Consider the following 64568-nt stretch of genomic DNA (forward strand, 5'->3'; position numbering starts at 1 on the left):
CACTGATAAACAAAAAATGGCCACAAGACCCACCTAAATTTTGTTTCAGTTTGCAGTGAGAGGTTAATTTCTCAGTGTGAAATTATAATATGCTACAAGACAAATGTATTTATTTACAGGTATTTTACACAACTTTACCCTGGTAACCAACAAACAAAGTCCCCCAAAGCCAGAGGAGCAAGTTATGTTGCACATTTCTTTTCCTAAGGACTAAACAGCGATTATTAACTTCAACTTGGGATGTTAGGAACTGCCTGGCAAGCATCACCATCATGCCTAACGACAGTGTCTGAAAGATGAAGCAAATTAATAACTTCTCAAAGGCAACAGCAAATCACAGTTAACACTTATGAGAGTATCCTTTGTGCATGCTGGGTAAGTCTGCTTCTAAGAACTTGATGATTGTTCACTCTTCCATGCAAACATAACTCCCATAACATAACTTTTCTTCACATTTTATTGATATTTTATGAGATAGACAATTTTAACAAATAAATACTTTGATATACACTTTAAAGCTGCATATACCTCTGATATTTTTGTTTCATATTGATAACACTTCAGTAGGATTATGATTGACTTCAGTTCATTTAAAGCTGGAATAATTATCACAGATGCTTTTTTCCACATCTGAACTAAAGCACATTTGCATTAATGTTGTGATGATTGTTTTGATCGTCTTTTTTTTTGCACTTACAAAACAGGTGGACTTCGTGATGTCATTTCTCTCCCACGCAGAACAAACATGCTGAAGGCGACTCCTGTGTGGGTTGGGTGAGTGTGTGTGCGTGTTTGCCTGCGTGCGTGTTTGCGTGTGTGGGAGGTGTTAAAGGGACCTCAGTGGGTGGCATTGCATAAGAACGTCAGCGTTGAAATAAGGTTTTCATAAAGAATAAAAAGAGGGGGATCGCTAATATGTTTTCTGCTATCACGCCTACAAACCTATTTTCTGACTGAACCCGCCACATGCCTGATGAACAATGGCAGGGTGAAAACACAGGACTCCACCTAGTCAGCCTCAAAGGTCAGAGAGACAAACCAAACAAGAGGGAAACAAAGACAAAAAAGACTTTGTCTGTCACCCCACAAATACCTCATTGGGGCTTGGTCTGTTGCCAGACTCTACTATGAAACAAACGTGGAAGGCCTCTCTGTTCTACCACATCCCGAAAAGTAGCAGCTTCACCTTGATTACCTCACACACAAATATTGGCAACATGCACTGTAAAAAAAAGTCACTGTGGAATTTACAGTAACGTACTGGCAGCAGGGTTGCCAGCCATTTACTGTAATTTTTACGGTAAAGAAAATGCAGTAACTTTACAGTAACCGTAATGTAAACAAAATCTAGAAAAGATGGGTAACTATTCTATACTTTCCCACTGACCAATATGGGAACCACGAGACCCTGAAAACAAGGAACCAGGCCTAGCAACTGAATGGATGAATCATGTCGACTGGTTTTATTAATTCTGTTCAGTTGTTCTTGTTTCTTGCTTCTGATGCAATTTCTCACTTTTTTCCCCCCTGGACTGACTGCATCACTCATTAATTCTGTTTCATCTGCACACCATTTGATTTGGTCATTTTCACACATACACTGCGTCAGAAAATTACTTACTTTCACAATCTGTAGCCTTCTTGTGTTTGTGTTTGGTTCTTGTGTGCTTCCTTTGTTGTCGTGCTGCAGGTTTTCTCTGTTTACTTCTGTATTTCAGGCCTTTCTCCTCATGCAGTGTTTTCTGCTTGAGAATCACAAATAAATCACAGGCAGGACAACCATACTTTTTCTTTATTTGTCTTCTCTTTTCTGCACCGTGCCTGTTTGCGCCACTTCACTGTCTGTACTATGCATTAAGTGCTGAGCACAGCAAAGATGAAGGTTAACACTGTCAAAGCCATCTGACTTAATGAAATTTGACAAGGCAGTGTATAATCAATTTCACACAAAGCATTTCCCCCTCTGAACAATGACAGTTTTGTCTTGTGTTCCCAGTCCTCTTTATGTGATTTGTGACCTGTGCCTCAACTTGAAAAAAATGTTCAATCAAAACATTTTCTCTAGAAGTAAAGTTATTCAGTAAAGAGCATTTTTAAAGACACTTTTAACTCTTTCCACTCTGAACCACTTCACAAACTTGGATTTATTTTACAGGAATTTTATTTGATAAATCAATACAGAAAAGTGGCGACAACATTGCAAATGCTCCAATGTTTTAAAAAAATAAATGGCTGAACAAGCCACACATGTAAGGGAAAAATACATAACCTCCGCACAGAAACATCATAGGCTGGGATTAGAACCGAAGACCTTCTGGCTGTAAGACAGCAGTGCAGCCAACTGTGCCATTGTGCAGCCATGTAATTTTATCTCGGTATAAATACATACGGCTGTTCTGTGAAGGCTTGAGAGGTTCATTACAGAACATTTGTCAAGAAACAGAACATTAGTCATGAAGACCCAGAGACACAGCAGAAAGCTTCGGAATGAAACTGTGGAGTAGTGTGCCGCATAACAAGTAACAGGCGTAACATAGTTGCTTGATTGTGCTATAAAATGGCACATATGATGGGAAAATAGATAATGCTCCCCCTTTCACATCTTACGAAGTTTTGTTCCATAGCCTGAAAATAAAAAGATCATGCACAACTGCCACGCCACACCTCCCGATAAATGGCCGTCCACCTAAACTCAATGCCTGAAAGCAAGGAACATTAATCAGAGAAGCCTCTAAAAGACTCAAGGTCATTTTCGTTGAGCTGCAAACATCCACAGGTATGTACAGTGGAAGAATGCTTTTTGAGCAGATGAGATCACAACTAATGGGTTTGGCTAACAAGCTAAATGCTACATATGGCAGAAATCAGCGTCTTATCACCTTGAGCACAGAATCAATAGTCATGAAACATGGAGGTGCTAGTTAGCGCCTCGCTAATCAAAAACGCCACAATATGCAATAATGTAATAAAATCAGGCTTCAAAATGTAATAAAAAAATCATTAAAAAAGCATTATGTAATAATCAACACAATCTGGAATGAAATGAAATCCTTGAACACTTTTCGCTGCATATGTAATAACACTGTTAAAGTTTGTGCCGATTATTATTTCATTACATTATTGCGGCACTGTTACATAATGTGGCGTTAGCATCGTGCGATGGGGTTTCTTCTTTCTCTGCGGCAGGACAGGGAAGATCATCATAGTTCATTAGAGAATATATGGAGTTGAATACACAGCAGTCCAGGGAAAGCAACAGTGAGAAGCTGGTAAATAAAACATGACTGCATGGTCATTTGTTACTATGGTTCATTAAAAACCAATTAAAACTTTAAATTTGAAGTTCACAGTTGCTCCCGAACGGATCTGAAATGTTTCCTCTCATATTGCTTGAGTTTGAGCTTGAGCTGTTTTCCAAGGAAGAATGTGGAACAATCTCACTCTCAGGATGCTCAGAGTTGGTAGAGACAAATGACTTAGGGTTTTGATTGCAGCAAAAATGGCTGTACCACACTTTTCAGATTATGTATTTTAAAATATTTTTTTAAAAAACACGCAGCCTATTTTAGTATACTACAGACAATTTCATAAGTTTGCAGCTGCAAAATTTGCAAATAATTCCAGGTTTGCATTTTTGCATTTGCATTTTTTTTTTTTAGTATTAATTTAATTTATTTAATTAAAATCCTTCATTACTGCAGGTGGAGCTAAGGGCAAGGAGGTACGCCAACTTCTTTTGGGATGATTTCAGGCTCTGTTTGTTTCCCACAAAGCAGGCCATCTTGTTGTGTTATTGATGTGAAACTGTGCAATAACACAACAAAATACATCTGGAAAGTAAAACAAGATGAGGGTAAAACAAGATGAGGGGAGATCAGGACCAGAAAGCTGCACCATAATCTGAAAACTTCTGATTTAGTTTAAATTACTTCACCTCCACTGCACTGCGCCATGATCTGGTCAAGCTGCATAGTGTTCATGGACTGAGCTGAATAGGTAATAGTTTTAAGTGCATGCTTTCACAAGAATGTTGAATGTTGGCTTGGGGAAAAAAAAAAAAATCTGACAGCTTCCTTTCTTTGTGGTGCTGTGGACCTTTACAGTAGCTGCATTTCAGTCCTGATTTATAGTCCATCTCTCACGCGTTTTCCTCCCTCAGGCTGATGGCGGTCCACGGGTACGGCCATAAAACATCAATCCCATCTTGTGATATAGCGCCTGCTGCGCTGTCAGCCATCACCAAGGATTACTGGGGTTTTCTGGCGCCTGGCTGCAGCCAAACGTGGAAGGGAGAGAATATAAGCGTCCCTGGCAGGTCATGTCTTCCCATGTCTCTGAAATATGATCAGTAGGCTGGTCTCACTACAGGAAGCACAGCCAGAATTAATTTGGAAATAGAATTAAATCTGACTGTAACTCAACAAGAGGAATAACTCTCAAAATGTATTATTCACCTCACTTTTTGACGCCAAACTGTTTGATTAAATAACTAAAAACAAGCTCAAAATGTTTTGTGACTTAATGTCCTGGTGGTGATATTTTTAAATATGGGTCAGGTAACAGACTTCAGAGCTCTGGGAAAATGATACGTACGTGGAAAATCAAATATGGAACAGATGGCCACCTTCTGTTTACAATATCTAAACCAGAGCCAAACCAGGGATGGCTTCCAGATTTTATGAAAAAAAAAAAAAAGCAATAGTTAAGCTTGCTTTGTCCTGCATGTTGCTTCTTTTTGAGCAGTGTTATCATATCTGAGTCTTTGTTTGGGATTTATTTTTGTTCAGATTGTTGGAATAACACCCCGGTTTATCTGTATTTTGAATAGTTCAACTGAAAAAATATCTATTTATTTTGCCCAGGAAAGAAGTTTGTACATTCATAAAACCACAAGGTATTAAAAATAATCAAAACAGACATGCCTTCACTGCAGTCAACATGCAAAAAAACACAAAATAAACCTCAGAAAGCCTAAAACGAATCTTAATCTTAAATCGACTCCAAATATCTACTTCTATATCTATTTTAGCCTAAAAGTGTATTGATATTTCTTTAAATAATACCCACTGGAGAGCAAATATTATTGTTTTACGCAGAGCAGACATATGTGTTCACTTTGGTTTCTTTTGTCCAGAGGCAACTGTTGCCAAGTCTGAACTCTAAGCTGTATTGTCACATTGTTTTCACTCTTTATTTCAAGATCTTATTCCATCATCCTTAATATTTGTTATGCTAACTGAGGCATAACAAATATTGTCTAGCTATTCGCATTTTTCTCTTAGTCCATCCTGACCTCAAGTTAAGTTCAGTGAAAATCCACCACAGGAAAGAATGTTTGGTCACAAACTGTCTGAAATTGTCCCTCCTTTATTTATTGTCTACAGCAGACTTTGTCAGTGTTGCACAACAAACTTTAGATTGCTTGGAAATAGGTTTAGGAGTTGTTGTTTTTTTAACTTCTAAACCTAGAAGGGGATTTTGTTGGCAGCAACAAAATCCCCCTTCTGCAACCACTGCTGTGTCATTGCTTGTTGGCTTTGAGTCAACACACACCTGAATGCTCCCGAGTAGCTTCCTAAAATTGTCACAGAAATGGTGAAAATCTCAGCAGAATGGTCAGTCAATATCTCTACGTACCCTGGATAATTTCTTTAATTGTTTAATGAATATTATAAAACATATATCATAGATGATTTTCTCATCTTATGTGGAGAAGTTATCAGACCACACATGGCTGATGATCTTCCCAGCTCACTTATCCGGATGCATGCACTGAATTAATTAGAAATCGTTTTGATTTAGAACATTTCATCTCGGCTGCAGACGTCAGCAGCTTTGCCAGCTAGCTGAGACGGATGGGATGAACGTGAAGGGATAGTGAGTAAATGAAGGATGAAGAGAGCAAATGGCAGCGAAATAAAGGTAGGAAATGAAAAGGAAAGCGATGAAATGACTGAGAGATCCAGAAAGACTTGGCAAGATGAATAACGGAATGATCTGCTGAAAGAGACGTGAAAGATGAGGTAAATTGGCAACTTGAGCAGACATCGAAGGAGCAATAAAGAGGCAGAGAGAACTGAGGAGAGTAGCCTTAACGGCGAATGACTTTAATGTAAAGCACAACCAGAGTGTGATAAGCAGAAACGAGACACCATGATAAAATATATGTACTGTGAATAATCATCTCTAGGACTCATGAAGAAGTATTCATAACCCATGAACCAAACTTAAAATTGTTCATAGTTGTGAAAAGGAAAGAAAAGGAAGCAAAGCTTAAAATGTTAATGAATAAAAATTCAAAAGTGAAGCATGTAGTGTTTGTTGCTTGTTTCATATTTGGTCATTTTGCTGTGATGTCATTATGCAAAACGCTTTAAACTGCTTTGTTGCTGAACTATGCTATACAAATAAACTTGAACTGACCAAAGAAAGTTCAAATAACCACTAGTACTATTTCCAAAGATACATGTATAATAGTGAATACAAGAGATCATTGATAAATTTCCCAGCCAAACAATTTATGAAAAACTACCATCTTTGACACATTTACTCGAAATAAAAAAATTACTCCTCTCTTGGCGTTCTGCAGCTCTAGTCTCAATCTGAACACCTTCCGCTAATGTTGTTTAAATAGATCAAATGAGTTAAAATGCATTGCATCAACTCCACAACAAAATTTACAATAATCGACTGGCAGCAGAATTACCAGCTGGCTACTTTTATCATAAATGTAATGTAATTTTTGCAGCTTTTTTATAATTTACCTCATGATATTGGTGCATTTTACCAATTTACAAAATGTCTGTAGTGATGGCGTAAAACCTTAAAGCAACTATAAAGCACTTGTGTTGCTCTGATTTCTTTCCTGTGTTGCAAGTGCTGCGTTTTCTTGAAGCAGACAGTTCACAGTGTGATTCAGTCAAAATAAATGTTAGATTTTTTTTTGTCCTGTTGTGTTTGTGTGGGAGGCTCCGGTTTTCTTCACTTTCCTATTAACTTACAGTAATGTGAAAGTCTAGTACTCCCTAACAATTAACGATGACACCTGCTTAAAACCTGGACTCCTGACTGCAAACTTAAAAACTAAAACTTCAAGAACAAAAAAAACAAAAATGCTGTCCCCACTGACTTTTTATTACACACACAGAAACAAACACACCCACACAGTCTTCAAAAAAGGAGTAAATAATGTGACGGTCCTCAGAGGGCAAACAGGTATGTGTAGGCTGACAGCTGAAAGCACAGTGGTGTAACATCATGTGACAGGTTACAGAGAAAGAGACAATGATGCGCCAGTTCAGAACCCAGCAGGAATGCATTCTTTAAGGAAGCCAGTAGACTCAGGGGAGAAGCTGCTATTAGCATGTCGCTAAAGGGGTCCCTGGTACAGGTAGTTAACGAAAACAGTCAAAAAAGGTAAGGAAATAAAGAAAGAGAAAATCTGAAGCCAAGATAAGAGGGAAGTTACTTAGAAAATTACTAAAACATAAGAAATTATAACAATATTGCAGCTGGAGATTCAAAGGGATCAAAGGGATTAGATGCTAGAATCTCCCCTGGCTGCAACAGCATTAACAGTCATTCATTGGCTCTCAAAGTGTGAAGTGAAATAATTTTGGACACAATATGGCAGCTTTCCACAACGCCCTCCCCTGTTGTTGCCCGTGAGAAAATTGAAGAGTGTAAAACACTGTTATCACAGCACAGATGAAAATATACGCCGTTGTGCATTATAGCAATGAGGCACGTGGTCGCTCCTCCCACCCTGCAATTGCAGCTCCAGTGGTATTCATGGTAGCTTGACAGCCTTGCACAATAGGCACACAGTAATGGCTGGGTACACTCTGACACATAGCATGAACACACAAAATAGCAACGTATACTGACGTTACTCAGACCACAGGCTTTCAGAGAGCCACAATATAAAGATCATCATTTAGACTCTGCCTTTCCCCTCCACAGGAAGCTGCAAGCACTGATTATATCCTGTTTGTCTGTGAATTATGTGCTTTTGTGGATGAGAACGGAGAAGTTGTTGCACATGAAAATCCGAGGTTAGCAAGGTAAAAGCAGTTTAATTCTATTAAAAACTGATCCAAACTGGGAATATGGTGTATTACATTTACAGATTAGAAAGCGTAAAAGAAATGAAACACCTGTTAAACTTAACATATTAACTTTGTTTTGCTCATAAAATAAACAACATAGACAGAAAGACGCTTTCTAGATGAGGAGAAACTTTGGAGATCTTGACCTAATTCTCCTTTTAGCCATTTTCTAGGCTACAAAATCAGTTTGAGGAAAGTTTGTCCACCTCCCCACTTTCATCTGTGAGATGCTTGAGGCAATTCATGTATGTTTCAAGTCACATCACAGCATCTCAGTAAGATCAAGTTCTGGGCATTCACCCAGTCCACGTCTTAACATTTCCTAATTCATCAAGGTATGAATTCTCAGCCATACCTCGATGGATTTATTTGGGTGCCTTGGGTCGTTCTTGTGACCGACAACAATGACCCAGGACATCGACTTTCATTTTTTGACACAACTTATGGTGTCAACCTGCTTTTTTGAGAAAATCTTAAAAGGTATTTTCTCCAGTTTTTATTGATTGCTTATATTAATTTCATTCCTCTGTATTTTTTAAAATTGTTATTACATGTCCAAATGTCCAGTTAGAAAAACACAGAAGCTTTCATATTATAATTTCTTTAATGACTTTATATTGCATAGTCCATTTAAGATAACCAGCTTGAGTTGTGGTTTCTATCTTCAATAAGTCTAAGTAAAGAGTGGAGAAAAAGATTGAAATACAACTATGTACCCTATTTTCTGATCAACTGATAGATCTTTAACAATAAAGCAACAGAAGCATGGCACATGGCTTAAACTTAGGATAAACAATTTATTTTCTTTACTTTGAGTCATATGAGTGACTGATTGATGCTTGGAGAAAACTCACTCCTTAGGTGTTGATACATTCAAATTCGAAGGTGCAACAGGTGCCCTTTAATGCTAAATACATAATTCTATTTATGTGATTATTGAGAGAAAGTATTTATAGAAATGCAAAATGAATGAAGGTTTATAAACGAGTGGATGGCATTAAGGTCTTAAAATAAAAAAAAAACAAAGAGGAAAAGACAAATTACATGCAAGTCCCTAAACACAGATGTTATCTATTACAAGCTTGCAGATACAATGCAGATCCATTTGTTTTAATTAGGTTTGAACACCTCAGGCTCTCACTCATAAAAGGCCATTGATTTTCAGTGAATATTGAGTCACAAGGCTTGACTCTGACTATGCAAATTTTGGTTATTAATGATGGTATTTTCCACTGGCTTTGGGCATTATATACATTTACAAAGTCATAGAAAATGGGGTAAAAAACAGATCACAGCAAATCCTTTACTTTGGAGAATAAGGGCTTTAAATCAGTGGGGTAGATTTGGCTTGACTTCTATGTATTGACAAAACCTGGCCAAGATTTTCACAGAATTTTAAATTATTGTTCTTGTATTTATACTAAATCACCCTGGTTAGCTTGGTTTCGAGTTTTCTGTTTTTTGTTGTTTTGTTTTTTTTGTAGCTCCACTTTTACTATGTACAATTTTTTAAACTAACTTCACATAATTATTTCCTTGTAATTACCTTGTTTTGAATAAATGCACCCATATTTAATTCAAAATATAAATGCTTAGTTCAAAATACAAAACTATGTGAAACTATGACTTTTATTTTTCAAATTAATGCTTTAATGTTCTGAGAATTCTCTAAAGCCACACTGGGGTTTCTAAATGTGACTTTACAACATTTTAGTCTTTTGTTCCCAGTTTTCCCTTCTGCCTTCACCTTTATCTGTCTTCCCACTAACAGCACGTTTGTCCATACACGGGGACTGAAATAGATGGTGAACCAGCCAAACTATACAAAGAGGACATCTGATGCAGCGTGCTAAGAATAAGGACATGAGTCAACAACGCTGTTCCAAAAGAGAAGGGACAAACCTCTGACAGTGACACATTTTACCAGAAAACAACTAAAAGTCGGTCAGAATGGGAGGCTTTATGTCTATTGTGCTGGTTATTGTTTGTCTATCTATTGTCCGTATGATGTGCGTCGTGTCCTAAGCTCAGCAAAAAAAAAGAAAAAAAAGAAGTCCCATCCTGAAATCTCCCTTTCTGTTAAGATCTGAATAAATATTGTCTATACATATTCTCTCTGTCATCGAACATAGTCATTTTGAAGGTTTAGCTTGGGTTCATTGCCCATCTTTAAAAAGCAACCATGGTATCTGGGACATACTTCTTTAGGCATTACACAATTTCCTTATGAAAAAAGCAGGTCAAACTAATCTGAGACCCACCACACCCACCTTTTTCACACCTATAATCCCCAGTTCAGGTCTCTAAATCCAGCCACCGATAGGTGGGCAGAGCCTGTGTTCCTCCAAAGACAGCGACACACAAATTATCATCAATCTTTTTGTCACGGAGGGTGCAACTGTGGCGCAGAGTATAAAAATACAACAGATGAGGTTGGCTTTTAAATTCACACTTAACGGCCAATTAAAAGTGTCCCACTGGAACATTTTGGAGGATTCAGTCCCCACAAACAAGGATGTTTTTGAATGATTTTCTATCTGCTTTTTTGAAGACTTGAGTATAATTATGATGTTTCCACCTTAATAGGTGTTACACTTACTCTCTACATTAAACATACAAGGCTGCTTAGGGGTAGGTGAGGTTGTGAAAGGGTGATTTTTCTTGACAAGACAGTGTATTCAAATGGTGCAGGTGAGTTTACCTGGGACTCATGTAGACAGACGCACACAATGTACAATAATCAGTGATCTGTTACAAGGACCTACTGGAAATAGAACTTTTTTTGCATTCTGGTTTTACAGAAAACATTTGTTCTGAATCTGTTTTTAAGCTGGTGATTGGCTGATTTAGTAACAGACTTTTTGTGGAATTTAAAGAGAATATGTGAGAACATAACCATTTCATTCAATGCTCTGTTGTCTTCACCCTCACTGAGACTAGTTGAGATCACTGAGCCTGACCTTTCACACGGTGAGAGATGTTGTAATCCTTCTGAATCTGAGTTGGGGGGAGTTTATAAACATTATATGAAGGTAGCACAAGAGTAGTGGCTTTAGAGACTCTATCTTTAGTTTGCTGTGGTGTACATTTGTGTGTAGCACAGCACCAGACAACCCCAACCCATTTGACAACTTGTCAATCTTTACCTCATGACTACAGTTACTTTAAAAAATAACCCAACAGAATACTGATTAATTTTGTGCAAAGTAGTTTATTTACGTTACTTATAAAAAGTAACTAAATTGCTTTTTGATTTCAAAAGTAATTTAGTTAGATTTCAACTTACATTATTAGTTCGATGCAGCAGCTGTGGATAATCCTCCAACCTAAAGATGACTTGCCAATACTTTATTAATAGTATTGAAGGTGCATGCTGGAAACAGGACTCGTCTCTTATGTCATTGCAATGCAAGAAGACAGCAAATGTATATTTCAATGAGGGAAAATGACCACAAATAGAAACGCACAGTGACTGAAAAAGCAACTTTAATCCGAAATACATATTATTTACTCATTTCTGAAAAAGTGGTCATATTGGAGGGAGTAACACCAATATGATGCTACGTAACAAATAATTGGCATCACTGTCACGATCAGCTGTGTCAACTGCAGTACTTCAATGGAAAAAGTTGTACATTAATGGTAATTTTATATCATTTAAAACTTTTAGCAATGCAGTTTCAGTGCAAGGTACAATTAAAATGAAAAACACAATTGTTTTTAAATGGCTTCTCTGCCTTTTCTTTTACCACATTTCAGTTTGACCCTTTCTTCCTATGGATGGATAAAAACCTATGAGCCTAAACTTAAATCTCTAACTTTTTAAACCTGGAACTGAGTTGCTGCTGTCATCCTACATTTCTCACATGTCAGTTTGTCTTTGGCTTTTTGCACATTTCTTCTTCTTCTTCTTCTTCTTCTTCTTCTTCTTATTTTTTAGTTTGGCTGGAATAAATAGACAGTGCAACTCGTCTGACCCACTTCACCTACTTTGTGGCTTTAGCGTTATGTTCTTCTGACTGAAAGCAGTTTTTCCACTGCCTCTTAAGCATTCAAAACAGATTTCCTTTGAAGATGTTTTTAAAGCGCGCTGCTTCTGTGAGTCATCATCCACACGGCATGAAAGTCTTTCTAACTTTTCAGTTTTAGTCAACGTCACACTAAAGTTAGTTGATTTTTGAAAAACGGGGTTACTTAAAAAAAATAAATGTTCATTACCTTTTCAGACAGTGATGAAGTGTGGGTTTCTTTTAACCATCAACATCGTATTATTGTGACCATGACAAGTGGTGTTTTAGCTTGATAAAAGCAGCACCAGCAGACTGCAGTGTCTCATGATGGCAGGTGAAATCACTTTGCTGTCTAAGCTGCATCTCACCATGATTTCCAGCTTGGTGTCATTGACAAAACACTTGCTACAGCATCCATCTTTCAACAGCTTCACCCCTCAGATTTTTGGGGACTGTTCATTCTTGCCTTTGCCCTCTATCATTAGCTACAATGTGATCTTGCTCTCTGGTTCTTCTTCTATGTCAAATGGCACGGCATGCCAATTGTAAGCATAACCAAGTGTTGGCAGCCAACTGTTATCCTCTTGACTCCAACATGCACATTAAAACACAGCTGTGGAATCTAAGCTGGAGATAAGCAAGCTGCCAAAAATACAGAAAATATTACCTATGACTATGTTGAATTGCTATTTTAGACCACTATTCACTTCATCTGGAAGAAGGCATATGGCTTTATAAAAACATACAACAGAGATGGCCCAAAGTCACTCACTTTTCTTCTCTGTTTGTCACTGTTTTTCTTCTAAAACTTTAGTCTGGCAAGAAAGGGGTTATAAATTAATAATTTGCTCCCAAGAGAACTCCAGAGTGAGTCATTCTTCCAATTACTACTTGCAGAAAGTAAACACAGAAACACATAAAGGCATGCAGAGAGCTCCCCTGGGGTGAACCACCCACCTCCCTTTTACATATCACACGATAATACGCAGCCTACAGTCTTGTTTGTTTCATACGAGGCAGGCTTCTGCCAATGAGAAACAGGGTCACATTACAAGACTTTCTCACCCTTTTTTCTCTCTTGTGATTAAAATTGTTTTGCGAATGTGAACTTCTTTGCTTATTTAGATTTGACGGAAAGGTACACTGCTGCTCTAAATAGCGCTTGCGATGGCTCAAATGAGAAATGCAACACAGAGACTAATGACGAAAATAAACAGTTTGTGCCAGGGCAAATGAATGGTGTGCACGCTGTGCTTGGATTGAGCCATGGGACATTGGTGGCCAGGCCTCATTAGCTCGAAGAGGCCAAGGTTGTCAAACCTAGCTCCACACTGCACACGCATGCACGCTGAATTTGCATGACTTCACTCACATGCTTTCGCACGTGAAATAGAAGGCGGCAATTAATCATCTACATTTGTGCAGAGGCATCATTTAGGTTGAAGTAAGGCAAGGTCATCCGTCCTCATCCGTCCTCTCCTGGACGGATGAGGACGGACGGAAATCTAAACGTTTAAACTTACTGTCGCTGATACAAACTGTGATTAATTATGCTGCCTTTTAGTTGTTATGCAATTCACTGGACATATTGAATGTTACTTAAAGGAAATTTGACTTCGTAATTTGACGCATTGAAATTGGACCTCTGTCTCTTTAAAGACCTCCTGCTCTCTCTGATACTCCACCTTCAGCATGTCATCACAAAAAAGCTCCTTCGTTATTCCATTTACTGCCACTGAGATGTAGCTTAAACTAACAGTTGCTGCCATGCAATTTCACCAGATAATGATAACTGCTGCTGCTCCTAGTCTAGAGGAGTTGAGTGGGGATGACATGACAATTTCCATGCTGATAAATACAAATTTCACCTAATCATCCATATGACACAGGAAGCATGTGGAGTCATGTGCTCTGGTAAAATGAGATCAAATCTAGATTTCCAAATTTCTACATGTAAAATGCGACCTGAACACATCATTACTGCTAAAAAAACACAGAAGTAGCATCATCATGCTGTGGCTCTACTTGACCCACAGCATGAAGTTGATGAAATATAGATGGAGATAAACAAAATCTTGTGAAAGGCTGAAACTGAAGTTTAAATTTGGGCAAAGGTTAACTTTAGGGAACAACAACCTTAAAGTTGTGTTGAGCTGGTCTATTCAAAGTTTCCTCCTAAGTTCAAATGAAAGTCTGAATTGAAATGTTTTCACTCAAATCTGACTAAACTTGATCTATTTGATAAAGAATTGGCAACAAGTTCAGTCTTGAAGGTGGCAGAGATTCATTGACTCACAGGGACATTTCAGATTTTACTTTTGTTGCAAAACTGAAATGTTGCATTTTTTGTTGTACAGTTTCACAGTTATATGATACTTTGTGCTGGTCAGGCCTGTTGGTCAAATAAATGAAACTCCAAAAAAATGCTCAGAAATCTGAAATCATACGTTAGAAACCCACTTATCCAAGCACTGCAAGGAAACCCTTTCATCACATGGTTGCAACCCAAACCTTCAACACCCGGGTCCACCTAAATCTCTGCTCCAGCTCCACCATGCCCCGAATATCCAACCCACCCGCTTAGTTTATAATCAGAGTTGCCGAGCTAAGCAAAGTGAAAGCACAGGAAAGTCAGAGGGGGCCGGTGCTCAACCTCCCCTCATCACCCCTTTACCCTCCCATGCCACCCCCATTCAGCACTGTCAGAGGGCCGGTCTGCGCCCCGAAAGCTCAGATTACATCCCACATAATGAGAGGCCTAGATCAGCAGGCTGTGCCTCTCTGTCTCCTCTTTCTCAGGCTGACCCGCTGTGGTATTATTGCTGAAGTCCTGTTCTGTTCTGTTGTGCTCCTCCCTCTGGCTACCACATAGCCAACTGCCAGCACAGCTGCTTTACATGTCAGTCTGTGGCCGACAAACACCGATGCACATGTACGTGTGTGTTCATGTGCGAGTTTCTGAGCTCTTTGAAATGGAGATCAGTGCCATCCAGAGCAATGTATGGAGTTCCCAGAAAAAGCTTCTTGAACGTATATGGTCTAAAAACACAGTTTATGTCATTTATTTACTATACAGTGTTGTAAATTCTTGTTGACAAAATCTCAATTTCCTCGTACAGGAATTCAAACTATGAGCAAATATGGCCAAAATATCTTATCCTAGGCCTTGTTAATCAAAATGAACTGTATAAAACTATGCTTGATTGTTCCCTCAATAACTTTGTACATATCAAAAGATAGCTTTAAATAACTTGTTTTGTGCTTGAATAGATGCACAAAAACATCTGTGTGTGATGTTTGTTAAGTGGAGCCTTTTTTTATCTGCTTCGGTCCTTGGAGTATTTTTTTTTCCCTTTCTGGTATTGTATTATTGATTATGCATCCATTAGTTCAGAACTGTGTGGAAAGAAAAACCTCTGGGGTTTCGTTAGTGAATACGACATTGTTCACCCACAGATGCCAACAGTTCTTTTCCCAAGAGTTGGTGCACCTGCCAGGTTGAATTGCATTGTTTATTCACAGAAAAGGAAGCTGGCTTAAAATAGACTATTATGAAATATTTGAGATTGTTGTGATCTCTGTGTTTGGCCATCACGGAATACTCAAAGTTTCCTCAATTCAAATCTTGGCCACAAGGACAACATGGACAAACACATTTAAATTAGAAACTTCATCCCTAGTGTTAATATTCTGGACAACGTTCATCTTAAGATGCAAATATTTACTTGACAATCTTGAACTGGGTGAAGTTTTTCCTGCCGTCATTAAATTAAATACCACAAAAAAAAAAAAAAAATTAAATTAACGCTAGCATCTTCCCTCAAAATGACAGCTATACACATTTCTGTGTGTGATGACATAACGACGAACATAAATTAAGAACTCGTGCCCTAACATGTCCTGAGTACTATGTTGAGATTTTTTTGCACTTGGGTTTGCTTTCGGTGTGTATGACTCTGTGGTGGGGAAAGAATCTTTTGGTGGGTTTCTTGGTAATTTAACTTATATCCCTAGCACTAAAGCACAACACAGGCAACTATGGCCAAAAGTATCACTCCAGTATTTACTTCCCTTCAGAGACATCAGCCTCTTGGGCCACAATAGAAAAAGCAGTCTTAGTAAAGCTTGTGACTAATTTTACTTTCAAGTTAGGAAAGGCCCAGTTGCAAGCGGTGCATGACAACATTAATTTATAAATTTATGAGTGACATTGGGAGAGACTGCATTATTTTTGTTTTTTGTTCTTTTTGCAAAAGTGAGTTTATTTCAAAGTGTTTAGGAGGTGAACTCTGAGCATGAATTTACTCAGTTTAAATCTCCAAAGAAGTAGATCTTATTAAGGATTAACTCTGAGCACAAGAAATTTTGTTCATGCACCTAAAACAGATAGGAATGTGACAGCACAAATTTCTTGTTTCATTTGGCTAAGGAAAATTTACAAATACGCTACAAGAAAGAAGCAACATTTTGCCTGCAAACCAAAAACTCTGGCTTGCAGCACAACCCAATTGCTTTTTTTTCTCAGTTTTTTTAAAGTTGTCTACTTTAGAAATGTAACTGGGACAGGTTAAGTTTGCAAATTCTGAAAAAGCAGAAAAGCAAGTATGACTGCAGGAGAACAATGGTGGAGCACTCTCAGATCCTAGACGGACTATCCCACGAGGTAACTCTATTTATAAGAACCTTTAAACTCATACAGAAACACTGCCACCGTTTCTGTAACCTCAGTGCGTGCGGTCATGACAAAACGTGGCTCCCACACACACCCATTCAAAGCACATACAGCTCACAAACACACTCACTCGTATGTTGGTCAGCTTTGTTTATATCTTCCAAGCTTTCAAAGAGGCAATGCTGTCAGTATTATTACAAGCTGGGTTGTGGTCCAGTTAGGTTGTGAATAAATAGGGTGAGTATTTATGCATCTGCACATGTGTTGGCAGCGACAGGTCTGTGTTTGTAAACAACACAAAATGTAATCTGTGTGGTAGCCCATTTTTTTCCACCCAGATTGTCCACATGCCTGTGCTTTCCCTCAGAAGTACATTTGTTAGTGTGATGTGAGTTTGTGCAATAAAAGGGAAAGAGTGAGGTCACAGACTTTTGCCACAAAGGCTCCCAGCCCAAGGTCTACTGGAGTACAAGCGGTCTTTGTCAAGTCCATGTGTGGAGTGTTCTGTGCTGCATTACAATGAATCCGAGACAGAGTGCAGGGGAGGAAAAGCAAAAAGGCTACAGCAGCTTCTGTTGATTAGCAGGAAAGAGTTTCACTTCACGCCCCAAATGAACAGCACACCTGAAACACGGCATCTGCCTTTCTCTTTCTGGGTAACTCTTGTTCATTAATGATACATATTATTATCCATACATTAAAAGATTTATGCAAACATAATATTCACCATCACTTTTTCTATGAGACAAGATCTTCCAGAAAAACAAAAAAGTTTTCCACTACTGTTATATGTTGGGTTTGTTTTGTTTTGTTTTTTTGTGTTCAAAAACTCACATGGGGGGTTTGTTTTGGAAACACTAAAGTCTTCTCTTGCAGTCTTGCAGTCAAGTTAGAAAAAAGAAAAAGTCTGTGATTCATGTTGTTTACCTGCAGAGCTCAAACACAAGTGACTGGTCAACCCACCAGTGGGTTGACCAGGCTTAAAAGATTTGAAGTGTCACTGTGTCATCTCATAGGAGTTGGAGGTTGAACCTATCCAGCTGATTTATGCCAGAGTCATTGTTGTTATGTTGCTACATATGAGTCCATGTTTGAAAACCATATAAATGTGGAGAAATTAAGTGCACAGAAACACTGGTCTGGAAAATGTTTCAGAGAAAAGAAATGTGTTTTTGATGTACTTTTTGAAAGGCTTAAAATGAATCCCACAAGGCTTAATCTAGGTACAATTTTATTTTGCATTCTCATTAGTGAGACAAGGAGGAACACATTTAAAGCTAAAATGGAGCAATATGCCATAGGCAAAAATGCACTTTCATGCAGATGACACCATACTTGTCATCTGCTCTACTCTAAGGAATGTTGTGGCGAACATCAGACAGACTTTCAGTTGCTGTAGGCATCCCTGTTTGGCCTAAATTTTGCTCTGATTATGAATATAATGAATAAAGTGAATGATGCTTTCCAGGAAAAGCTCTATCATCTGAGATCATGTTGGTATTCACCCTCGGGCACAGGTGTCAAACTCCAGTCTTCAAGGGCCGGTGTCCTGCAGTTTTTAGATATGCCACAGGTACAAACACTGGAAACTCTCCTCCTTGTGTAGATAAGTTCTCCAGAGTCTTGCTAAAGACCTAATTATTCTATTCAGGTTCGGTGCAGCAGAGGCACATCTAAAAGTTGCAGGACACCGGCCCTTGAGGACTGAAGTTTGACACCCTTGCCTTCGGGGGGGATCTCATCAAGAGAATATCATGCTACAAATAGTACAGGTATTTGGCAGGATTACTTACTTTCGCTGACAGTGGTTAAAGGTTAAACTGGTGGTTCATTAACAAATTAGGGCTGATCTTAACTTTTGTTAAGCAGAATTCTTCAAGGTTCTCTAAAAGAAAAAAAATCTTGTAGCCTTTTGTGATTAGATTAAATAAAAACACATAAATATCCTCATTGATTAGTGGTCAACTTTAACTGTGAAACAGAGATGGCAGGAGCTATTAAGTCCATTAGGTCACCGTGTGTGCATTTGCTTTTCCCGTACGCATGTAAATCCTGATCCACATGTGCTTCATGTTTTCTCTCTTATGTAACGAGTGCTAATGAGAAGGGCTTCACAACCTTTTATATTTAGGAGCAGGTTGACAGACGTACTGACTCATCAGCCCATTAATACCCACTGCACCTGTCACTATGCAACTTATACGCAGAAAAAAAAGGTCATTCTCATTATTTCCAAGTGAAGAATTACAATGACACATAAAGTATCCAGAAAGTTTTATTTTGATATGGTCAGAATAAAGCTTGACAATGTTAAAGATACTCTGTTCTTTCCTCCCTGCCTCTCTCTTTCAACATAAGCAAATGACCTGACTCGACATGCATTTTACTCTGTTATGCATTACTGTGTGAAGCTGCACTACTTATGTATGGCAGGAAAATCTGTTCTTTCATTTACAGTTTTTGACTTTTGAGAGCAAAGTGTAAGTTGGAACAAATAAACGATTACATTTCAGGATGAAGGCTTTGAGGCAGAGAGTTAATGCAGTGCAATGTTGTACAACAAAGAGCTGCAGTGATGAAAAAAAAAACAAAACACACACACACAGCACCTCTGCTCATCTCATCTCTGTACATTCCCATGCAGCCAAACACTAATGGAAAACACAACCAGGAAAAAAAAGTCAATACATCCAGTCCTGTTTTTTCTCACTGCTTTCTTTTTCCTACTTTACAGTCACCTTCTTCCCTTGAAAAGCTCGCCCAGGTGAATGAGTGACATCAGTTTTCCCCGTCAAAGTCGACTGTAGCTGGAGGTGAAAACTAATGGCTGCTCAGGAAGATGACATGGGCTCTGAACAGACATTATAACAGATATTAGATCCAAATTACACCATGTGAGAGAATGGTTCATGGACCACAAAGGACAGAATTAAATTGTCTTGCAGCTGCACACATCAAGATTACGTATTGCAAATATGTATTGCAAGGTTTTGTGCAATCTGTTTGAAATTTTAACATTACAAAGTGCTTAGTAATTATTTATGTAACTATTTTGTACATATCATTAGTACTTCATGACCTAATGTACTGAAGTTTAGGGTGATGTTTTTCTTTTCATTTGTGTGTTTAATTATGTCTTTATTTTGAGATAAAAACATTTGGGTTTTTTTAAATATATGTAAAATTTTTACACCAACTGGTTTTGCGAAATTTAATTTCTCATGGTAGCTATATTTTTTTCTAAAATAGCAAGGAAACCAACTGGGTGTTTTCTGAGTAGAAAGAAGAAAAGTCATGCTGACAGCTGATTTGAGCTGAAAGTAACATTCATCTGTAGTCAGTGCTCCATGATATTTATAGTGTATGATGAAACCTGGTGTAACACAAGAACCATTCATTTTTCACATAATGTATGAAAAACAGTCGAATTGTTAGGAAAACACATCAAATGAAATGATAAATAAACATAGCAGCAATGTTACGCTGTGGCTGTTCTCATCTACATTATTTATGCATTTGCTTTGATAATTGGACATTGCCATCATGTCTATATTTGCATATCGTTTGAACAGAAAAATGCGGCACCTTCAAGCATCTGGATGTTGTTCTCAAGGATGAAGCAGACTTGAACAGCTTTACTGTTCACTTCTTGCTATCTTGGCTGATTTCTTATGACAATAAAGCAGTGGGTTCTAGGTGTGGCATTTAAAATACATTTTCAGGTGTGGTCAAACCCAAAACCAAAAGGTTTGGCCCAGGTCATACAGTTCAAAATACAATTATCCCTAATATTGACCAACTGCTTGTAAATTTCTGAATTTGAAGAATTATTGCTCAGCTTTCTGGCATTTAGGAAATAGAAATAGATTTAGTAATTATAACTGAACTAAAACAAAAGAAGTTTAGTCTGATTTAACTTCAGACAGTGAGAAAAAATAAATAAATGTTTCTTTTACTCGCCATATATGAATATCTGGTTTTAACTGTGTACAAGGTGACTGCTAAATATTCATTTGCAAAATTATACAGAAAAAAAAACTTAAAAGGAAAAGAACTGCAATTGCAAGTAAAAACTTTTCAATGCTCATTTTTATGAGCAGTCAAATTACAGTCAACTTTCCAAAAAAAAAAGTTTGAAAGGCAGTTTTCAAAATTGTTTGTCTCAAGACCATCAAGGCTTTCTGGAGGGAAGTATTTGGACTTGTGAAAGTCGAGGCTCATTTGTGGGTCACTAACAGGATGATAACCTGAAACATACACCTAAAAGCATTCAAGATTAGTGTAGAGTGATAGTTTATTCTTGAATGGCTTCTGTTGAAATGCTTTTGAAATATGTGAAAACCCCAAAGTAGAGACTGCAATCCAAGAAAACAGTGCTAAAATATTAATAATAGAATTTTACTTATTTCTTGTTGATTGTGGAAAAGTATCAGCAAATGTACTTTAAACTGGCATTTAATTAGATCTTGACAGATGAGCCTCAGCTGCCAATGCAACCTCCTTCTGTTTGCCACAACGCACTCTGTCCTTTCCTTCTCCCAGCTATGCCTTTTTTCTAATTAGTGCAGGACATGGCACAGGTCAGAGGTCAAGTGTCATGTGATACCTACACAGACTTTCAGCCTAAGCTGCTCAGCGTTAAGCACGAGGTCGTGGGATCTGACAAACCCATTAATACAGTTCACTCACACACAAACACAGAGGCCTTGATGAGATGTGAGCTGCACGTGAGGATTTTGCCTGTAGTCGGATTAAACGCATTTGCCTCATCGTGGACTCAGATACGTTAACGAAAACACACGTGTGTTCTGTGGACAGCTGTGGAAAATGTAATTTATCCCTCTGTTCACCTGTTGATTATTCATGCCTGGTTAAAAGAGGAGTGCTACTTCAAGCATGTGTCCCAGTTTACCGTACCTCACAGCAGCGTTTAAGTTCAAACAAGTCCTCTGCTCTCTTTCTCTGGGAAATATTTTTCAGCTCACATTGTAATACAGCAGAGGGAGTCAGGTTGATAGTGTCCCTGCCAATCAAACAGTGGGTGGGGGAGTGGTTCCACAACAAACAATAAAAGCATTGATTAATATTCCCTCTCTCTCTCATGGTACTGAGGCACAAACCCCGGGGGAAAAAAACCTGACTGCAATCCAAAAATAGTTCAGCAGCAACTTCTATCTTGCACTCTGTCTCTGACAAGCCCAGGCACTTTCCTTCCATTTCAAGTGGCGAACACTTACGTAAGGGTTCTGAAAATAAGGTCAGACTCCGAGTGATTAAAATATTCATTACATATAAATTTGCGCAACAGTGCAACATCAAAACCGAAGATATGATCTGATGATAAGCTGTAGCCGAAGTGCAATCAAAGTGATTGTGCGTGTTCATAATGCAGACTTTTACTGGGTTGTCACGACTTTCTGAGGAAAATGTTTGACATCTGCGTTTCACAAGCCTGAGTGGCACCCGATGTTGAGCTATGGTGTAAGTGACCAACTAATTATCCGAGGGCACCACATTAGTTACAAGCTGCTGAGAAGGACAGTGATCAAGCACGGGTGCAAGATGGCTGAAGTGGAAGCATGCATTGATAAAAACACAACAGAATGTTTTTTAAGAGAAAGGTGAGGCAATGAATATGTTGACACATGTATTCTTTCTTGTGTAACAGAGTAGGCCATGTGCCAACTCCCCATGATGTAGCTTTCCTCTATAGCTGCATAATCTCGACTACCATGCAATAAAAACATTCTTTTTGTGTTTTGATTCCTGAATATTAAAAAACTGACATACATTCATCCTAGTCTTTATTATCACTCTTATGAAACTTATGAATAGGAGACAGTCAAATCTCGACTAACTACCAACAACATCATATTATCAGGACTCATAAAGTGTCTTAGGTTAATATCCCATGTTTAAAGCTAAAGTCCCTGGAAGCTGTGTGACTTTTGCACCTGAATCAAAACACTTTTGCTTCACATCAATCATCCTGGGACACTTAGAATAGCTGTGAGCCTTTATTGACAAAGAGCTGGATAGATGACTGAGAGGTCACATGTTTCGGTTTGTTATGAAGAGAGATTCCAAGAATTTAGTCAAAATGGCACCAGCATAAAGTTAGTGCTTTTGTTTTGTGTTCACACTGACCAAAAACAGAAATCTGCACATTTGCTGTCGAATGGAGGTTGTTTTTTTCATGTTTGATGTGTAAACAAGCACTTACTATAAAGTGAGTTCCCTTCGCAAAAGCCTGATTATGAGATTTCAGCACTAAGCACCTGTTTGTTTAAACAAAGCATTGAATTGAACACCTCAGTTCTTATAAAAACAAAATTCTAGAATGAGTATCAAAAAACAAGAGATGTTTGGGGGGGAGGATTTCTCAAAGAATGAGAATGAGAATAAGGGTTTCTAAATCTTCTTCTTTGAAGATTCAGATTAAAATTGCTTGACCGCAAAATCAACCTTGAGGGAACAATTTAAAGCAAAGAATAAAGCCCTTTCCAGTCTGGATATCGGACTTGAACTCACTAAAAGACAGCAGCCTGGCACTCCCCCCAGCGTCTGCAGAGCATAACAACCCTCAAAGAGATGTTCATCCACAGGCTCCCCTCGAGCCTCACAGACAAGACTCTGAAAAGCAAAAAGAGAAACATTTGCAGAAATCTTTGTCATCCACAGTGAGTTCTGTTGTTAACGTCTTGACAAATAAAACTAATTCTTACGGGCTGTGAATATTAAATGTTTTCTTTTTTGTTTTTGTTTTTATGATCTATTGGGAAGAATGTGATACAGCAGGAAGTTTTCAAAATTAATATTGCTAATTGATTACAAGTTTTGCATGACAGAAGCCTTGAACACACCATCTTTATGGTGAAGCATGGCAGTGGCAGCATTATTCAGTTTGGTTGCTTTCTTTGAAACTCAGACCGGGAAGAAGGATCAAGCTTTAAATAGGAAAAATTGGGACAGAAAATCTGTAAAAAGCTGCAAAAGACCAGATGCTGTAGTGGAGGCTTATACTAAGAGGCTAAGCCTCCATCAAACAGTTGCATTGAACTGGTTTAGATAAAATCATAAATATATATTCAACTAATCATTCCGAAAATGACTTTTGAAAAGGTTCCAAGATTATGAATGTCACAAGGTACCTTTAGGTAATCATTCACTAATTACATAACTGCAGTAATTATTGGTAGATACTAAGTGCCATAAATTATTCGTAACATCACTTTCTAAAAGCTTAGTGAATGTGTGATCACTTTATGTGCAACGGCCATCTTTCTCCCTCTTCTGTTCTAGGTTTGATTAAATCATCTAATTCACTTCAAGCAGCAAGTTGAAGTGTAACTTAAAGCTCTGGGTGTTTTTCTATGTTACACAGAGATTTTCTTTCCCTTTACATGTGACATAAGGGTTGACACTCCTTGTTTTCCCTCCCTGATAGCAGCTGAGCTCTGCTGCCATCCAGCTGGGTCACACCGGGACAACACGGTGTCTCCTTAAAAAGAAACAATGTGGAAACCGTGAGCAACTCTTTGCGATTTAAGCTTGAGATTAGAACATTGTGTCCCAAGCATCCCTTTATCTCTGCCCCCTTTTCCATTCTTTTCAAGCCACTCCTACCAGTCTCTCTCTCTCGCTTCCTTCTCTCTCTCTGGTCATTACTCACACTGGAGGAAGACAGTGATATTTGTTGTGTGTCTGCAGCGTAAATGTGTTTATTTTATTGAACTGTGCTAAATGAAACCTAAAGAAATGCTTCTGTTTGTGTGTGCATCAGCACATGACGTGTATGAAAACTAGACTGGTGGTGTGACATATCATTAAAGAGACAGTCTCCCGCTGCTGCAACCGAATAGCAAAAAACTTTGCATCTGGAAAGCTTGCAAGAATAGTCACATTTTATGTGTAATCTCATTGAGTCATAACAAAATTCATCAATATGCTTCATTTTTTTTTTGTTTGTTTTTTTGTTTTTTGTATTTCCACCAACACCACAAAGTTGTTTTTATTAGCCTGTAATCCATAATAGGCCGCTTCCAAATCATAGACAGAAACGTGGAGCAGGAGATATTTCCGTATGATAAATTGTATTTTCTTATCATCAGCATTTATCTATTCATCTGAGAGGGAGAAAAGAGATAGCATAGGCATCCATTTCCAAGTTTATACTCACAACCAGCAGGTGTGCTATTTATAGTCAAAGCAAAAAAGATAAGGAGGAAAAAATCCCCACGAGAAGCACTTTTGTAATTCTATCGCATTCCTGAAGTTACTGTGACCTCTGTGCTTCCATCTTATCACAGTAATAACATTTATCTAGATTTTTTTTTCTGCTTCATGTGTCCTTGCATACTATTTTCTACTATTTTTACATTTTTTCTTCATTCTTCTCTTCTCAGGTGTCAGCAGAGACCTTGTGAGGACAAACAGTACAGAATGAAAGCCTTTGCCCGATAAAAAGATGGACGAATTACATCCTTTATAGAAGCGTTGACATTCAGTTTGATGTAGGATCTAAGGACACAAAGAAAAGTTTCATTTATTTTATTTTGTCAATGAAAAGAAAAGACATTTGTGTGTATGTATGTGATATTAAAATACTAAATTAACCCCTTATTTCATGTTTCACTCACTTTATTTTGCCAACCAACACAAGCATTAGGTGCTGCCAGCTGACGTGAAACTCTCAAGATTGCAACAGAACAGAGCAGGAGAGGAGCTAAATTTGGCACAAGGAGAAAGGAGGACTAAATGAAATTAAAATAAGGACTAGACAGAATGGAAAAACACTGAAAGTACAGAAGTACATATACTTGTGCTGTTCAGGTCTGTATGAAAAACAGAAACAGAATACATTTGCCCAATGGTGCAGGGCTTAGAAATAAATTAACATAACTAAAAAGGGGAGAAAAAATGTTGTTACAAAGACTCACAAAAAACTGAATAATCTATATATATAAAGAATATCCTTTTAAAAACAACGAGCCTATTTACTCTCTATTTTGAATTGAGATGTTGCTAAAAAGACTTGAAGATTAATTAAGCCCTCTCCAGTAAACAATGCAAGGACAAAACATAAGCCAAAATATTTCTACTCATCCCACATTTTTTACATCTACATGAGCTGTAATGAGATGCCGTGTCACAAACGGAGAAAATAAAACTGTTTCAAAAACTTTTTGGGGAAGGTCAATGTGTTCTGCTTCGCAGCTGCCGACCCAAATTTAAAGAAAACACTAATGCCTTGTTGGATAAATTCCAACAAGGACGAGAAGCATAATGCTATTAGAACAATTTAGGAGGAAAACTCTGACCTTGTATATTCAAGGTAAACTGCATGACTAAGGACTGTTACTGTGAAGTCCTTAAAAGCAAAGCACTTAGATTTTTCTTTGTCCGTGTCTTTTCTCTAGCAACATTTATGCAGCATGTCCTACCTATAAATTTGTTTTATTTCATTTTAGTTGGTTGTTTTATTTTTATCATTCACACATGAAACTGCTGCATGGGAAACAGCTGTTCCAGGTACAAAATTGTCAGACAGGTACAACAAAATTCAATTCATATGAGTTTCTTATTGTGATTGCTTGTATAGCCAAGCAACACCACAAAGGGCTCCAGCATGTAAAAGCACATCCGGCTCCCCACTCACGCAATACACCGGGTTGTGACACATTTTAAATGACTTAAATGCTGATCTTTAAAATTTAGCACAAACACGAATAGCTGTTCATATTTGTGTCCTTTTCTGTGTTTCTTTCCATCTGTCAATTTTAGTTGCCTGAATACAGACCAGCTGTGCTGCACAGAGCTGCTTTGGTGTCTGAGTGCGTGTGTGTGTGTGGGTGTGTGTGCGTGTGTGGAGGGGTGTGTGTATGTCTTATTGTGCCTATTATTTTGTGTAGGACTTCATCCTTTCCACCAACCACAATTTATCAGACCATCTGGCTGAGAGCTATAAGAATCATTCAAGTGGCGTATGACACTCTCTCTGAGTGGAGGGACTTTGGAAGTGGTTGACAGGAAGTCAGAAAATCATAAGAAAATGAGCTTCAAAGCTTTGATAGTGTGCGATTTAAATATCTACTACTGATCAATTTTCTGTGGTAATCATAATTTGTGAAAAGCAACCAACTGCCACTCTGCAATCAGCAAGAAAAGGTTAATATTTTTTACTCTGTCGCAAAACAGTCTACTTTCATTGTGAAGTACTGCCATCTTGTGGATGCCATTAATGGTTGCATTAAATAGGTTTTGGTTTTGAAAGTTTCAATCACAAAGCCCTGGTTCCAATCCCACAGAATATTTGTGGGAGAAAAAAGTGTTTTCGAGCAAGGCACCAAAACCCCCTATGTTACACAAATTCTGTCCCAAGGAATTAACTTAAAGCTCAGAAAATTATTGGAAGAAGATTGTGGAAGGTAAATGACATTCTTCCAAATATTAAGGAAATGTGTGTAAACTTCTAGCTGTGAGGGTGTCAGTATTATTGTAAGCAAAATGCGGATTACTTCTATTTTTTCTTGACACATTCAGTTTAAATTAAATAGAGCAAACTTTAAAAGGAAAAGTTCCTTCTACAGCTGACTGGCAGCACTGTTGACACTTAGTAAAAATAATACACAGTAATAATGGCCTTGTATTGTATTTGTCTGATGCATAAGTAACTCCTAGAACAGTCTCGAGTGAACCTTACAGCTGGCATCCTTAGATCTGAGTTTTATTATCAGAGGACAGCTACTGTGATGTGAAAAACATTTGTATCTCAAAGGAAAGTAAATGTCTTTTCTCAATACTAAGTTATTTTTACTGCTTCTGCTCCCTGTGTGTACCTGCAACTTTCTGGGCTATTATTCTAGTCTGTCTGGCAGGTTGCCCAGTTTGGTGGTCTCCAAGTGAACATGATACTGAAATCAGCAGCTGGCTGTGATTCGTAGAACATCAAGGAGGCTCCATGGAGTTCAGTCTGGAGGGCAGCCAGTTACTTAACACTTGTCAACAGTTCTAATGAAAGTGACCTTTTTCATCCGCGGCCCCCTTTTCATCAACAAGGTCAAAGTTCATCTCCCAAGTCTGGTCGTCTGTCGATCTGAGGAGGCAAACGGTTGAGGAAGCAGGCTCAAGAACAGGAGACATAAAGCTCAGAGGGGGAAGGGAGACAACATGCATTAGTTAGCTCTTGCTTAATGTATGCTCAGCTGGTCTTTGAGACAGATTTTTAATGAGCTTCAGCGCACATTGCATCACAAGCTCCAGAGATACCAGGATTTTGTGAAGATCTTATAAAAGTGTAGAAATGTATACTGATAACCTTTCATACCACCTGATGGTTTTCTCTCCTTCCTTTCAGCTCTCTGTTTTCTATTATGTCTTCCAAACACAGATGTGACCGGCAGACTGAATGAAAGAAAAAGAATCAGCCAGCGTCCCTCTCCTCCTCCGTATCCCCTTCACCCCGGCCTCTTACACATGAAAGAGGCCGCACAACGCGAATGGACGGCCGGCGGGGTGTGTGCTATGCGAGGGCCCCAAACCCAGACACAACACAACACACACAGCTCGGCAGGCCACCACAGCTGGGCTGGAATGTGACCTGCTTCAGACTTTAATGCCAGACAAGAGCCCGAGTGTGTGAGTGTTAAATACAAGAGCAAAGGAGGAGGATGTGGATGGAAGGACGTCTTAAAAGAACCCTGGAGCAAATTGTCAAACTGCTTGAATATTTTTCCCTTCAGCTGAGGATTGATGCTACAAAAATGAGGAGCACAGAGTTAATTCAGAAATCATCTTTATTTATTTACTAATCTTGGCTATAAAGGATAAAAAATGCTCTGTAAGTAATTAGATTCATATTCTTCTGTACTGCATATATTCATTTAACAAGGTCCTAAGATAGAGATAAAGAAAAATAAATATGACAAAAACAAGTCCATAAACATATTCAGTGTTGTAAATGAAACACAGTGATTCCACAAAAAGTGGAACCCAAGAGCTTATTTGTTTCTGGCAGACAAACTGAGGCTTTGTATTGCATGATTGTGATCTCAAAGGGGTAGCGAAGGAATTTTAATCCGAGGTTCGGTTAAGCAGTTCTAAAAAGTAAGCAATTTATCTGCATTATAAGCTCCTCTGATATCTTCAGATTGTGTAAGATCCAGATTAGTTGACTCCAGAGGTTGAGCTCATAATATTTAGTCCCAAATGGGTCCAAAAAAAGTGGACTTCTACCAGCGTAAAAAAACTCAGGTCACAGACTTAATAAAAGGGCATGTGTACTTACAGTAACTGCTATGCCTTTAAATCACTATAATAGACAGTACATAAGTCTCGTTGCACCAGTTCAGACAAGGTAGTGCTAAATATTGAAGCTAACAACTAGAACATCCGGGGCCGGGGGCAAAACCGATGCCGATTCTTGTTATTTTCAGAAAACCGAAGCCTCTAAATGATCCTAGCAGTTTAGATGCTATTTTATGAACCTCTAAACCATTGTTACATGGCATTGCACTGCCTTTCACGCTCAAGTGGGTGATTATTTACACAGGAAATGGAGGTAGGAGGTGGATGATCACCAATGATCTTCCTGTGAGAAACATGCTGAACATTTAAAGCAGTTCTTCCCAGAATATGAAAGTCAAGTGTTGTGAAAAGGAAAAAAAAAATATTAGAACAGTTTAAATGAGTGCTATTTCAATTCAACTTTATGCTGCTATACTATTCCATAATTTAACTACTGAAGCTTAAAGGTTTATAGAATAGCATAAACGTCAAATATGCTTTTGAAATTCTACATGTTTTAAGCCGGTCAAAGTTTGCTTCGGTCTCAGCCCCTCTTGTATGAGCTGAAGTGTTCAGCCTCTGAAACTAACGAGGCAGAATGAAGGTTTGGGTTTCTGACCAATACAAATGTGGATCTAAATTAAAGGTGAACTAAATAGTGCGTACATAAACTGCAACGATTCTTTTATAACTTTACATCAGAATTGCTTTAAGACAGTAGAAGTCCAGGTTGGTGTTAGCTTATCTCAAACTAGCATTAGCCTTAGCCTTCAGGCTTTACTAAACAATATTTCTACCAAGTGAAGGCACATATAGAGCAATCTACAGGATGTAAGATATTAATTACTTATGACTGTTTTTTTTATCAAGACCTCACTTCAAAACTACTTGACATTCCCCTTAAGTGAATATTTAGGCTATTTGGTGAAGAGGTTAGGAGCAGTAATAATCTTACCTTTCTGAAATCCCTCACTTTGAATGAAATTGTAGTCTGAAAATTTTTCTAGGAATTTATAAAAATATTATATAATAAATTCTCAAACCATATTTAGAGAGTTGTCTACACCAGGTGAGATCACCACTCCTCTTAAAATCTCCACAGCACCCAGGCTATCCCTTTAAGCGCTAAAGACAGCTGTCACAATAGGAACAGTACAAAACACCCATCAAAACAAAAGGCATATAATAACTGTATGAAAATATTGCTAACTGAATAATGTTAGTGCATACAAGATATGATTTGTTAGGATAAAATATTAAATATTTTTCTCAGCGTAAATACGTTTTGATAATAGTTTTCTAAGATCTTTTGAGAAAAGTAGGAACAAGGGGGAAAAAGTGAATTTAAAAAAATGGCTGTCAGACAGACTGTTGAGGTCACAGGAGTTTAAAGCAACCTGAAAACAAGCACGAAGGAGCTATATTGCTGGCATGATATTAGGTTGAAGAGAAATCTTTGAGGAAATCGCAAGTTTTCTTTTGGACAACCTCACGCAGTTTTCGGATTCTGCGACTACTGGAGGAGCCAACAAAACTGTCGGGCTGCAGGACGGCCATCCCATTGTGCACGTCCCCCATAATGATCAGCTGTCCATCAGATATGGTAATGTTAGGGCAGGGGCAGTTCCAGTCCATGTTCAGAAGGGTGACTTCCAGAGGTTCCTTGCCGAAGAACCTTAGACCCATCTTCTCATCCTTCAAGATCTCCTCCACGGTCACCAACGCATGCCCCGACTCTTGCTCTTCTGTCAGCTCAGTCATGCGCCCAAGGATCACAAAGTCACTCTTGCAGAAGCTGGAGACCATTTTGCCTCGAGGCTTGCACACTTTGCAGTTGTGGTTCTTTGGAAAGGGACACATCTCTTCGCAGGCCTCTTTAGATTCAAAGTTGTTCTCGTTGCCACCACAGCCTCCGTAAACAAAGGACTGGCACTTTTTCAGGGTACTGCTGTATGCCCAGCGAGGCTCATAAGCCTTGCAAGGTCCCTGTAGGCTTGGTAGGCTGCAAGGGGCAGCCAGCTCCCCCCCACAGGACAACATGCATGCTTCATAGGTGTCAAAGTGGTTTTGGTTTTTATTGCACTGGCTGTAGGTAAAGGTGAAGCAGTTGTTCCTCTTCGGCTCGTAGTACCAGCTTATGCTTTCCTCTCCACAGTCGTCTGTGTCGGGACTCTTGAGACATTCGGCCGGTGGGAATGGGAGGTTGGTATTATTCCCCTCCGCATTCTTACCTCTCGGTTCTCTCTTGATCACGGCCAAGGGAAAATGTGACGACACGCTTCCCCCGACATTTCTCGCTGTGCAAGTGTAGACTCCGGCATCTTGAAGTTGGGTGTTGTATATGACCAGCTGACCAATGTTGGTCACCACAACGTTACCTCGTACATGATTGGGTCTCATTATCACATTATCCTTGCCTTTCAGTTGTTTCTCCCAGGTGATTTCTGGTTGTGGCTTTCCTGATGCCTCACACAAGAAGCTGGCCGTCTCACCCACAAACACAATCTGTTTGATGGGTGAGTTGTGTATGACAGGAAGTTGAATGTCGGTTGGGATGGTGGTTTGAAGGGCGGTAGTGGGATGTAATGTGGTCTCCACAGGGATTGGACTTGTGTTTGGCCAGGACAGGTGATACCTGTAGGTAGATAAGATGAGATAGTGAGTCAGTGCTAAATGGCAAGCGATATATACACTACTTTTACAGTGCCTAGCAAAAATAAATAATACCTGTTGATCTTTGTGCTTTGTGGCAGTCAGTTTTTTGGATGCTGCATTGAATAGAGCTATATGAAATGACATGAGATGTTCAAATCTTGTATCGGTATTTTATAAACTACTGACGCCACTGTGTTGTTGCATGACTTTATTGTTATGTAATGTTTTCCCTCATGCCTTCCAGGCTTTCACAAACCAGCTGAATTACAGAGTAAGTTACACACAGTAGGACTTTATTAATACATTACTTGATTTCTGAAGGCACTTGGTTAACTGGATTTTGTTTTGGTGTGTCAGCTGAAAACACAATCCTTCCACACGTTTCACATAGTTGTTTGCAAACTTTTTAAAAAACACTATTATAATCTTTTTGACATTCTCTCACATGACATCCCCAAATATGCCAATGTTTATGAATGTAATGTGACAAAATGCGAAGAACTTAAAAGTGGTAAGAAAGGTTTTTGCGAGGCACTGTAAAAAGTCAAGAGAAATAAAATTATTCAGACTTTGATGACAGAAGCAAAAGACGTTTACCTCACGAATCAGGCAAATAAATGTCTAAAATACTTAACATGTTACCTGCAGGTGACCTCAGTGATTGAGACACCCTTGGAGCAGGCCTCTGCGTCCATGTAGCACTTGTTATAATAAGTCATGCCGTCAGATGCACACGTGAAGTGGGGCTCCCGCTCACAGCGGTCTCTGCACTTACAAACAGGCTGGCCGTCCCAGATGTCACACTCGGAGCCTTGCTGAGTGCACATGAACTTGTCGCAGGTGGCGCCCTTTGGCATGCCAATGGGGCCCTTGTTGCCCTTTATGTCTATATAGCGTGCCGCCACACAGCTCTTGTTTCCACAAACGTTAGGGCAGCACTTCTCGAATGGCTCACAGTCCTGGAGTTAGGAAAGGAAAACATTGTGTTTGGACACTAAAAATGATGTGGAAAAATCATTTAAATATTTATCTTATTGCAGTGGTATAATGGTAAATTAAACAACAAACAGACAGACAGACAGACAGACACAGATAGATAGATAGATAGATAGATAGATAGATAGATAGATAGATAGATAGATAGATAGATAGATAGATAGATAGATAGATAGATAGATAGATAGACAGACAGACAGACAGACAGACAGACAGACAGACAGACAGACAGACAGACAGACAGACAGACAGACAGACAGACAGACAGACAGACAGAGAGACAGACAGACAGACAGACAGACAGACAGACAGACAGACAGACAGATAGATAGATAGATAGATAGATAGATAGATAGATAGATAGATAGATAGATAGATAGATAGATAGATAGATAGATAGATAGATGTCAGAGGGACTTTTCCCCCACTCAAATTAATGATGTGGAAATTAATTAACAAGATTTATTACACTGTCATGTTTGATTAATCCAACTCAGTATTTCCAGAAACTGGGGTCATCCGGTCTCTTACTTTAAGAATTAAAAAAATTTAACTAATGGAAGCATTTTTATGGTGCACAATGAAACAGGGCTCATTTGGAAACGATGCACAGTAACTTAACATCTAATAACAAACAGCATGGTTGAATTAAAATTTCAAAACATCATTTGAAATTTGTATTTATTTATTTATTTGATCAGAATATGTTTGTGATTCTGGATTTCCAATATAACCTCTAAAGACTTTCAACTCCTTCTCATGATGTCAATTATGTGGCACTTTTGATTTACCGTAATATCTGGAGTTTGTGTTGGGTTGCGCTCACCTGGTCGGATTCACACTCCCGCATGCAGGTGCTCATCGCATCCACCCACAGGTTGGGGTTCAGGTCATTGGGACACAGACCTGCGTGAGAGTACACCACCTTCGCCGCGGACATCATGGGCATCGCTGTCACCCGGCAGTTCGCGTGCAGGAGTCCAGTCCAGCAATGTCCCAGAACAAACCAGATCCAGCGGGGAAACAGCATCCACCACATCTCGACAGAGGCGGGGTGGGGAGGCAGGGGGTGGAGGGGGAATCAAAAATGTTGACGCTCCGATGAGTTTAACAAAAGTGCAACGTCGATAAAAGTCTTCGAGCTGCCAGAAATGTCATGAGGGAATCTCAAAAAAATAGCGAGCGTGCCTGATTGGGTCCCGACGTGCACAGATTTCAGGTTCGGCTGTTGCTCCACGCTTTGCAGAAAGGGTTCGGTTTTGAGGCTGACGGTGCTGAGCGAACCCCCCCTCCAGCTATGGCTACATGAATTACAGTGGCCCGTCTGCTCGCACAGCAAACCCCAGCTGCGTTACAGTCATGATCAACTTAATTAAAAAAAAAAAAAAAGTTTGCTGCTTCATGAAGAGTTGGCCAGACACCTGCTGCAGCCTTAACCCTTAGCTGGCAAAGTCAGTGGAAGAATTGTTTTTTACTTCAAAGGTCTCCGAATGTTACATTGAACTACTTATAAACTAAGAGTTCATGAGTTTAAAAAAAGCATTTGGAATATACTAAACTGAAAATGGATTCACTTTAGATTTATTTTACAATGAAAACCTATAACACACTTGCATAACAATAGACTTATTATCATTTTATTTTTAATTGCATGCTCAATGAATTCCTTAAACAAGTACCCTGTGGAATCTCAAGATCATGTGTTTATTTTTATATGCTTTATGTTGTGCAGTTTCATATTTAGTTCGTTTGTCTAAGCAATATATAACTCCAAAATTCTCTCCACTCTGTAGGATTTTGACTGATTGACTTCTGCATTTTCATTGAATGGTAGATTTATTTAAACACGACTGCAGGCAGACATCATAGATAACCCCCTGATTTGAATGCCCTAAACTCCGTGTGATGATATTTTCACCTCTGACTTCCAAAAGCAATCAAACCAGCATTAAACACACATGTATAAATAGGTGGTCTTTATGGAAAGAAATTAGTGTCAAACTCCTTACAGTTTCGACCAGCCTGATGAAGAATTTTTGAGATCATTACTTTCAATACGGACTCTATAGAAGTGGTGAAAAACCTGACCATGGTATCATATTTCATGGTAACAAGTAATGTTCCACATGATGGAAAATTTAAAAGAATCCAGTTCTGTCATGTTCATAAGAGCTACAACACTTTGTTTGTTTCAGCCCTTATGGACATGACTCTGTTGAGCAGCTGCATGACATACAATGCAGCACTCAGTCGGCTTTTACGCTGTCAGTGATTTTCACGCTACTTTTTTTCACAACAATGGTAAGATTTTTGACACAAAATAGCTTGTCATACACATTAGCAAGCTTGTACATGCAAACAGAAAACAATCAAAACCTTGTTAATTTACCAGGTCTCTAGTGTTAGTCCATTCTAGCTGCAGTTTATTTCCTCAAAATAAAATATGTTGTTAATAGTAGTCCTATCTTTTCTTATTCAGAAACTTTAAGAAGTGTGTACAGCAGTCAACAATGGAGTACTATAGACACCATCTGCTAGTATCTGATAGCACAATATTGACATGCAAGAAGTCACAAGTAGTGCAGACAGCTTGAAGTCGTGCTATGAATAATGGTGTTGTTCCCCAAAAAGCAATTCCTGGAAGAGAAGACTTCAAAACAAACAGCTGGTGTGAACGCTTCAGCTTGTTTAAAACAGAAAAAAAAATTAGTTTGCAATTACTTTCAAACATGTCTTTTTTCTATATATATTTTTTTTCCCTCTTACAGATTTCTGCTCTTTTGTCAAACATAAATGTTTCAGACCATTTAGAAATGAATTTGTTCCATCCATTGCCAAGTGGATGTCTTTCTATAGTGATGTGCTAAACCTTAAATACTTGTTACTGTGTGCATGCAGGGTGCGGTTGGAGTTATGGATATTATGCTTCCCAAGCTGAACCCCTGCTGCTTCTAATGAGGCCCAGTCATCTTCAGACCAAACCCTGCGCTCTCTGTCTGGTCCCTGTTGTCTGTGAGGGAATTCACATGTAAACAGGCAAGTCATTTATGGACATAAAAAGGAAGTATAGGATCATCAGCCATGACAGCAAAATGTGTTTATCTAGCTGCTGATATGCATTGGTGACAGGGATTTCATTGTAGGAAAGTGCAACTGCTCACAAATATACAAGTTCAATTGGTTGCAAATGTGCAAACACAGTCAAGCTGTGTTTTCACTGTCTACTCACCCACTTGTTCCCCCCACCTCTCCCGTTAGGCCCCCCACCCTTAACCTTCACCCCTCAAGACCCTGCATTCCCAGCATTGTCAACACTGAGGCTACAGGGCATGTAGCATATTGAATCAAGCTACATGTGGGACCCCTCATGGGGGCCGGTCTATCAGCCTTCAGTCATGTATTGTCTGCAATTAGACCTTGACTTTGACCTTCACCGTGTTTGTGAGCAATCGTAGATCAGACACTGAGTCTGTGCGGGGTTTAGTACAGTTTTGTAAAGAGGAATGAGCAAAATGAGGATTTCTCATTTTTCTTTTAGCTATAATGTATTTTCTTTGTTGTTCAGGACAGTTTTGTTGGGAAATTCTTTTCAACCTGTTAAGAGAATGACTTGAACAGTGCTCAGTCACAAAGAAATCAACTTGCAACTAATGTTGCCTGAGCAAGTAGATCCACTGCTTCTACTCCCTGTGCTGGATGTCTGGAAAGCTGGTTCAAGACAATAAAGGTATTATAAGTGCATTTTAAGCTTAAAGTGTCTAATTTCAAAACAAAGGAGAGGGACACATCCAGCTACAGTACGGCTATAAGCTTACTCCCCACAATAGTCTAGACATCCAACAGAAATACCTTTTTTCACAACAAGGCCAGAAAACTGGCCATGCATAGCTTTGTCCTTTGTATGAAGGCGCAGTACTCGCAACACTCTGTGTAGATTTTGTAATATTTGTCCTCTGCAGATTGCATCACCTGGACATCTGGTCACCGCATGAACACTATTGTCTTCATTTCACAGATACAGCAGTGATGCAGTAGATGCTGTTTGTGTTCTTTAAGTCGGACAGGGAACACAACAAAGCCTCATGTCCTACAAGATCATTGCAGGATAACACAACAGCGGGCTGTTGTGCAGATGCATGTGACATGCAGGGCACCCTGGAGCTGGAAGGTGGCGCAATTCCTGCAATTTAACAAACCTTTCTAATATGCTCAGGTCTTCAAAAATAATTATGAGCACTGTAGCTTAATATTAGTCTGTTGCATCTATTCCCAAACCAGCTATTGTGTGTTTAGCATTATTACTCTGTTGTAACAAAAATGAACCATCTGACACAAAGCATCACCCTGCTATAAAACAAAAGGGCCTACAATATTAATAAACTGCCTGGGCTGAATCTCATAAATGCTTCAATTCTACAATTTCAGTTGAAATCAACAATCAACTGGTTGAAATTTGAACACAATGGTTGTGCTAACAGGAACAATGGCACAAAACATTAATAGAAATGTAAATTTGTTGCTTTCTTTTAAGCTGGTGTGATTAAATTTGACTGTGTAGATTTAAAAAAATACACAATATAAATGGTATTTTTGTATCAAAATATTCTAAATCTTTATATATTTAAATCTTTAGCTATTAATTGAAATTTCGCATTTGTTTGAAAAACTGATGCAGATCATAATCATTATCTATATAGTTGAAACATTGTTAAAAATACTCTGAGCTTGTTGTCACTTTGAACAAAGCGACGTTGAAAAATCCCAGCAGTGCTGTTGACGTTAGGTTGTTGGGAATTACTCAAAAATGATCAATCTTCTGTCTGGATGAAAAGGAAAACAAGAAGCATTGCATGTTATCACAGGCTGCTCTAACTAGACAAAAACATAAGATACGGTCCAATTAAAATAAAGGATGAGGAAAACAGATTGTTTCATTTACCATGCTTTATCAAAGAACAGTTAAAGGTTTCCAGAACAAAATCACAATTTTAAGAGTGCCTATTTAATAGATTATTTGTACATGTATACAGGTCCTACTGCATATAAAAATATCAGACTCTGGATGCATAGGTTAATTCCAACTGTATTCTGTTTTTTGAAATAATGTGCAACCAACAAGCACAACATAGGCATCCCATTTTCACAAAATCGAATTTTCTTTAAAAAAAAAAAAAAAGCAAACTTCATTTAGCATAAATTGTTTCAGTTCACAATGTCTGCTTCGTTATTTCAAGCTCCAGCTTGTCACGTGGCATTACTTCTCTTAACGTCGTCCCTCTCTTCTTACTGAAACGTGTTCCTCTTCCTTCACATTGCACTTCCAACAAAAGCATTTTGGGTCTTTCGTTGATGAACTCCTGCACAACTGCAGATTTTTTTGACACAAAAACAAACAAACAAAAAACAGGCCTAGCTGGTAAAAAAATGAAATATACACAAACACTACCTAAAACCCAAATTAAAACAGAGTTAGAGGCTCAAGTATATTCAGAAAATTAAACTCTCACCACAAGGTAAGATGCTGATTGTAAGACATGTTTAGTGTTCATTCACTGAACTTTAAACAGGAGCCCCAGTAACATGTTAACATAGGCAGCGTCAACAAATCCGCTATCTAACACAAGTGTGTCTTTAGAGTAAATATGTACTTTCTCAGTGTTCAAGATATTCTTCAAGTCAAATTCGAAGTGAACTTTTTAAATTGTCAAGCTAGAAAAAGTGTGAAAGGCAAGTGTTAGTTCTAAAATAATGATTCAAAAACAGGACCAGAGTGGCTTTGAACAGCAAAACTGTAGCCTTATGATAGATATTGATTATGCGTAGTCCTCAACACCAAGAAAGAATATTATGGCCAAGTTCCAAAAGAAAACAGAAATCGGTGTTTTCCTTTAGCACTTGTGAGAAAACAAAAATGAAAACAAAGCTACATTCTCCTCTCAAGCAGTGATAGGTTTGTTAGTGACATTATCGCCTTTGCTGGCTAGTCTGGTTTAATTATTTATATTTTTTGGTCTCAATTCTAAATTGACACTAAACAAATTGACAGCAATGACAGATATTTAACACAGGGCAGGATTTAAACATTTTAAGTTGAAACCTCGTACACATTTGCTTTGCCACCAGAATGCAAGATGTGGCTCTGCTCTGAAAACTGAAGTATGATTTAAAACAGGGCTGGCTGCTGAACTTAAAGAAGTAGAAGCAATGTAGTGTTATGTTTAAAAAAAAACAAAAAAAAACTAACAAAAAAAACATAGCTCCTGTGTTATTCCTTCAGCACAGTGGAATTATTTCAAAAACAGTAAATAAGTTTTCTTTAAATCGTCTCTGAGAGGATACAGATGAGAATATATGTTTCTTTGAGGTCAATAAATGGACAACTCCTAATTAAGTGAGATAAACTTTGCTTTCATTTGGCTAATAAAAGATATTTTCTGTGAGAAGACACTATGGTTTATGCAAAGAGCATGTGTGCACAACCAAGACTATCGGATATGACTCTGTAGCTCATTCTGTCAGAAACCAAAGTTGCTGTGTGATCCACTGTGCTGCAGCTTATCCGGCATGGAGGTTTGATGAAGATCGTATGTTAATCCTTCCTGATGTCCTCTTGGCCAGTTTTCCACAATAAAAACTTGTCCTTATAAGGCGATCGCAGAATCCAGCCTGTTAGGAAGACAAGCCAACGTCCCCCTCTGTTGACCCACTTACTCCTTGGCACAAAGTGCAGTGGGAGGGCATGATAAAGAGGAAAAAAAGAGGGTCAAATATGTTGCACATATTCCAGGATACCATGCATCAGCTTTCACTTGGAACTGATTCGGATACACTAAAGCAGCAACAGCAGCAGCAGGCCCAGAAGTGGACAGGAGGAGGACAATAGCTACAGTTGTACAAACAAATCCCAGCTGAAATATTGGCCGAACATCAAAGCTGAACAAAGCTGGAACAAAGGAGATGGGCAGGGTGACTATCTGAGGTTGCTCGAGGGAAGCTACAGAAGCCCGTCGTCGTGAAGGAGACCTCTGGCTCTGGGTTTGCTTCAGTAAGTGAGACGAGAGGCCTTCATGTTGTAGCAGGGCCTGTCTGTCAGGCTCCCCGTACCAGAGAACAGGGACAGGCCTTCTGCTTTCTCCAGCACAACCTCCAGCTCCTGGAAGTCCTGCAGCCGTGCCACGTCCTTGTCCTGAACAGGAAGGACAAATCGGTTGAAATAAAAAAAATTCCTGACTTATTAAAATACCAGTTCATTAATGACCATATTGTTCTGACAAAGGGTGGTTGAAGTTTCTCAGTTATGAGCTGCCAATCTTCACAAAAACTTAAATTAGGACAATTTAAGCTGATTGGTTTTTACAGGAGAGTAAAAAAGTTTTGAAATTAAGGCTGAGTCACTGCGGTAATATTACTAACATTTAATAGACATTCAGGATGCTTGCCAGGTGGTATAATTTTAGATGCAACTGGTTAATTTTTTTTGTAGTCCTATTAAAAACCTTTAGCTATCCAATTACAATCCAGAAATTAATCAACAAATTAGCTTAACACCATACCAATGCCAAGACAAGTACCAAGGGCTAAACTTATATTAGAAATATGTTTGTTGCTATAGATGGATTCTTTCCTCCAAATGACCAAACATGAAATGCTGGAATGCTATTAATGCATTTTAGCTAATAAAATGTGTATTTTCTTATTTAAAATTGGAACTGAAATATTTGTAACTTTGAATGTATTTATAATATTGTACAAAAAAGTCTGAAATGATTAAATGAGAAATCAGCAGAATTTTTTTTTTATCCAATAAATCAATAGAATAATCAATTGCTAAATTAATTGTTGGTTGCAGCTCTAATTTCCACACACTTTGATTTGCAGACAGCATTTTTTTTTCACAATATAAGTATAGTGATACATCAAAATATAATCCGCAGCACAACACATCTCTGTCAGCTGTACCTTTCTTAACATGGTGTTTGGCAGCTTGCGGATCTTCTCCACATGTTCAGTACTGATGTCCAACTCGCGGCAGCAGACTCTCAGGAGGGAACGATAGGTGAGCTCCTGACGATCCAGTTCTATTTCAATGAAGTCGTTCTCCCGTGCATTTGGGTTCTGGATTCGAACCTTCAGAACCAACTCTGAAAGAAAAGAGCGAGAGATATCTCCTCATTACGCACACAATATGGCTTAATTAACAGACACAATAGGATATCAGGAGAATTGCGTCACCAGATTATCATAGTCATGTACTAACAAAGCAACCTTGTTGGACCAGATAAACTTCTCTGCATATTTGTCTCTATTGTGGGGGTCAAAGGTCACAGTGAGTGATGTTACAAACACTAAGAGTCTTTTCTGCTTCAACAAGTGGAATCTTAAGTATTTTGTTGATGTAAAAACTACACAACAAACAAGTAGTAGTTTAACCCACCTTGTACGTTAACAGGAAAGGTGCTGGTGAAAAAGAAAGGCTGAAATGCTGGCATGGGCCCATTGGCCTGGTTGTAGCTCAGCTGCTGTGGAATAGACTGTTGCCGGTTCATGGTGGGGTTCGCGCTGGCTACTGGAGCCTGAACCTGTGTGCCCCCGGCCCCGCCGCCGGTCAAGCTTGGGCGCGGAGAGGCCAGTGGAGGTGAACTCACAGTACCGTTGTGGGCCACCATGTGAGGGTAGTCGGCATGGTTGACCAAGTGAGGCTCCACTGAGAGGTCAATAGGCACAGTGTGGCTCACAACAGAGTGACTGTGGGACGAGGCCAGGCTGGGCAACACGCCATTTTGCTCAGGCACAGGAATGAACTCAGCAGCTGGAGGTTGGCTGTGATTGACGACAGGGTTTGGTGAAGGGGCGGGCACGTCACACACCATGCTCTGGGGTTTCTGGAGCTCATCGGTGGAGGACAGCGACGCTGAATCACTCTGTGTGTCTTCAGTGTAATCTCTGGAGCCGTTCTGTGTGAGGGGCTGGGTTTGGAGGATCTCTGACTTATTGTCCATCTTGGAATAGATGAAGGGTGGGTTGGACAGGTAATTTGGGATGATTGGTAACTCAGACTCCTTCACCTCAGTCACTTCCTCCACCTCAACTATGAAAGTGCACAAACAATCATTATTTATTAAAGGGGTTGACATAATGACAAAGATGATACTTTAATAGACAGATTTAGACAAATAATGGCATGGGTTTTAACAGAACATAGCAAAATTGGAACATTATAAGAACAAGAAGAACATAAAATGAGATATAACCTCCCAAGAGTCTCTTGATCTCTGGTTTAGATGTAAGCTGAGAGGCAAGCTCCTCTTTAGCCGTGAGGATTTCTTTGTCCGCTCCACAACCAAGTAAGTAGGACACGATGTGCTTATGGTTCCTCTTGCAAGCCCAGTGCAGGCATGTCCTGGTGGAAGAAATCGAAAAGAAAACAGCTTTTTCCATCCATTCATGCTCTGCAGGTTCTTAGTTAAATTGTCTAAGAAATGTATGTCTACATTTATTTAAAAACAAACATGCTGCTTTTATAACATAAAACCTGAAAATCTAATATATCCAGATGGTGCAGTGTTGACGAGTTATCTCTTAACTAAAACTAAAAGTATCATATTTAATAAAAAATAATAAGCAGCTCACATTGCAATGTAACCATTCTTTCCAAGCTATAAAGAATCAATTAGCTCAAGTTTCATTTGGAGGTACTTTAACATGATTCTATACAAAAATCGAAGATACATATTGTTATTTTTCTTTCAAGTAAAATCTACTAATCCTTTGGGGTTATTGGTCAGTATTATGTAGTTTACCAGAAGTGTTTGAGAACTCTATAGTTTGATACTTATATTGTACACTTTTTTTTGGTAAACTTTTTGTTTTGCAGAATAAGTTTTTTCATTTAAAATGTGGAACTTTAAGTTCCTCACATTTTTGTTGTCTATATAACATTTTTATCATCATGGGGAAGACTGCTGCCACAAAGGTTCACTCCTAAAGAAACTGGTTGGCAGTAGTGTGTAGAAAAAGTGCACAAACAGGAATATTTAAGGGTTTAGGGAAGATTTACAAGACTTGCTCTGCTGCAGGGGTTTCAAGAACACCACACACAGACGTATCCATGATACGAGCTGGTAACACACACACACACACACACACACACACACACACACACACACACACACACACACACACCACACACACACACACACGTCTTATCAGGATGAAAGAGCTGCAATTTATTGTAGCTATTAAATTTGACTCAACTCTGATTAAGGTACAGTGTGAATTATGCAAACGTTAAAAGTCACCACAATACCCACTGTTAAATAGATATAAATCTGAGAACATCGTCCTACATGTTTCAAAAATGTCGTCCCCGAGACACTTCCACATGAGCCAGCTTGGCAGACATAATTAAGAAGTTACTGTGAACACTGCTTATGTAATTGTCTGATTATATGAGAAGTGGACTTCTCATATAATCAGAAGTTACCTTCTGATTACTAACTTCTCATATAATCAGTAATCTATAACAACAGCGATTAAAAGAAAAACAACTGCTAGCAATAGGATTCTGTCTAATAAGTATTTGAAATGAATTTGAACATTTCCATGTTAATTGCTGAAATAAAACTTTTAATCTAATTTATTGAAATGCACCTGTTATTACATTTGATCTAGCTCTGATCAGAGCCTTTATGGAATAGTCCTCAAGAACCAGCTTAACACGCAGCTCTCCTTTAACTCAATCTCAACATAACAAAGTTCTACACAGGCCTGCTAAAGAGACAAGTGGGTTGAACATACATGACACCAGCCCTGAAGGACTCACTCCCTCATGGGGATTTTTCCTCCCTCTTGAACATGTTATCCTTTTGGATCCGTTGTGATGTTATTGTCGTTTCACAGCAACAACGCGCCAATTTAACCACTGGCCTGCAGAGTGATAAAGGGCATTTCGACAGTCTCGGAGCTCTACGGCTCGGATAAGCAAAAGGGGTAAAGCTGACTGGTTAACAGGCTTAGTGTCGCCTAATAGGATAACACTGACCATTTTTATCCCTACAACGACGCACTTGGCTCAGTGACTCCTACGAGGGTTTCAATTGGTGAAGCTGAACGCAACAAAAGTCCGTCACAAACTGCGGTAGTTGACTAGAAACACTTACCACCCGTTGATCTCGTTCTGTGAATTAACATTCACCCCGCTCTCCACCAGCGACCGCACTTCGTCGATATCCCCGATGGCAGACGCTTCTCTCAGTCGCTCCTGTAATTCTTTATCCAACGAAGTCGTGGACATTTTGGCACAAGCAGCTAGCGGAGTGAGACCATAGGGGGGCAAAAGTGTCTCGGCCAATAATATGGTCTAACACTAGTAATGTCCACACAGGTCCCGCTGAGAGACTGGTCAGCTAACCGGCTAAGCTTACCTACTAGTGGCTAGCTTGACAGGGGATGCTAGCTTGTGACAACAAATAGCTTCGGCTAACGTAACTTCGTTTTGAAGAGTTCTTCAAATTCTCAGTCTGGAGTTAAACACTCAAATATGCTGTTCGTTCATGTCATACTACCATTGACTATACCCTGGCCGGGTCATTCAGACAGTAGTGACGGTGTCCTGTCAGTCTCAAACACCACCGCCTGTTCGTCGAGTCGGAGGGGTTAGGATGTGACAACATTAAGCACCCAGGTACTTCGTTCCACTTTCTCACGTTTTAGCTCAAAATACTGATGCTACATTACTCTTTGTTGCTATTTTTACACAACTTCGTCTGCTTAACAAATAAATCCGATCTTTAAAAAACAGAACGAGTTAAGTTAGTCTATTAAAACTACACGTATATAGTTGTATTTTTAATGCTTCATATAAATAAAAAGCTGTAAATTTATGTTAAATAAATGCCAACAGGATTCACACTAATAAAACGTATGTAAATAAACCTTACGAGGTATTGTAATGTTTATTACAATCTAATATCGGCAAATGACTATCGCATTTCCAAAATGTGACCACTAGAGGGAAATAAATATCCACATGCCAGCGCAGCTGCTATCCTAGATCTGATGTAACATAATCTGTTTTTTGTTTTGTTCTTTGATATTTAGACACATTAAGAGACGATAACTCCTGCCCACATCCGTCAGGATCTAGAATAACTCTTTGAACAGCTTCGCATAAGTTACAACAACATTTAAGTTTCCTACGGGATCAATACAGTGTGATTGACAGTCCACCAGTTAAAAATGTAGGCTATGTATTGTGATGATAAAACTCAGTAGAGGCAATATAAAATGGAAAAGAAATGCTAAGCTTTTTGAAGGTGCACTAAAGAGGTTGATCAAGTGAATACCAGTAAACTTTTCTGGTCAAACTAACCAATGAAGGTCATAATGTTAACATAGAATAGACAAAGAAGCATATAATTTATTTATGTACTTATTTTCGCCTTATTTTAGGTTGAAAATGACCCAAAGTCATGCCACAGCAATTAATTCAGGTCTAAATTTTGACAAGGTTTAGGTCTAAACTTTGACAAGGTAATTTTTAAAAATTTTAAACAAACAAACTATACATTCTTTAAATTCTACATGAGTCATCGAATTGAAATGTTTGCAGATTCCAAAGCCCTGGAACATTTTAGAGTCTGATATGCCATTGAATTTTTTCTCATCTTCTTCCGCAGTTTTGTTTGTCAATATGATGCTGCTTTTTGATATATTTTAGCCTATTTTATGTTTTCAGAAAGGCTTTAATGATCTCCTGATTAATTCTACAGATCAGACAGTAATCAAGTTCAATCAGTTCCATTCACCCTGTAAACATCTGGCCTCATTTGGTTCATTATTGACGTTGAACCAAACAAATATAGTAAGCTGTGTTTTCTAACTGGACTTGAAGTTTCAAAATTACATTTTGTGTGTCGTCTTGTCATAGTTTTATATGCTCTGAAACATTAAACTGTAATTATAAAAAGCAATAATAATAATAATAATAATAATAATAATAATAATAATAATAATAATAATAATAATAATAATAATAACTATTATTATTATTATAGAATAATCTGTAAAATGCAAAAACAATTTCATAGTATAGTTTGAGACATTTGCTCACAAAAGTAGAACCGAGGAGGGACTTTACTGAACTCTGCATCAGTTTTTGCATCCGGTTCAGACTGACCTTTTCGTAGACGAGCCGTGAGCGGGCGTTGTTGCTGCTACAGCGTCTGCCATTTTGGTTAGAACTACTTAGCGTTGTGCTTGGCATAAATAGGCTCCGCGGGATACACAGCGGTACTCCTGGAGAAGGCACCGCAATTCCATCAAAATGCTGTCTGCAGCCCAGTTACTCGATGAGTTAATGGGCAGAGACAGAAACCTGGCCCCTGATGAGAAGCGCTCCAACGTGCGATGGGATGACGAAAGCGTAAGTTAGCATGTAGCCAACCTTAGCTTTGAAAATGTGATGAGCTTACATTTCTTCAGGCAATGCGAGATGTCTAACACCACGCCTCATATGGTTTGGGACTCGACTGGCTTCTTCATCTGGGATTTTCGCTTTAGGTTTAATTTAAAACGTCTTTCTAATTAAGTCCTAGGGGGCACTGCGGTATAGGTACGCATGTTAGCGGTATTAACCTGAAATTGCTAACGGTTAAGCTAGGCTAGGCCGTTGGATCACAATGACGGATGGCAACGCTCTCGTTAGAACAAGGTTTTTAAAGCCTCAAGATACCCGAGAGATACTTTGAAATACGTCATAATCAAGTTTTCTCAGATTAGACACTTTTTTTTCCTATATATGTGCCTTTCGAATAAGTAACTTAAAGTCTGACGTCTTGGAAGAAATTTCTAAGTGTTAAGATCACGTGTGGGTTTAAAATGAGACCTGCCGCTAAAGTTTGTTGGCAGTTTGTTTCCCTCGTTTTACACTGAAACCAGTGAGAAGTTATTATCCAAGTCTCAGAAAATGCTCGACATGTTGCTCTAAAACCTCAAGCAAAAAAATTAAGTTTTCACATGTTAAAAAGGACTGACTTGTTATCGTGTTTTATTCAAAGAATCACATTAGTTACTGAGATTGTAATGCCAGGAAATAAAAACCTATATTAAAAAAAAAAAAATTCTAATTTGTTTTTGCAATTTCACATTTCTAAATTATAGACTTAGTTTATTTGAAATTGATAAATCTACTCTTCAGGGAAATTTGGCACATTAGCATTGCATCACTTTTTAATAAAAAAAAATTAATGACAAATTATTTTATACCTTTCGTATTTTAAAGAAGCCAAATAAAGTTGGATTTTTAAGGCGGTGGCACAGGTTTTGGCATCATCAGCATAATCAAGCAATTGGAGCAAAAAAAGGAAGACGCAGACTAGTTCCTTTTATGACTTGGAGAATCTGCTGATTCTTATTTTCTTTCATCAGGTTGGAGAAAAATATTGCAATTTGATGCAAAAATACTGTCATTTGACTTGATTTGAAGTAAAGACAACTTTATTTTTGTTTGTGTATTGAATTGTGCAAGTCAAAAGTGTGCACTTCTCCTTCGGTGTGCTTGTACTAATTATGCTTAAAAGATGTCTGAAATAGTTTTTTGACTAGAATATTTGAAAACCTTGATTTTCAGAGTTTTGCAATTCTTCATAAATAGTTCTTGGAATATAAACTTAAGAAAAGTTTCTATTTTTCTCTAAAGGTTTGTCGATACTATCTGTGTGGCTTCTGCCCAGCGGAGCTATTCACAAATACACGTTCTGACTTGGGTGAGGACCTAAAGAAATTAATAATTTAATAGTATTAAATTAATACAGTTATAGTGTAATGAGGCATTTCTATTTTGTTCCAGGTCCCTGTGAGAAAATCCATGATGAAAATCTAAGGAAACTGTAAGTTCTGCTTAAGACTTTTAGTCTTATATTTTTTTTCCCCATTTGAATGTTTTGACCTGATAAACATCTTTCTTGCCACAGGTACGAGAAAAGCTCTCGGTTTATGAAAGAAGGCTACGAGCGAGAATTTCTGCGGTATCTGCAGTCTCTCCTGGCGGAAGTGGAGCGGCGGATTCGTAGAGGACATGCTCGGCTTGCACTCTCCCAAGCTCAGCAAAATGCAGGGGTTTGTAGTTTTTTTATTGATTTTTTTCACACAAATATGCAGTTTTACCTATTGTGGAAAAACCCACAGGAAAATAAATGTACTGTTTGTGTAAGATATTGCGGTTTTATTCCCACAGGGCCCAGGTCCAACTGGAAAGAATGAAGAGAAAGTTAAAGTTCTAACAGAGAAGATAGAAGACCTGGTTTTACAGGTTTGTGACTAATTTGTTGATATAATTTACATTTGTTTGAGATGCATTGATCTGAAAATTGTGGAAGAAAAATTTTCACAATGTTTTTAGATATTTGTTTTGGAACAATTATATAAACACACACAAGATTAGGCAGTTCTATGTGTTAAAGTGGCTGTCGATGCAGCTAATGTCGTCTAAGAGAATTTTGGTTTTTAGTTTAACTCCTACGATTTCCAAAATATTTTGGTTCCAGATCCAACTGAAGTTAAAACCTCAAAAAGAAGAGGGCAAATTTGCCATAACAGTTTTGGCTGCTGAACGTCTCCTTCTCTCTTAGCCTGAATGGCCAGCCTGAATGTCAGAGAACCTAGAGTTTCATTTAATATAGATCCTGATATTTTTGTGACTGTTTTTGTATTTCATTTTCAAATCCTTCACTGATATCAGCAATAGACAAGTTTTAACACTGCAGTAACTACAGCTACACATTTGGAATCACCATTGCATTGGAAAAAATATGTGATAAAGGAAGTCATACAATCTAAAACTGAATTATAATAGATTTCCCGTTTTCTCTGCTAATAAACCGCAACATGGTTCTCTTCCTTAGATTGAGGAACTGGGGTCGGAAGGCCGCGTGGAGGAGGCTCAGGGAATGATGAAGCTGGTAGAGCAGCTGAAGGAGGAGAGGGAGATGCTGAGCTCCACCCCCTCGGTGAGTCAACTAACACCGGCTAATCGGCCTACTGATGCTGCTCAAGATAGTAGGTGTTGCTTGTGTAACACTGTTTTCATACAAGAGTTTATCCTTCAATGTGCTGAAATACATCTATCCAAAGTGAATTACGTTTTTATTAATTAAAAGGGGGAAACTAATATTTTGCTCTTTTTCTTTAAGACTATTGAGAGCTTTGCTGCTCAGGAGAAACAGATGGAGGTGTGTGAGGTGTGTGGGGCCTTCCTCATCGTGGGTGATGCACAGTCCCGGGTCGATGACCACTTAATGGGCAAACAACACATGGGCTACGCAAAGATAAAGTCTACTGTAGAGGAGCTTAAGGTAACGTTATGAAATGCCTCAGCTGAGCATTGGACATTAAGACAAGTAATTTGGATGCTTTTAGTTTTGACTTTTATTTAATTGGGAATTTGTGTCCTCAGGAAAAACTCCGACGTCGCTCTGAAGACCCTCAAGGCGAGAGCCCTGCTGTCAAACGGGACAGAGAAGAGCGAGAGCGCGAGAGGGAGGAGCGGGAGAAGAAGCGCAAAGAGGAGGAAGAGAAGGAGAAGGAGCGGGAAAAGGAGAAGGAACGGGAGAAAGAGAGAGAACGGGAGAAAGAGAGGGAGCGAGACAGAGAACGGGAGCGAGAGCGGGACCGCGAGAGACGGGCCAGGCGAAGTGACTCCAACAGCCGCCACTCCAGCAGAACGTCGGAGAAGAGGCGGAGCAGATCCCGCGACCGCCGGAGGTCTAGAAGCCGAGACAGGGAACGGAAGCGCAGCAGGTATGGTTGATTATTATGCTTTTGGTTCTTCTTCTTCTTCTTTTTCTTCTTCCTCTTCTTCTTCTCCTTCTCCTTCTTCTCCTTTGTAGCTACAATCAGCTATGAAATGGGATTAAAATTTTCAGTTGGATGAATTATTTCACTCTTGTAAAAAGATAATTTGCATCATGAAAAGGATTTTAGAACAATACTTTTGACGGGCATGAGGAATCACTTAATGTTTGGCGTCTCAAAGCAAGAACATAACAGGAAGACTTGCTTACATGACGTGCTTCTATATGTCTTGCTTCAAATTGAGTGTGTGTACATAGAGAAAATATATTTTTCTTCAACTCGTTCTCCTTCTTTCTTCAGGAGTCGTGACAGAGAGAGGAGGCGCAGTCGTGAGCGAGCTGACAGAAAACGTCGCTCCCGTAGTCGCGACAGGAGGAGGTCGCGTAGCCCGGAGCGCAAGTCTCACCGCCATCGCAGCCGGAGCCGCAGCAAGGACAGAGACAGAGAAAGAGACCGAGATAAAGACAAGGATAGAGACAGAAACAGAGACAAAGGAAAGGACAAAGACAAAGAGCGGTCATCAAAAGAAAAAGGTGGGAGCCTGTTTTTCTCATCTTAAGCATTGCCATTTTTGTCATGTTACATTATTGAACCTCAGGGTTTTGTGTTGGGATTTAAAATGAGTGCAATAAAAGCAGTTGAAAATGAAACAAATGTCTTGCTTTTATCAATTCAAATCAGAATGTAACTTTTTGGCCATCATGCAATAATTTCCTCCACTCTAATGGCACCACTGTCCCAGAAATCATTGCATGTATGGAAGAGATAGAAAGCTGGTCCTACTTTTCAGGTTTACATTTGTGGAAAAAAAAAATCACATTATTTTCACTTCTACTTTTATGTTATGTTGTACTTTGTTTCGACCTGAATAACAGGCATTTTAAGTGAGTTATTTTCAGAATTGATCAACTGCTGAATATTTGTACCGTTTTGTCAGACCGTAAGGCGACAGAGGAGAAGAGCAGCTCTAAGAAAGAAAGCGACGCAGCCACCGTTAAGGCTTCGTCGGAGTCGGAACCGATGCAGACCGAGGCTGCCGCCTCCTCCTCCCCCCCTCTGCTTAACGGCCAGCAAGAGCTCCTCCAATCTGAAGGTGACACTCAGTCCAATTAAAACTGATCTGATAGGACCTCAGATCAGGCTCAGGTAAGTGCGTCCTCGTCTTCACTCCCCCTGGCTCTCAACCTTCCCTCTCACACTCTCTCCCCTTTCCTTCAGTCCTCCCGCCTCCCTTCCACCCCTCCGTATCTGCCCCTTCGGTTTCCCACGCTGTTTATGTTCAGTTCAATGCCTATGATTCTTTTTTTTTTTTTTCTTTGTCGTATGTACTATATGCAAATATCTTTATCCTGTTTTTGATTAGTGCATCGTAAGTATGCACTGAAGATGAAGGACTAGGCCCGATGAATGAGAAGAAAGTAGAAAACATTCACACAAAGCCAAGAGGGAAAGGCCAGTGTAGCCCTGAGCAAACATGCCCAGAGGTACCCCTCGTTTTGTATCAGTTTTTGATCCTTACAGATGTTTAATTTCACTCTGTGGAAGAAATGACAGATCCAGTCAAATTTCTCTAGCTGTATATACATGTTTTACCTTTTTTATTATTACTTTTCATTACATTTTTTTCTTACTCTGAAACAGGAAAACGTAGTAATTGCTGTTTGTCCATTCAGGGAGGAAATTTAAGTGGCTGTGTTTTCTACATTTTCAGATTTTACCTTTGGGAATTTGCCCATTTTCCAGCTTACTGTGCCTGATAATGCCATGCACTGTGTTTTTTTGGGGGGAGGGGGGTTACAGCACCTGGGTGGGGGGGTCTTAACAATACTAACTGGAGGTGTAGGGTTTATCGGATGAATTGCAGCTGACTTCTATACCTCACACAGCGTTGGTGTTGTGAGCGAGACCCACATGAGAAAAAGGGCAAATTAAAAATCTTGGATACTCTCTGACTGTCAAACTGTGCAGGTACTCACCCCAGGTACTCCTTTCTCTACCCACATCCATTTCTGAATGCTGTTGCCTGTCTAAGAAAAAAAAAAAGAATTAGTTATACTTCTTTTAGAACATGTATCCATCATGTGCATATTTTTAATTGTCTGATTTGCTGCTGTATTTGGTAACATGTTGGGGGAAGAAGAGTTATTTGAATGAACAATCTGAGACGACCTTCATGTCCTTTTGCCATTGGCTGAAATTGCCACAGACTTGTCCACCGTATTATTATCATTATGCTCATAATTCTCCATCATCTCAGGCATATTTCCACTTTGGCGAAAGGAATACTATATTGGTTTGTCTTTAAAATAATGCTAAGTTTTTATAGATATGAAGCAGATAAAATATACCAAAGTAGCCAAATGTATTCAAAACCTGCAGTGTTCATGCTAGAAATCTGAATTATTTGGTTTATAGTCTGTTAATGGGGCCATCATTTTCCCCCCCACAAAAAAATAAAAAATAAAAAAATACCATATTTGACCAGCAGATAAACATTTGCCTGCATAGCTGGTTGTCTTTGCTACAAGCCCATGTTGTGGGACCCTTGCTAACATTGTTTGTTGTGGCCGTTTTGCTCTGCAGGGGAAAAGCTGGAATGTCTTGTGGAGGAAAAAGCTGAAGAGCATGCCCACCTTTACCCTGAACCTGACTTCGCTGCTTACAAACAAGGTGAACCACAGATGTGTAGGGGGTTATTTGATAAATAACCATGACATGAAATATCTCAATGATGAGAGAGGGTTAATTACTTTGATCTTTTTTTTTTGTGTTTGTTTAATTGGCTGGATAAAAGGCAGTTGTGGTTCATCTCATATTCATCTGATTCACTGGTAATAGATGGCAGCCAGATATCACATGGAAAGTGTAGAAAAAGTTCTTAATGAGCTTTTTTGTTTTGTTTTGTTGAAAATCTTTACACATCCTATGTTTCTTGGAATCTAGTAGAAATTGAATAAAAACAGTGCTCGTGGTTTGTACTCATTTGTCAGGTTCAACTTCTGACCTCCTTTTTATTTAAAAAAAAAAAAAAGGAAAAAAAAGACCTCAGTTAAAAGCGTATGTACAATGTAAGATTCGTGGCAGGGAGTGTTTCTTTCCTCCTCCACTTTGAGCTCATGGCTATTGCTCTTGTCCCATAAATGTAAAATATTTTCATTTTAATTCTCATCTGAAGCTCTTCATAATTCAAGATTTGTTTAAATTTCGCCTTGCTTTTAATGTACATGTTGTCATGTTAAATTAAAAGGTAAAATCTCGTCTTTTGCTTTTTTTTCTTTGGGGGGTAGGGGGAGATTTTTTAATCTTCTTTGTAATAAATACTATATTTGATTGATATATTTTGAAATGCTTAGTAAGACAGAAAAATGTGGCGGTACTCTAAGCTGCATCCGGTACCACGACCGAAGGCAGGACAGCAGTAGCAGACCCAATTACTTCAAGGTGAAGAAGCTGATAAAGACGGATGGTTCAGTTCTGGAGGTGAAGAAGAATGGTTCAAGAAATGAAGAGCATAATGGACAGCTTTGGGCATTCTCTTTCTATAAAACGGTGTGCTTCCAGTCAGGCTTCACCTGGACCGCTGAAACACAGACTGCTACAGGAGGTCATTTTTGTCCTCTGCCATGAGGAACCTTAGATTACAGAGGCAGCAATATTTAATTTCACTTCTAGATTTATAAAGTATTTTACAATTGAAATTAACATTTGGTCAATTTCAGGTAAGCTCTACTGAATTATTTTCCAGCACATGAGACATGCCAGGCAAAATTTTTCAAGTCTACATTTTCTCAGGTTTTCAGAGGTATCTTTCGATGATCCCGGTAAAGGTTTGGTATTGAACATTGACATAAATGGAAAAAACTAAGTGCTTTTTAGAGCTATATTTCCTACGTCTCTACAGTATGAATGCTTCATTTTTTTTTGTCAAGTTGATTAGATTCTTTAGTGGTAGCATTTTTCCCCTTGGAGACCATTTTTGTATGTTTTTGGGTTTTTTTCCAGAAATTTAATCAGTCTAGGACAGACTTTCAGTGAGTGTTTAAGTTTGCTGAATCTTTCTACTTCTAATTAAAAGAATTATGAGATTTTTGGCTTCAATTTAGGGGGTTTATAGCTGCAGTGATGGATAAACACACAATTTAGCCTAAAAACGTAAGGTCAAACTGATTTTTAGCAAGACAAAAATCCTTAGGCAGCTGTAATGGTTTCATTTTGGAAAAGGTGTGCATTTATTTCCACAAATTATGATTGTTTTGATTAATTACAATTATTTCTGAAAATATTTGACTTCAGGAGTGATTAGTAAAATGGACCACAAACCAGCTGTCATGACTTGTTCAAAATTGATGGCCATAATCAAAGTTCAATCTGACATTCATTCTGTTCCAAAGCAGGTAACTGCAAAGTTTTTTGTTTTTGTCTCAAAATGGCTCATTCCAGATAATGCTGAGCATATATTTGGTTAAGCCTGACAAAGGTAAATGTGTAAAATCACTAGTAGAGATATCCATCTGTATTTCCTTTTAATTAAAATATGAAGGAAAAAAAATGTGCTACAGACTGAAAATAAAATTTCTCATTGATTTTGGAGGCTGCAGACAGTTGGTCAGACGACCCCTGGAAACCGCATTATCCTCTGTGAAACATACTCCTGCTACTGGAATGGCTCATACTCGTGTTGGGCATATTTGACATACACTAGGAGTCATGAATCGTAATAAATCAACATTCTTAAAGAGTTGATGCTCCCTTGTCCTGAAGAGATTCCTGTGAAAAAGCTTTTAAGCATCACTGACCTGCTGGTATGCCGTCAGGGTCAATCTTCAGACCATAATGGAAAATTCTCTGTTTCTGAGGCAAAAACCAGAGATGCAGAGGAATGTTGGTGTGCTCCAATTGTTCTGCCATACTTGTTTACAAATCCCTGAGGTCAGCTCTCCCCTGGTAACGCAGGCTTGAAGCTGTTCACATAAAGTGTGTAGAGAAACATTAGTTCTGACAACTAATTTAAAAAAGTATTTTACAGTTTATGCAGATGGGTATATATTTTTTTCCCACCAACCTCCCTTTTTGGTCAGAAATGTGATCTTGTTTTACTCTTGTTTCGGAATCTGCAAAGTTTCAAATGCATTATGTGGCACTGAATGACACATGTTACACATAATATAACGTGTGCTAAATTTTAATCATTGCGTTCTGAATTTTGGAGGTTTTGATGAGCTGCAATGAGCTTTGCATTTCTTATTAAGAAACAGGTGAATTTTATGCTCTTAGATTACTAAGCAGCAGGGGGCGCTATGTACCTATTTTTAATTGAGATTCTTCACTGAGCTGACAGTAGCATCAGCCTCAGAAGTGTAGAGAAGGAATGTGTTTGTGTCTGGTCTTTTATTTTGTGCATGTTCACACTGCAGCTGAGAAAAAAAAGGGGGGGAAAAAACCCCTTTGAGGATAGCAACTCCTTTCTACAGTCTCACACTCAGGCAACATTAATGTCCCGTTCTACAACACCCAGTCTGCACATGTCATTAGCAAAGCAGAATTTCCCCAGGGTGAGAGTTGCAGCTACAGGAGAGAGAGAGAGAGAGAAAAGAGGCTAGAAACAATAGGGAGATAGAAGCAGGAGAAACCAAAATGTGACAGTGCAGGAAACAGGAAAGGAGAGCATTGAAAGAGAGAGTTTAATGGGATGCTAAAAAAAAAACATGATAAGAAGAATGCCTTTGGATTATCTACTGTGGTGTAGCAGAGAAATGCACTGACTCTCAAGCAAAGTTTAAAAGACAAAAGCAGCACAGAGGTTATTCAGGAGGAAGGAATCCATCAGGATGTTTAACTCGCTGTCTGATTAATAACCAAAATTGTTTTACTTGCTCACAGCTTATGTCAGTTGCCACTCAGGTTGAGATGAGGCAGAATAATTTCTCTGTCATTTGAACTGAACTCATACATGGTGCCCTGAAAGCAGCTTGACCAACATTTGTTTTTTCTCTGTAGTCAAATCAGATGTTTAACGTCATTTGTTTCTCAGTACTCGTAATTTAATACGACCTAAGAAAGGTTTTAATCTCACAGGTGACAGATGTCAAAAGGAAACATGACAAATTTGCAGAGGAGAAAATAAGCTTGTCTGTTTCATTAAAGTTTCAAACATCTGTGCATTATGGAAGAGTGATAACTGCCTGAAGAAGCATGAAAATATATACATTTTACAAATCACCACAGGAAGGAAAATGAAAAACCTAACAGTTCTCTCAATACAAAGTCAACTACAGTTTTTTTTTATATAAGCAGAGGTGGAAGAACCTTGAATATTTTGTTAATGTTTATACTTCAGGCTTCAAATAGACAGTTACTTCACTGCTGCAGAAAGTTGTGGAACCTGCACGTCACATTACCTTTATTGTCGTCTCAGCAGGTGGCGTCACCTCAAGAAGGGAGCCAGAATCAACGAGCTGTCTGCGTTTTTTGTTTCTCTCTCTCTTACTGACCATTTTCTCCTTTGTGCTATCTCTGTTTCCTTCTTTCCCCCCCACCCCCTCTTGTTTCTTGCAGTGTTAGCAGTTCTGGCTTTTGAAGAGCTGCCCAGAGTCAGGAATGCAGTTAGTTGAAGAGTTCAGACCTCCCAGCTGAGCTTTAAAACCTGTCTGTGTGAACAGAAACTCATTCTCTGTGCTCATCCTCTGAAATCGCCACCAGAAATAGTCGGGAGGTTTGAATAGTGTAAAGTGGTGGAAGAAAGAAATGCTTCCAGAAACTTGACATTGCATTGTTGTTATTATTTTTGTGTTAGATGCGTCATCATAAATTAAATGATGCACTGGGTGTCTGCTGAGCATTTTTGATTTATGTCAAATTTCAGAAAATAAAGTTGGCAAGGGGTGGAACAAGTAATATAAAAGCTTTTAGTTTGAGGTTTTTTAATGGGAAATATCAGTATGTGTCATGTGGATGGAATCACTTTCACCACAAAAAGGGGCTATCGACCTTAAGAGCCCATAAACGGCACAGTTACAGACACATACTTTAAGACAGGAAGAAGAGGCCAAGCATTGCACAACATGCTACCTTGTGTCCATGGGGTTTGGGCACAGCTGACCTTGCCTTCCTTCTAACATAAAAGTCAATTGTCTTGCAGTGTGCAAAGAAAACTTAGAGGTAAGTCCAAGTGTGTTCCAGCTGGGACTGCAGCGATACAATGACCAACAAAATGTGATTTATGAGATATAGTGAAGAAAATATAATGCTGCCCTCTAATGGATAGCTGAGTCATCAGATAATACCCACTGAATGTGTTCAGTGGCTTCATTTTAAAGGGTTTTATTAGAATCCCATTTTTTCAGCCAATATTGCCATGAATGATCACCTTTCAGTTAATTTATTTTTATTACATTGCCAGTTTATTTCCATTACACCAATTACTTAATTTAACACAGGAATTGAAGTACGCCTGATCTCAGTAATTGCAACAGGCCTAAAGAGTCTTGTGGTTATGTGTTGGAGAAACATATTAGAGTAAATTCAAACACATAAATCTTGTTCTAAATTATACTCAGCGTAAGTAGCGGAGAAAATGTTGACCTTGCAGCCAAAGATTTTGTGTTCCCACTTTTTACCCTTCACAAAAGTTTAAATAGTTTCTGATCCAAAAAGTTAGTTTCTTTACATATTGGTAAAATTTAAAATATGACATAATAAATATTATGTCATTTTAAAATATAACACATATAAATATAACATTTTAATGTTATAACATTAAAATAGCATTATATATAAATATATAATGTACTTTGTGCTTATGTTTTTTTTCACTGGAAATATTTCTGTTACCAGAATGTTTTTTTTTTTTTTTATAACCACAACACAATTTTGTTACTCTTTTTCTCAGAGAAAAACCATCCAGTCATATTGTCATATTCAACAAATTATTATCTGCATTCCATTGAGGGTTGTTTGCCAGATTAGGATGTACAGATTGTAAATATTCTGAACATATTTGGGTTCACTTTGTTTTCCCTCCGGTTGCTTTTGCATGAATTTGTGTCTCCATCTAAATGCTGTTAAAGTTGTGCTTAATGAAATATTCAGCAAAGTAAAGAGCAACATTTAATTAATGATTCAAAGTCTGTTTGCTAATATTACTGCAAAAAGTAAAGCAGGTTGTGGAACAAGCATGCCCATAGGCTAAACTTAAAATATTATGAGACGCATCAGCTCTTAACATTCTTTTTAGATTTTAACTCATGTAAGCTTTTTTTTATGTTTGCTTTTCTGAGATTTCCGTCCCAAACACCATTAAGTATGTATCTTTTAGTAAGAGCAGAAAGAGTATCTGGTGAAAGAATTATAAAATAAATATATTCTAAGCCAATATCTTTATTTTTGTAGATATTGTGAGCAAAAAGTTGAGAAGCCAATAAAAAGTTACATTTGTGCCATGTATGCTTTTTTTTGTTGTTGTTTTAATACACTTTTGGAATATGCTGAATACATCTATTGATTTTTTTTAAATATTGCATCAACTTGCTTCCCCTGATCTGTTTCCCAACTTTGGCAAATTCAGTAACAATCAATTCAATCAGTCAACTGAATTTGCCTGCGTTGTCTTATAATTCTAGTTCAGTTGCATGAAATTGTATTGAATGAAATGCAATGAAACACACAAGATTTATTTAAACTGGGGTGGGTAAACCATTTTCAAACTTCAACTACAAACAATTTTGGCTTTATCATCTGAACCAAACCAATTAATTGAGATGAGCAAACTATGAGCAAACATTAAATGTGTATGGTGTGTGAGGATAAAGTTTAAACATTTTATGTTTCTTAATGTTGAGCTGAAAATTGTGTAATCCTTAAGGGTTTGTTTGCATACCTTCACTGCAAAGAAAACCAATAATCTAAAGTCAAGAAGCACCAACGACGTTGAGTTTGTGTTATATTTTTGTGTGTTTAAGAGATGCTTGAAGTTCTCTGTGAATCTCTTATTTAAGAATACCTTTTTACACATAATCAACCCAGAGTGTTAATCAGCCTCTAATCAGCATGTTTGTTTCACTCAGAAATTCTTCAGAATGTTCTCCTGAGAGAAATGCTGACGCTAGCAGTCTTTGCTGATCCCTCCTGTTTGTTCACAGCACAGTGAAACATGAATTATGTATCCGAATAATTAGGCCTGTCATTACGGTGTATGGTCAACTCCTCTCTGATGTACTGCAGTAATACAATAGACATTTTTATCTTCCACGTTTTTCCCCAGCTTCATTGGAGGCTCTCTCATTATGGATGAGAGGGTATTTGTTGCACCTCTCGGGACGCTGCATGGCATTACGCAGGGGAATACAATGAAACAGCATGATAACAAGATAAAAGCCTTGTGTCGGAGGGGGTGGCTGCTTAAACACAAGCAGGATGAAACATAGTCTGACGGGGTGATTTCAAAGGGGCTGCTCTAGTTGAGCTTGCGATGTTAACACTTTCCTACACCTCTGAATGTGCCGAAAATATACAATATGTTGTACATTAGAAGGGCACTCATAAGGAAGGGCAGGCTATCTGGATGAGTTTGTTTTTTGATGGAATACTTCATATAATTTCTTGCAAGCATTATTTTATACATATGTAACCTACTAGTACGCATCAGGTTTGCAAAATACAAAGAAAAAGTGCTTTGCACAAAGTTAGAGCAGATTCTGTACTGTACTGATAGTTGTAACAAAAAATACAAACTGAGCCGTTTAATAATATAAATTACAGAACAAAACATATCATATATCCAACAAAAACTTGTTGGATATTAGCGTGAGAAACACTAATCATCTGTACCTCAAACAGAATGTCATGCTCAATGAGGACGCTCATCACTCATTGAACTTTTTCATCAAAAAAGTGATGAAAAAGTTCAAGGTTTGCTTGATTCAAACTTTTTGAAGCACAAAACTTTGTGACAGCTGAGGCTTCAAGACAGGATAAGCCTGCTTTTGTTTTCACTCATTGTTCTTAGGTAGTTTGACTCTTGCTTCCAAACTTCTCATTGTTTTTTCAAACACATTATTTTGATAGCAGCTGTCAACAAAGGGCAAGATACTGACTGCTGTCAGCAACTCCCCAAAACCTAATTTTAAACATATTTTTTTCTTTCAAACTGATCCTTGCCTTTTGACACCACCTTTTGCACACACTGTGTCACTTGCATGTGTGGGTCAAAGTAAGCATATAGTATCTGTTTCCTGTGAGCTTGTAAGTCATGACAAACTGTTTGCTGTCTTTTCCACACATTTGCATATCACCTATTGATCTGTGCAGTGCTTGGAGAGGGTGGACAGCCCTGGTAGTTAGAAAAATGCCCACACTTACCGAGGAAAGGAGTGGATAATCACTGGTGTATGTCTCGACAGATGTCACAATCAAATTATCCTTCTGACAAAACAACATATTTGACAATTTTGCTGCACTGCTGTAACAACAAGAAATAATGGAGGGATGCTGGAGGGCGGCCTCTGTATTCTGAATACCTTGGCCTTTCATCGATTCAGGGTTTCAGAGGCTCCCTATTGATTTCCTGTCTTACCTGGTACAGAGATCAGTCATGTACCTGATTACTGATGCCCTGGTGCACAATAGTGAAATTATACAAACAAATTTGACAAGCCAGGATGTTATGCAAATTGTCTATCAGAGACGTAGCTTCTTAATTGCTCTCAGATTTAAGCATCTTTGGGTTTCAAACTGGTAGGACTGCGTGTATATGTGAGGTTTCATCTTTGCTCCCGCTCAGCAGCAAATGCTGTCATACGGTATTACTATGATATACAGTATTTTGGTGTCTCTGCATGTCAGTGTTTACATCTGTGCTTGTGTGTGCGTGGAGCTCTGCTTATTTTCCTCTAATCATCCTCTGTGTGTCCATGATGAGTAATGAAACCCTGGCTGTCTGGCGGATGCTGTTTAATCATGCAAATCAGTACCAGACTCGTTCCCTGCAAGGATATTACCGATGCTGGCCGCTGAGCGAGGCCGACCTCCTCCCGGCTGATTTACTCTGCCCTCTTCCTGCTACCCCTGCTAGTGACACCACAGCGGTAATGTAGAGGATGACAGAGAAAGAGAAGAAAAAAAAAAGAGAAGGCAGGTGGGGGCAGAACAAAGTTCAAGCCCTACATCCCTGTTTTGTCATGAGCAGGTTTTCTTACTCCCTCATAAGGTTCTATAGTTTTTATGCAACTGGTGTATGGCTAAATAAATAAGGGTTGTTGAGATATATTTACAAAACGTATTACTGGTGTCCATAGATGGTAGTCGTTGGGGTGCAAGTCATGCAGACATGTATTTAATTTTTTCCTATTGCATTCTAGGAGACTGAAGCCAATGTGTACTGACATTTGCACTGATGTGCACTGAAATGGAAAATTCGGCAAACACCTGACTCTCACCTCACAACCTGCAGGACCTGGTCTTCTCTAGAAAGCTAATGCACACAGAGACAAACATGCATGCCAGACTTGCACTTGCATATATTGAACGTAATTGCTCAGCAGTTTCCACAGGCAACATTAGAGGAAAATTGTAACATTTGATCTTTATAACTCACCTATTTTGCATTAAAACATTACTTGGAGCTTGGCATAATGTGCTCTAAGCCTAATGAAAAACCAAGCTAATCGCTGTTCTGAGACAATGAGTTGTGTTATTATTACGTTCTCTGCACTGATTGGTCTCACATAATTTCTTCTAGTTAAGCTGGTTCTTTTTGGACACACCTCAGATTTGAAACCAATTGCAAAATTGAACACATATAACGCGACGCAGCTTCATTTGACATGGTTTGAATCAGCTGCTGCTGCGAGCTATTCACTACGTTTCTTTGTTAAATGCAAAAAAGCAAAAGTATGATTGCATTTGATTTTTTTATGCTTTGCAGGTCTCTTCTGGTTAAATTTTTCATTCAAGCAACTGAGATGATTGTGAGGCTCAGCTATGCTTAATGTGGATAGAAACAACATAGATTTATTTCCAGAGTTGTTTGGGTTTTTTTTCTGCTTCTCCTCACCCTGTTAAGTGGAAATGGTTGGTTCACTTGTCTCAGGTAAATCCTTGGTTCAATTTAGGGGGTTTTGCCTAAAAAAACCCTGTCCGCTACAGGGTTACTGTAGTGCAGTTTAACCCACACAAGTAACACACAGGGATTATGTAAATAAAACGGAGCTGAATATTGTTAAGAGTAAAGTGGACTGCTGAATTATGACGCTATTGGAGAAAAAAAGTGTCAGCAAGAACTTAACCAGACAATGTCTAAGCTGAGTGCTATGAAAATATTGATGAAATACAATTTTTGTAACTATTGGGTATTTGCCGGTGTGGTCTTGTAGAAAGACTCAACTCTCAGCAGACAGTCACATATGTAAACAAGGACAAAGACTATCATTTTTGGAAGCATCTCCAGTGGTCTGATGACACTGAAAGTCTGGCTCATGTTGACTATTGTACCATTTGAAGAAAAAAGGAGGAAGCTGGTTAGATGAAAGGAAAAATAATCTAAACTAGGCAGTCAAAAAAACTTGACTGAATAACAGAAGTTCTAGTACATTTGCTAGTCTAGAACTATGCTAGTTTTAGTATGTTCTAGAACTATCATGCTAGACCTAGCATAAATGAGTTGAGGCAACTTCAGTTTCTTTAAAACTTAAAAAACAGATTTATTTAAAAGTTGAATACATCTGTCATGTGTTTATATTATGCATTATATTATGCATTTAGCATAAAGACTAATCTTGGTCTGGACTCATCTAAAACAGCAAAGGTTTAATCTGGTTTAATGTCAGACAGATGGAAAGGTAATTTTTTTTATCTAGAGTTTGTAAATATCTGGTTTCAACCTATGCTTTAACAGTTCAGCGTCAAAGAAAAGAAAGTAATGTGAATAAAGTACGGCAGAAGTCCAGGCTTCTTTAATATTAAAAGAAAACAACTTAAATATTTTCTGTAAATCCAAAGAGGCATTAATCAGGACCAGTTTAAAAGATTAAAACAAGCAGCTTGGGTGCATAAAATATTTAACGAGCCATGACTTAAGGCTTTTGCACAGTTCCCAACTACTGGCAATAATCTACTCACTCCCAAGTTACTACTAAATGCTTATAACATATGCTGCCTTTTAACATAAAACTTTAAACAACATACGGATGCAAAGTGTTGCTGTGCAATGCTGCTGCATGGCCCAAGCCAGCATGTGATTTAGATTCTTTACCCCCAAGCATACATGGTAGCAAACAGAAATGGACATTTATTTTAGCCTTTTTTTCAGCTGACTTCATTACATATGTGCAGGAGTGAGAGCATCTGCCACAAAGTAGGAGCTTGCAAGTACAATGTATCTGCAACTAGATGCATCCCCCTGGAGAGAGCTGTGCAGGGTCACGCTACATTTTGCCAGCTCTTGTAAAACTAATAAAGCAAGCAAATTAGCCTACTGAGTCCACTGGGACCATGCAACTAATAAAGCAGACATCCTGAAAATGATCTGTCACACCGCCATGCCTAAATAAGATTGAGCTCATCTGAAAGGCCAAATTGGACTTTATTTGGATTTAAATGAATTCAAATAAGAGTAAAGCAGGATTTGTATTCTTTTTACAACTCAAACAAATTTGTGGTTGTGTTGGTTGTTTTTTTTCTGCAGCAGTTGCTGTAAAACGATGGATAAATGAATTTAGTGATATTTAAACAAATTTCCCCGCCACAGTTTTTAATCCCCAACTGTGATCGCTCACAGAATAGATGGTTTTTTAAACCAGTGTTGTTTTACAGTTGGTCTATTCATACATTTAGATTAGAGTTTCTGCAACTTATAACCTTGCTGTTAGACCGCCACAATTATGTTATTTTTTGTGCATTGTTTGAAAAGATGGTTTTAAGTTTTGTATTAACTTAATTTTATTCTATAAGTAAAGAAATGACTACAAAAGTGTAGAAATAACTTAATGAAATCAAATCCGTATTCATTTCCTGCAAACTAAGTACCTGATGGTAATACTTAGTTCTTCAGTTTAGTGTGTATAGTAATTTTGTCTTAAAGGTACTCTAAACATCAACTTTCTACTGATCTAGAGTCAGTGACATGCTTTACACCACTGTGTCTAATATTTTTCACAGTACTTGGTGATGTAAGGTAGTGTTTTTCGACCCTGGTCCTGAAGGCACACTGCCCCCACTCATGTTTTGTATGTTTCCCTGCACCAGCATGCCTGATTTTGATTGATGACTTTTAGCTGAACTTCAATCATCCGAATCAGGTGTGTCACAGCAGGAAAACATCTAAGACATGCAGGCCAGGATGCCTTGAGGACCAGGGATAAGAAACACTGAGCAGGGCTTTGATTCATCTGCTCGTTTATGGAAATTCTTCCCATGAAGCTCTCTACAAATTGCCCTGAGCGAGACTGAAGGGCACATAAAGTTTGAATTTCTGCAGTCATTCACTTTGCAGAAAGTTGAAAACTTTGGCACACTGCACACTCCAGGGTGGCCTACCACTTCATAGGTAAGTTGCTGTTGATTCGAATCGCTTCCAAATTACTATGACACCACTAATGGATGACTATGGAGTAGTGGGGAAGGAACATTTACTAATGTGACTTATTGCAGAGGCGGCGTCTTATTATAATGCTACATCAGAGTTCACTGTAGTTTTTTTTTTTTTTATAAACCTGTGGCCATGATGCGACTGGAGCACATAAATTAAAACATTTGGAGGGATGATTGAACAGTTTTTGCAAAAGGATGAAGCAGACAGCACATTCTCCCAGGGAGGCACAAAACTCGCCTGAAAAGCGCAACAGGTAAAACTCCCTAACATGCATGGAGGCACAGGAAATAACAACCAAGCATTGCAAAGACAGGAGATAAAAGGATTAGGTTGGTTTGCAAATGTGCTTATAGCACATGCTAGCATAGGAAAGGTCAACTGGCATTCAAAATTCATCATGTCAAGAA

The 64568-nt window shown here is 38.5% G+C and overlaps 3 protein-coding genes across 5 annotated transcripts; 1 reads left to right on the forward strand and 2 right to left on the reverse strand.

Annotated features, from left to right (window-relative positions):
* Positions 1 to 28609: 28609 nt before the first annotated feature.
* wfikkn2a (info WAP, follistatin/kazal, immunoglobulin, kunitz and netrin domain containing 2a) lies at positions 28610 to 33836 on the reverse strand. The gene is made up of 3 exons (XM_055035227.1): positions 33553 to 33836; positions 32373 to 32689; positions 28610 to 31710 (listed from the first exon to the last, which is right to left on the reverse strand). The coding sequence occupies exons 1-3, from the start codon at positions 33763 to 33765 to the stop codon at positions 30513 to 30515; spliced, it is 1728 nt and encodes a 575-aa protein (XP_054891202.1). The 5' UTR covers positions 33766 to 33836; the 3' UTR covers positions 28610 to 30512.
* Positions 33837 to 37652: 3816 nt separating this feature from the next.
* Positions 37653 to 44463, reverse strand: ankrd40 (ankyrin repeat domain 40). Of its 2 annotated transcripts, none has more exons than XM_055035229.1 (5): positions 43886 to 44463; positions 41978 to 42126; positions 41161 to 41814; positions 40686 to 40867; positions 37653 to 39912 (listed from the first exon to the last, which is right to left on the reverse strand). In XM_055035229.1, the coding sequence occupies exons 1-5, from the start codon at positions 44017 to 44019 to the stop codon at positions 39769 to 39771; spliced, it is 1263 nt and encodes a 420-aa protein (XP_054891204.1). In that variant the 5' UTR covers positions 44020 to 44463; the 3' UTR covers positions 37653 to 39768. The 2 variants fall into 2 exon arrangements, with proteins under 2 accessions (XP_054891204.1, XP_054891205.1); XM_055035230.1 differs by lacking the exon at positions 43886 to 44463 and adding an exon at positions 43524 to 43766.
* Positions 44464 to 45904: 1441 nt separating this feature from the next.
* luc7l3 (LUC7-like 3 pre-mRNA splicing factor) lies at positions 45905 to 52834 on the forward strand. 2 transcript variants are annotated; one of them, XM_055035232.1, is made up of 11 exons: positions 45905 to 46149; positions 47425 to 47491; positions 47575 to 47614; positions 47699 to 47843; positions 47962 to 48036; positions 48629 to 48733; positions 48917 to 49078; positions 49180 to 49523; positions 49878 to 50110; positions 50515 to 50723; positions 52161 to 52834. In XM_055035232.1, exons 1-10 carry the CDS (start codon positions 46051 to 46053, stop codon positions 50688 to 50690), a joined length of 1446 nt encoding a protein of 481 aa, XP_054891207.1. In that variant the 5' UTR covers positions 45905 to 46050; the 3' UTR covers positions 50691 to 50723; positions 52161 to 52834. The 2 variants fall into 2 exon arrangements, with proteins under 2 accessions (XP_054891207.1, XP_054891206.1); XM_055035231.1 differs by having other exon boundaries at positions 50515 to 52834.
* The last annotated feature ends 11734 nt before the right edge of the window (positions 52835 to 64568 follow it).

The sequence above is a fragment of the Poeciliopsis prolifica genome, unplaced genomic scaffold (assembly GCF_027474105.1).
Source record: "Poeciliopsis prolifica strain line A6 unplaced genomic scaffold, Auburn_PproV2 SCAFFOLD010, whole genome shotgun sequence".
NCBI lineage: Eukaryota > Metazoa > Chordata > Actinopteri > Cyprinodontiformes > Poeciliidae > Poeciliopsis > Poeciliopsis prolifica.

Bases quoted from the DNA above. Each gene is read 5' to 3' on its own strand.
- ankrd40 (XM_055035229.1), bottom strand. From the start codon at position 44,019: ATGTCCACGACTTCGTTGGATAAAGAATTACAGGAGCGACTGAGAGAA. The intron at 40,868-41,160 runs GTGGGTTAAACT...CTTTTCTTTCAG, and splicing joins CTTTCCTGTTAACGTACAAG to AGTTGGTTCTGAAGGTTCGA. The intron at 39,913-40,685 runs GTACAGCTGACA...CTTCCTGTTCAG, and splicing joins CAAACACCATGTTAAGAAAG to GACAAGGACGTGGCACGGCT.
- wfikkn2a (XM_055035227.1), bottom strand. From the start codon at position 33,765: ATGTGGTGGATGCTGTTTCCCCGCTGGATCTGGTTTGTTCTGGGACAT. The intron at 32,690-33,552 runs GTGAGCGCAACC...TCCTAACTCCAG, and splicing joins GGGAGTGTGAATCCGACCAG to GACTGTGAGCCATTCGAGAA. The intron at 31,711-32,372 runs GTAACATGTTAA...ATCTACCTACAG, and splicing joins ATCACTGAGGTCACCTGCAG to GTATCACCTGTCCTGGCCAA.
- luc7l3 (XM_055035231.1), top strand. From the start codon at position 46,051: ATGCTGTCTGCAGCCCAGTTACTCGATGAGTTAATGGGCAGAGACAGA. The intron at 46,150-47,424 runs GTAAGTTAGCAT...TTTTCTCTAAAG, and splicing joins TGCGATGGGATGACGAAAGC to GTTTGTCGATACTATCTGTG. The intron at 47,492-47,574 runs GTGAGGACCTAA...ATTTTGTTCCAG, and splicing joins AAATACACGTTCTGACTTGG to GTCCCTGTGAGAAAATCCAT.